The sequence below is a fragment of the Ochotona curzoniae genome, unplaced genomic scaffold (assembly GCF_017591425.1).
Source record: "Ochotona curzoniae isolate NIBS_2020 unplaced genomic scaffold, NIBS_Ocur_1.0 scaffold_2683, whole genome shotgun sequence".
Lineage (NCBI taxonomy): Eukaryota > Metazoa > Chordata > Mammalia > Lagomorpha > Ochotonidae > Ochotona > Ochotona curzoniae.
In genome coordinates, this window is record NW_024467100.1 from 6344306 (window position 1) to 6416394 (window position 72089).

Here is a 72089-nt window from a genome sequence, read left to right on the forward strand (position 1 = left end):
ATTCAGATTCCTTCTCCACATGGCTGTTGCGCAGGTGTCTGGCCTTTATAAAATGCATTCACAAGCTTCCTTTTCTTAGATTTTCAACTGCAGACAGCCAAATCAAAGCATTGGGAGTAGAAGGAGAATGAAGATTTTGGTCCCCCTTCTCTCTTCTTGCTAAATGGCTGTGAGTTGTCTATTTTTGTTTTTATTTCTTTTGCAAAATGTCTATTCATATTCTTTGTACATGTGTTAATCAAACTGTTTATCGTTTTGTTGCTGAGTTTCTTGCTTTCCTTATTTTTTCTGAAGCTAATACTTTGTCATGTGCATGGTATACATTTTCACTTAATTAATTATTATGTCATGTAGAATTTTTAGAGTTCTGTGTAACCACATTTGTCTTGCCTTGTTTTTGTTGCCTGTGCATTTATGGTCTTAGCTAGAAAATCATTGACCATGTCAGTGTCTTGAAGTGTTTCCCTTTTGATTTCTTCTGGGCTTATATTTGTCCATATAAATTTGTGTTTTGCAGAAGGTAAGAAGTGGAGGAAGTTTTAAGTCTTCTGCAAACAGATATCCAGTTTTCCCAGCACCATTTTCTAAATAGACTGTTCTTTCCCTGTACTCTCTGCATGGATTCATTTCTAAGGTCTCTGCTCTGTCCCATTGGTCTGTATGTCTGTTTCCATGCTAGTAGTGGGCCGTTTTGGTTCCAACAGCTCGGTGGAACATTTTGAAATACAGCGTTGTAGCAATTGTTAGCTCTTTTCTTTTGTTCAAACGTGCTTTGTGTATTTGACTCTTATGTATTTCCATATAAATTTTAGAATTATCTTATCTAGTTTTGCAGACTGTAATTGAGGAAGATTGCACTAAAATCTGTAATCTTTTTAGGTATTATGAACATTAGCAATATTAATTCTTTCCATCAATGAACAAGAGGAATTATCCACTTTCATATGTCATCAAGTCCTTTCAGCATCATTTAAAATTTTCATTTTAGAATATACCCTTGGTCAAATCTATTTCAAAGTAATTTTTGAGCAATTTTTGAGTTATTGTGAGCAATTTTGTGAGTTACTTTTGAGCAATTTTTGAGTTATTGTGAGCAAAATATTTCTTACCTTTTTAAAATAAAGATTCATTTATTTTTGAGAGGCAGATTTTACAGAGGGAGAGAGAGAGAGAGAGAGAGGAAGATCTTACATCTGCTGGTTCACTCCCTAGATGGCCATGATAGCCAGAGCTGGGCTGATCTGAAGCTGGGAGCCAGGAGCTTCTTCTGGGTCTCACATGCTGGTGCAGAAGTATAAGACGTTGGGACACCCATTTTCCAGCCATAATTAGAGAGCTGGATTGGAAGTGGAGCAGCTGGGGTATGAACTAGAGCCCATTTGGTAAACTGGAGCTGCAGGCAGAGATTTAGCCTGCATGCTACTGGGCCAGTCCCATTCTTATATTTTCTTTCTCTGTGAGTTCTTATCAGGTATATGAAAATGTTCTTGTTTTTTGAGGGCTGACTTTGTTTCTTGTGACTTTACTGAACTTGTCTATAACTTCTACATTCTCGTTGTGTCTTTAGGTTTCCTCTTCCTTGCATCTGTGAGATCAACTATCAAAACCTCCTCAGCAGAACCCTTGGAACATGCTCCACACCAGGGACCTTGGGATAACATGGAGTGGCTGTTCCCCATTCCTGGCTACTGAGGCAGTTGGAAGGCTGGCTATGGTTTCCCTCCTTATCTCTCCCCTTCCTCCAGATACAGGAGAAAAAAAAAGACATTTTGGAAACAATGTCTTACCCACTTTCCCCCCTAATCCTAGATCCTTCCATGCTAATCAATAATATAAACATCATCAAAAATAGAAATAAAGAGAAAAAAAATTTCATTCCCAAGCCTGTGAAGTAAATAAACAGTTAAATTGATAAATAAATTTAGAAAACCCCCCCATTAAGGAGAAATATATGCTTCATTCTAACTATTTCAGATAACCCCTTTCCAGAGTCCACTTGATGGTTTGGGTATTTGTAGCTTTCTCAGACCAGCAGTTCTCCAGCTTAAGTGATTATCAGAAAAACCTACAGGAGTCTTTAAAAGCAAATTTCTGGAACCCAGCTCCAGAGTTTCTGATTTAGGTAGAATTCAGCTTGATATTACTGCAACCATGTTGGAGATAACTGTCATCCTACCTTTAGGTCATCATGCGTCCTTCTGTGTTATCAAAGTCATTAAGGATAGAGGTCAGGGGTGTCTCTCTGGGATGGGCTTTGGAATGTCCTTTATGTAAGGTTCAAATGTTAATGTTTCTTGAGAATGTCCTGGTGCAACTAGATTGGCCACTGGCCACCTTTGTCTATACAACCCACTTTCTTTTGCCTTGTAGCATAGAGATCCATGCCTCACAACCACCTGACACTACATTTCAATCTTCAAATCATTCCAGTAAGTTATAGTGTGTATAATCCTGGATTTGTCCTCTTGTTTTGCCTTTGATGCTGATTCTTGCATATTTGTTTTTTGTTTTTAAACACAAGAATAGGGTGGAAATCATGAGTTTGCATTTTTAGCAAATTCCCAGGTCATGCTGCCGCTGCTGCTCTCAGAAACATATTTTTCAAAGCCCAGTCTTACAATCTCTAATTAATTTGCCAGGATTGTCATAACCAAACAGTACAAACTGGTGCCTAAACAACAGAAAAATATTTATTGTCAACCAGGTTGATCCCATTTGAGAACTGTGGTAAGAGAGTCTGTCCTGTTCCTCTCTTTTAGCTTCTTGTGGTTTGATAACAATTTTTCCTTTTCTATGGTTTCAAGAAAAGGAAGCATCATCCTTATTCATGTTTTCATATTCATGGGGCATACCTATTTCCGTGTCTAAATTTCCTCTTTTTCAACAACGTGAGTCATATTATGTTAGGATTCACCCAACGACACATCTTAGTCTAAGCAAACACCCAATTAATAAATAAGATCATATTCTGAGGTCCTGAGGCTAGGACTAGATTTATGGGGAATATGATTCACCACAAGTTCCTTATATATTTTGGTCTTCCATGAGGTTGGGAGCTCCCTGCAGATCAGAGATATCCATTGTGACCCAGGATAGGCCTTGCTTCTGGAATATCTTAGCACAGCCCTATTATCTCCACCCCACTGATCCACTAGCTCAGGGAATGACTGCTTTTAAGACAGTGGCCTCTGAGTACTTTCATGGTCATGAATAAAAACACAGAACACCAGAACCAGACCATGAAAGAAAGGCAGTCGAGGACAATCCAAAGACGGCTGGCTCCTGGCTTCAGGTTAGCTCAACTCCGGCCATTGTGGACAGTTGGGGAATGAATCAACGGATGGAAGATCTTCTCTGTCTCTCCTCCTCTCTGTATATCTGACTTTCCAATAAAAATAAATAAAATTTTTTTAAAAATGAAAATGTGTTTGTTGCAGGAAAACAATAGTCAGTTTTCAACTAGGGATAAAAAATAATCTGAGGGAGTAATTTTTGTTAACTTTGAAAAAATTCAATGCAGTGTCTACTTCTCTGGATGTATACTAAGACATACTGTCTCAAATTTTACATTTTTCAGAAACACTAAAATGTGCCAATTCCCCAAATCCTAGTATTTTGGAACCTGTAAACACAAGGCCACCCTGTAATATAGTAACAGTGCCTTCCTACACTGATCCTGAAAACACACATCCTTTCAGTAGAGATCACTAAATACACTCTATGGCCATGTGTCTTCAGGTGTCCAATGTTAGTATTGAGGAGAGGAGAAAGCTGTGTTTCATCCTTTAAGGAAGATGATCTGGATAGTATTAAATCTCAAATACAAATTCATAATTTATTGCTTTCTTTCCAAACAGTTTTGTAATCAGATTTTAGAAGTTTGATATAGAGTGTAAGCATAAAATAATATCTTTTGGCTTTCTCAACTGCTATCATTTGTGTTGCTATGTACTACATGGCACATTTGTTTTTTTTAATAACTTTCTTTTTAAAAATTTTTATTGTATTTTTGACAATCTTTACATAATTAGGGTAAAATGGTTTAGGGACATAGGAAAGTGGGCAAGACTATTATTTCCATATTGTTTCCTTCATGTTTAGAGGGTGGTATTAAGAGAAAAGGCCTATCCAATTTCCCACCCTCTCCAGGTCCTGGATGTAGGGTATGCTCCGAGGTTCTTGCTCAAGTGGTTTTGATAGTTCACCAGTTATGAATCACTGCCAATCTTGCCACTCCAAGCACTATGAGGTCTTTGAAGAATCCACTGATTGACATAGTCCGCCATAGAGTCTCTGTTTGCCCCGTATTTCACTGCCAACATATAGCTGAGATGGTTGATTGACTTTTTCTGTCTTCTGTCTTTTCTTGGTTAGGGTTCTGAGTCCAGCATTTTGGTTGGGGAGATCTCCAAAGAAACTTTGTCTGAGGTGTTCTCAGACCAGATTTTTGTATGTACTAGCAAGTACAGGGCCCGGCACAGTCCATCGCCCCAATCAGCTGGTGGTTGTGACTGCTGAGGTGGTTCTGTTTTCCACAGGGTTTGGCCCACACATCCCCCACAGAATCTACCCCTGGATATGTTCTCTCTTGTGCTACTTAGTGTCATGACCCTGCGTAATGTGACCCTTCTGCTGATCCATCATCATGTCAGGCAACAGGATATGATTCTGCTGGACAAGCTCTGAGCCTTAGCTTTAGCATGGACTGGTGTTTGGTGGTCAGCATTGTTCAGTGATTACAAGTTCTTCAAAGGAAGAGGTACTGTCATTGGGAATCTCTAGGATTGATTCACGTTCTAGAAGCACAGTTGGTTCAACCTGGAGCTACCTAAGCAGCGATTCACAGAACCAAAACCTCAGAGGTCCCGGCCCGGTGGCCAGCAGGTGGAGCCTGGCCCCAAATGGCGCATTGGCAGCCCGGGGACAGCTCACTACATGCATGTGGTGGCTAGCGTGCCCTGTCCTGAAACCCACCAGCAGCTGGGAGGCTGCTGGAAGTTTAAACTCCACATTTGTTTTAATTAATTAATTAATTATGATGTTTACATAGCGGAGAAGGTTGCATGCCCACGTGATTTAGGTCAGAAAGATTGAGGAAAAGGGTAAAGCGGATGAGACAATTGTCTGCAATAAAAAAAAAAATTGTTTCCTTCTTGTATCTAGGGGAAAGAGGTAGGTGTGGGAACCGGGTGCTCCCAGGGCTGTGTCCTTACTGAGAATCATGTATCTAGGAGAACTTTCCATATCTTTTACCTGCCAAAGGTATTTAGCCCCTTTGTTCTTATCTGCAAACAGATTTTCTTTCTGCCCTCTCGCTACCCCCTGAGGTAATTCCTTTTATAATATGAATCTCTCTACAGACAGTCCATACATTTTGTGGACACCCTGCTCCCCTGATGCTTTCTCTCAGATTCAGGGCTGCTAGGTATATACCTGATTGCAAGAGGGGTACCACAGGCAATGATTTGAATATGCTCAAATACTAGATAGCACTATCCTTTCAACCTTAAACGTTAGTTTCTTCGTCATCTATAAACCTACAGTCAAGTTAATACTTGCAGGTTTTAGGTGTTTACTGAAACTATGTATTACCTGGTGCCTTGCTTCTCTTGAGTATGAAGGGAGGGTATTGTTGAGCAGCAGCAGCTGTTTAGAATGCCAGCATCCCATATCAAAGGAGAAGTTTTAACCTTAGCTATTCTGCTTCTTGTCTAGCACCCTGCTGTTGTATCTAGGAAGCAGCAGATGATGCCTCAAATACTTTGGTCTGTGCCATTCACATGGGAGACGCAGATGGAGCTCCTGCTGTCTGGCTTGGCCCAGCCCCAGTTTTTGGAGTGAACCAGCAGATGGAAAATTCTCTCTCCTTTTTGATCTTGCTTTTTCTCAATGTCATTTTCCCTTTCAAATAAATAGTCTTTGAAGAAAGATTTCAGCCTGAAAGTGATATTTTCTGTCTCTTTTGGACAGAATAAGTCACATTTAACTGCAAAGAAAATTCTTCCTTGTATCCCTGGTCAGAAGAGGACAGTGAAATCACAGCAAACAACATTAATTACCTGGACGGCTTCATGACAAGGTGCTATGGATAGTGATTTCCTTATGATTATACGAAATGCAGAGATTCGTGGGAGCTAAATCAGTCCTCTCTCCCTTATTCCTCCTCTCCCTTGCTGGCCTCCCTCTGTCCTTCCTTCCGTCCTTTCTTTTGAAATGCAGTGGTCACTTACAATCTATGGCACAACATGTGAACTTGAATGCTATTAATAATCTTCACCCTACACTCAACTTGTGCTATTATGAAACGCTAGACTTCTGCTTTGGTTGTTGCTATTATCTCAATTTGTGCTTATCACTTCTGTTGTTTGAATTACTTTTAAACAACTAGACAGATATGAACATACTTTGAACATATTCATAGATGACATACTGCTTATGTTCATTTGTTGGTTCACTCCCGAAATGGCTACAACAGCTGGGGATGTGCTGGTCTGAATCCAGGAGCCAGGACTTTCTTCCAGTGCAGGGACCCTAGAACTTGGGTCATTACTGCTTTCACAGGTGCATCAACAAGGAAGCTGGCTCAGGATTGGAGCAGGCAGGAGTTAAATTGGTGTCCATGTGGGATGTCAGCAAAGGTTAAAGTTTTTCCAATTTTTCTTTTTAATGATTGGTATAGGGCTAGGAAATAGGGAAGATTCTATAGTCTGTAATAGCTGTTGATATTTTGTTTCAGAACCTTTTACTGGAAATAGCTGAACTTCACTGTGAAAGTTTTGGATTGTCATGCATTTTGATGATCTAGAGAAATGAAATAAAGTAAAGATGTTGGTAATGGACAAGCCAAACACATTTAAATGAAGCTTTAAATCTTCTTTAGATCATAGGGAAGTTCTTTCTTTCTTAGCTTATATTGAAATTTCAAGGAAGTGAATTACTTTAAAGTCCAATGGCAAATTCTCTAAATAAGAAAATGACTCCCAAAATCTCCTTTCCATGATTCACTACAGGATTTCTCTGTACAGAATCCCCAGGTCTTAATTCTTTATGAGGCAAATATACAATGAAATCTTGGGAAATCATTGATGGTTGAAACAATGACTACTTTCCATTAAGTATTCTATATTGATCATGTTACCAATAACCTTTGAATGTTCATGTTGGTGATCTTCTTGCAACTGCAGCAGAAGCTTTAAGGAATTAAAAGAAATGCTCAGAGTGCATTTCTTTGAAGTATCAATGATCATTGTGCCACCAAATATGTACAAATATGAGTGCAAGATACAAGGCAAGTGCTACTGTTCAAGAGAAACAGTGTGTATGCAGAATTAACAACCTGACTAGAGCCACAAAAAGGATCTGCTAAAACACACACACACACACACACACACACACACACACACACACACAAGAATCTGGCAGAAGGACACAACACTTTTAGAATATAAAAGAAAGTTAGATAGGAAAGACAGATACAGTGTTTTCAGACTTGGGGAAGAGAGTGAAGTATCTAGGATATTATATCTAAAAGCCAGCTTGTGATACAGACTAAGAAAGATTCCCAGAATCTTTTTGTTTAATTAAGTATTTATTTATTTTTTACTGAAAAGGCAAATTTACAGAGAGAAGGTGAGACAGAGAGAAAGATCTTCCATCTACTGGTTCACTCCCCAAATGGCCGCAAGGGCCAGAGCTGAACTGATCCGAAACCAGGAACCAAATGCTTCTCCTGGGTCTCCCACATGGGAGACCCACTTACAAACACTTACAAAAAGACCCAAACACTTACAAAAACCTCTACTGGTTTCCAAGGTCATAAGCAGGGAGCTGGATGTGAAGTATAGCGGTCAGGACATGAACTGATGACTATAAGGAGTCCCCAGGCTTGCAGGAAAAAGATTAGCTAACTGAACCAGGCCAAGAGTCCCAGATTTGAACGACAAGGTAGTACAAATCTTTTCTACAGATGATAAATCTGTCCAGTGCTTTAAGAGCATCAGTTGGCATGAAAATGGTATTCCTTTAGCTAGTCTCTCTAAAGTATATCCAGCTTTCCTCACAGTGCATCTCATTACCTGCACATGTCCTGAATTAGGATGGATTGGGAGGTGGAAGTCTAAGCCTGGAACAAGGGGAGATATAAACATTTGTTCTTAAGGGCTTGTTCCTCATCAGAAGAAAACACATAGATGTGTCAAAGGACATTAATTGGAAGTGAGTAGGAGAAGCTACACCAGAAAAAGAGAACTTTGCATGAATTCATGTAAAGAGGCGGGACGGGGCAGTGGAAGGGTAAAGAACGGGAACTATTAAAAGAACAGGAAGTCAGACATCAGCTCTCCATCTTTTGTGGTTTTTCTGGGGGCATGTAGAAATATGCAAACCCATATCATAGAGATTTTAAAATATTTACTTATTTAGAAAGAGACAGAAAATAGAGAAAGAGAGATCTCCCATATGCTAGCTCATTCTCCAGTTGCCCACAACACTTGGAACTGGGCTGGGCAAGGTCAAAGGCAGCGGTAAGGAATTCAATCTGGGTCTTGCACTGACACAGATCCAAGTACTTGGGGAACTTAGAAGCTATGTTTTCTTTTTAACTTTTGCAAAACATTAACATATTAGTAGGTCAGTGGTAAAAAAAAATTCTCAGAATGCAATTTGATATGAAGCCAAAGTCCAATATGCTGTAATAAAGCATACAAATATAAGAAATTAATTATTCAAATTATTTTAAAGTACTATAGGATAGTTCTTTGGTGTATTTTCAGAGCAATTTTTTTGAAGATTTATTTATTTCTATTACAAAGTCAGATATACAGAGAGGAGGAGAGACAGAGAGGAAGATCTTCCATCTGCTGATTCACTCCCCAAGTGAGCGCAACTGCCGGTACTGCACCAATCATAAGCCAGGAACCAGGAACCTCTTCTGGGTGTACCACACGGGTGCAGGGTCCCAAAGCTTTGGGCCATCCTCGACTGCTTTCCCAGGCCACAAGTAGGGAGCTGGATGGGAAGTGGAGCTGCTGGGATTAGAACTGGCACCCATATGGGATCCTGGCGCATTCAAGGTGAGGACTTTAGCTGCTAGGCCACGCCGCCGGGCCCTTCAGCGCATTTTTTTTGAAAATTCATTCTTTGTGTGTGTATGTAGAAATATCTATTACAACACAAGAAGGTGAAGATTGATTCTGTTTGCTGTACTATATTGTGACTATCAGGGAGATAGTCTCACCACTTTTGCATTGTCAGGACTTTTTCTCCACAATGCAACTGGAAACAGTTTCCCCACTATACGGAAAGTGTGAAGTAATCTATTTCATGCATTGCAGTCTTATGCCCTTGCTTCTGTGTCCTTGACTCCGATGCAGGTCCATCAGGTGTTCTGATGTTATGTGTTGTTTTAAGAGGCTCCATTTTCCCTCTTCCTTGTGGAAGTTTGTTATCTTTCACCTTACCTGGAAGTCATCACAGTGAATAAATAAACAATAATGGGATAATTCTCTTCTGCGGAGTGAAAGCTTAAGAAAGAATAATTTCCTAGCTTGGCTTAGAACAAGAGACAGAAAAAGAATGATTTTTCTCATTACAAGTAGGCTTTCATTTGAAGAAATACATGGATGATACTCAGATGGTTAGAAGGAAAGGCAATGATTTCTCACTCAGTGTCTAGTATAGAATTTTTGCATTCCAGAAGTCTTTTTTTTACATTTATTATATTTTATTCATAGAGACTTCTTAGTTCCCAGTAGCTCAGGCTCCTTCCCATTGGTTCTGACAAGTGTGTTACTCTAAGTTGAATGGGCTGATGCTTCAATTTAACCCAAGTATCTTTCTCTTTGTCTTCCTTCTTTTCTGGATTATTTCCCTCTACATATTTCAGGAGCTATCTCAGTATATATTTCAGGAGCTATCTTGGTTCTTAGAGTGCTTAATATGCTTCACACCCACATTAATTCTCTTGGCAAGAATTTTGCCCTTAACTTGTTCATTCACAACAGTGCCAACAAACATGCTGGGTAACATTGTAGATTCTTCCAGTTTTGCCATGTTAACAATTATGTTTGAACAAAATCTATTTCCTGGGTGTCTACAATGTCACTCTCTTTGTAAGTGTACATGTATGTGTCCGAAAGAATGACTCCACATTTCCTTAAAGTCCTGGGTGCCTCGCCTCTTTCTCTTTGTGTCTGTCACCTTGGTGAATTACTGGAAGGCGGCAGTTCAGGCCAAAAAAACACGGCACCAGGCTGTGGGAATCCCAAATGAAAGGGAGCACAAGTATTACGTATACACACGAGTGGTACACCCAGCTTAGGATTCTGAAGTATATTCCTAACGCAGGCTCTTCATTATTTCTGCTAACAGTTGGACTTTATTGCTCATTTGACTTACAAGGAAGTTCACTCCTTTTTTTTTTCTTTTTACATTATATCTTGAGCACAACCCTTCAAGATCCAGAGCTTTGTAAGAACAATTCTGAGAGTACTCTTTGAGGTGGAGGGCTTCCCTTTGAAAGGAGACAAAGGAGAAAAGAGATGACAGCTAGTAGACAAGCTTAGATGCCACCTACAAATCTATTTCCCACAGTTTTGGAGGCTGAAATTCATGGTCAAGGAGTCAGGGTGATTGATGTCCAGTGAGATTTCTTTACTGGATTGCAAAACGGTGTTATCTTACTGTGTCCTCACCCAGTGGAAGAGCTGAAATGAGGACATTCATTCAACCCACAAGGGTTCTGTTCTGGTGAACTAGCCACCTCCTAAAAGACCTCACATACTGATAGCATCACATTATGATTCAATGTTAGTATGAGTTTTGGGTACACAAACTCAGGGCCAAAGTTCTATATATATAGGCTCAGACTAACTGTACGCTTTATCCTGAAAACTACCTTATGAAGAAGGGAGGTCACTGCAGAACAGGAAGTGACTGGCCAGAAGTGTGCAGAACACAAGTTCTGAAGTGCCATTCAAGCCCGAGTCTTTGACTCCTAATCTGGAGCTCTGTCTGGATGTCCACCATCAAGGTCACACTGCCACTGCCCCACCTCTGTGCTGTTCCAGACAGGATAGCTTGAAATGAACAGAAGAATGGAAAAAGAGAAGAATGACAGATTTGAAAGGAATGAAAGTATTTGCTACTAAGGGGAAAGTGGAAGAAACAGGCATGAACCCTGGGTATGAAGGCAGAAACCCTATGCTTGAGGCAAAAGGAGTTGGGGTGTCACCAACTCTGCTCCTCTAGGGTGACCCAGGGAGCCCAGAGCTGCTGAACCTTTGAGGAGCGTGAACTTCAAGTGTGAAGAGGGAGGGCCGTACAAATGACAGCGCATGCTTTCTGGGAAGAGACTAGAGAGAGAAGAGAGAACTATTACCGGAAGGTAGAAAAATAGATAGCATAGGAGGGAATATGAGAACTCAAAAATGTGTGGGAAAAGATTCATCATGTTTGCTGCAAAAAAGTCTTGAAACTTATGAAGAATCCTTCCTACATTTTCCCACGAACTTGGTGATGACCACCTTATACAGATAGGAAGCTTAGAGCAAAAGCAAAATCTTACAAACCAAAATAAAACACAACACACGCACTTGAATGTGCTCAAACTTTGATATTTACCTGCATAGAACCTCAGGCCTCTTAAATTGTTTGAAACCCCTGCACCACCCTGTTCTTAGGTCTCTTCCTGTGTTCCACCCATGTTTCTGTTCCCTACCCTCTCTCCAGTATGGGGAAACGGCTGTCTGGTTCCCATGTAATCTCTCTGTATTGCTAGTAGGATGGAGAGAACTGGACAATGTCTCAGACACCCACCCTTTGAAGGAGACCGCCAGGCTCAGGCACAGAGAGGGATCAGATGTTGAAGCTGGGTTTGTGGGTCACGGGGAGCCCCAAGGACCCGCCCACTCACTGTGCGCTTCACAGCGTCAGTTTGTGGGAACTGTCAGACCAGGTCCAGTGACCGGGGATTTCTCAGAGGCCTTGTCAGTTCACGGCAGCTCTGCGCAGCATCGAACTGAGGAAATTGTGGCTGGACAGACGGCACCACAGCTCTGATACCACAGCCTCGCAGCTGCCCAGCAGCTGCTGAGCCCTTGCACACCAGACTATCTGGTGGGTGAAGGGGCTTCCTCTCTGTCTTTTGAGGATGCTGAGGCCACCTGACCTTTCTTTCCTCATCCACACACTCACCTTCCTTCTGCTTCTCAAGCAGCATCAGGGAGAAGGTAAGAATCCCGACCCGGTATGTGTGTTGAGGGTAAGGGGCTGGCATGGACCAGGCGTTCTACCCCTCAGTGAGATCACAGCCTAGAGCCCCCACTCAGGCCACCTACAGGATCACCTGGAGCTGGGGATCTATAGTTCCTGAGGGCTCTGACAGTGGGTCATGGGCATTTAAGCAGACCAGGCAGCATTGGATGAGGGGATCACTTTCCATGGTCTTTAATTTTACTTTCTAAGAATTGGGGAGAAGATCTCTGCCTAGCTGCTGTAAGGGGGAGGACAAAGAAGACCCCACCCTCTAACTGTGAGGCAAAAGAGGTGATTCTGGATCTCAGACACAGACAGGGGACGACCCCTAGGGCAGGCAAGCTGAGCAGGGGAAGGAGGGAGGTGCTTGGGGAGGAAGCCACTGGCTAGAACAGGGGCCTTTCCCCAATACCCAGTGCTGTAGCTTCTCAACTCTTCCCAGGCTTCTCAGGAACCTGGGAGATTATTAAGGGAAATGTTGGGTGGGAGGAGAACACAGTATTAGTAGGATGCACAGGAAACCTAAGGCTGTTTTGCACCACCTGGAACTTCCTAAGGCATCCCCAGGGGATCCAGCCCAAGGCAGTTCATCTCTTTCTCTAAAAGTTATTCTGAGTTATTCTGAACCTTTGATCTTGCAGTCTAAATGAATGACACTACAAGGGCAGGGGTGAGGTGGATACAAAGGGGGAAAGTGAGACACCAGAGGTGTTTGTCCAGGAGCTCAATAGAGATTCAGATACCAGCCCTGGCTTACCATTGTCTGGAGCCGCTGAGGACTGTAGCAATTTTCCGGGAAGACATGGTCCAACTCACATAGACTCAGGGTTTGTGGGGAAAACAGATAGTATTAGGCACGGCATAATACAGAAGGGAGCAGGGAGGGATGTTTGGAGTCCTGAGCTGCTATGGGTGGACAAGAGGGACCCAACAGCCCAGGATTTAGTGTGGATCACCTGGTTGGGATCTGGCCTAGGAAGTCTGGAAAGCCTTGAGACAAATGAGAGGACTCATGGGTTTGGGGGTCGAAGGATAAGCATGATAGCAGGGATAAGGCTGTGTGGGAGAAGCATGGCATTCTTTTATTTCTCATGCCCAGGTGTTCACCACCATCTGCTGCAGTGGTGGCAGATCTGTACCACAGCAAGATCAGCAAGAGATTCCTGGGTAGGGGACAGAATATGTGTCAACCTTCCTGTTTCTGTATACACCCTGTGTTGGTGGGGCTAGTTTAAGGAAACAGAAGTTGCTCTGCTTGCTTTGGCTGTAGACTTAGTAGTTTGAATTAATTGCAAAGTCCTTGAGATGCTGGAATAATAGAGCAAAGAATTCCTGTTTTCCCTTCCTTTAGATTCACTCCTAAGTTTTTTAATTCACTGTCCTGCCAATAAGTATCATCTACTTGAACTGAAACTAGTAAAAATTACCTCCAAAGACCCTGAGTTGATATCAGGTAGCCATCCTCCATCCCTGGGTAACTGCGGTGGCTGGGAGGCTGGGTGTGGCTTCTCTTATCTCTCCCTGGCAACCCAGAAACTGGAAGGAGAAATAGAAAATTTGGGGGGAAAAATAGCTGTTTTGTCGCAACATAATAGGACAAAACCAGAAGCAGGGGTAAGAGTTTAGGCTCAGTTTTAACAAAGACTGGTCACGTAGCTACACACAGGTGACTCATTAAAACCTGACCGCAGACAGGCCAGTGTTAGGCCTGCCTCGCCATTGGCCATGAAGGAATGATCAGTGTGTCGTCTTGAGAGGTGGTACCATTATTTTACTCTGGACTTTGATGAGAAGGAAGTGATAGCCAATGTCAGCTGTGTCCTGGAAGAGAGGAGGTGGCTGTTCCCTTAAGAACATCTTTGGGGCCTGGTGTGGTAGCCTAGCAGCTAAATTCCTCTCCTTGCTTGTGCCCAGATTCCATATGGGCACCGGTTCTAATCCCAGTGGCCCCACATCCCATCCAGCTCCCTGCTTGTAGCCTGGGAAAGCGATAGAGGATGTCCCAAAGCCTTGGAACTCTGTATCTGTGTGGGAGACCCAGAAGAGGCTCCAGGCTCCTGGCTTCAGATTGGCACAGCTCTGGCCATTGCAACTGCTTGGGGGAGGGGTGAATCATCAGATGGAAGATCTTCCTCTCTGTCTCTGCTCCTCTCTGTATATCTGACTTTCCAATAAAAATAAATGAAATATTAAAAAAAAAGACCCGAACATCTTTGTCAGGTAATCAGGCAGGGAACTTTTGGCTTTTCCTTTTTTTTAAAAAAAAAAAATTTATTTTTCATGATACAGTTCCTTAGACTTGGGGATTTTCCCTTCCACTCTCCCCCACTTCCCCCACCCCCCGCCGAACCCCTCAAGCCCCACTGTTACCCCCTACATTATAACAATAGCTTAGTCCCTAACAACATTCTTCCATTTAAGTGTATCCTGATATTGTAGGTTTAGATAATAGTATGAAGTCCAGTATTCTATTGTCAAAACATTTTTAACAGTTTCATTGGGAATTAATTTTTTATTCAGAAGTAGAGATGACTATTGCAATGTATCTCCACTTCATGCTGTTCTTGTCTCCATTTAACTGTCCCTCTAGATAAATACATGTTTACACATGCTTACCTATATGTTTATTGATCTTATATTTTGCATAAAGGTTGCCTTGTATCAGAGAGAACATATATTTGTCATTTTGGGATTAGCTTATTTCACTAAGCATAATGATCTTTAGTTGGGACCATTTTGTTGTAGATGGTTGAATTTCATTCTTTTTAATGGCTGAATAGTATTTCACAGAATAGATTATCCTGGGGTTGCTTTCACAAGCTTTTTGCAGCCAACAGGCTGAATGGGGAACCCAATGGAGCAAGGTTTGGTGGTGGTGGTGGGGGAGGGGCGTTCAGCTTCCACTTTTTGGAAAAGGAAGTGGCTTTCTCCCTAAGATCCAAGGGTAGAAATCTGCGTGGCCTGGTTCTATTCCGAGGCTCTTCTCCAGCTCACAGCGGAGGAAATTCTCACCAGGTTCCATCTAACTGCAGGTGCGAATTCAGAGAGGCAAGCCGGAAATCATCCTGCCTCTGAAAGGTTGTGTAGGAGGTGAAAAGCACTTAGGGTTAGGATTGAGAAGTGCTGCTGGCAGAGCTGCTTCTGGGTCTGCAGGTTGCCACCCAGGACCTTGGCCGGCCCAAGGTGCTCCCTGCAGCGCAGGCTGCTCAAGGCTCAAGGTCCCAACCCCTGCCCCAGCCCCAGGCCCTGCCCCTGCCCCAGCCCCAGCCCCTGCCACAGCCCCAGCCCAGCAGCAGCAGCAGCAGCAGCAGGGAGCGCCTCACCTTCCTGCCGCACCCAGCAGCCACACTTTCCTCAGCGGCTGCTCACATGCTCTTCCCCATGTTTTTGTTTTTTTTTTTTTTTTTTGACACTTGATCTTGGCCAAAAGGCTGAGAAGCGATTTTTAAAATTTTTAGTTCAATTTTATTTGAAAAGGATGGGTGATGGAAGAGAAAGATAATTAAAAGGAGGAGAGAAAGAGAGAGAGAACTAAAGAGAATGCTTCTGGTTCACTCCCCAAATGCCCACAGTGACAGTGCTATCCCAGGCGGAAGCCAGGAGCCTGAACTCACTCTAGGGTGGCAGGTCTCAAATACTCAGGTCTCCACCTGATGCCTCGCAGGAGGCACATTAGTAGGAGGCTGAATTGGGAAGCAGAGGGAAGATTCAAACCCACAGCCCCACCTGCAGAATGTGGGCATCCCTGGTGGCATTGGACTACTATGACAAATGCCTACCCCATCATTTGTTAACATTTCACGTTTGTTGTATTTCTTGTCCTTTCAAAAACATGTAAATGTAAACATACACATTTCTTTTTTTCTCTCTACATACATGCACACAAATGTATATTGACATGTTTTTTTGCACCATTTGAAAAGTTACCCGTTCTTAATGTCGTAGCCTGTATTATCCTGCAAGCCAGGTCTTTGTATTATAGCTGCAACACAATTGTAAAATTTAACATTGGGACCGCCAAACTTGCAGTCGCTGAGAACTGATTCTCCCAATAATGTGCATTTTGGTATCTTTTCCCTGTCCCAGGTTCTAGTCAGACTCATGGATGGCATTTGGTTGGTACTGCTCTTTCTTCTTTTTTAACCTGTGGCCAATCCTCTGCCTTCCTTTATCTCTTGTGAAATGGATGTTTTGGGAGAGTAGGAGGCTCCCTACTTGGGGTTTGTCCGAGGTTCCTTCCTTTCATTCAGCTTATCCTGTGCTTTGTGACCAGGAAGAACACAAAAGTGATACTGTATTTCATCAGAGGCATACGATGATTGAAATATATCTGTACACTTCACTTGCTGAAGAATTTAATACGCATTCTCTTTTATGTACATTTCAATCTTCAGTTTTGTGGAAACTACAAGGCTTCTCATTTCACAGAGGAAAAGCCACATATTGTATGATGGTCCGTGTAACCTGGCCTGCCTGACCACATCCTCTGTGCTTTTTCTCTTGCTCACAGATTGTGCAGTGCCAGCTAGTGGTCTCTGCACACACTCCATGTTGGGCATTCTGTACCTCGGATGCCACTCCTTCACTGTGTAGGCAGATCACCCCTTCACTTTCTTAGGGTTTTGCTCAAATACTTCCTATGATACCTTCTTCACTGAGCGTGACAGCCAACCACCCTGCCACCCCTCAACTCCATCTAATTTTTCACCTGCATATTCTCTTACATACAGTTCACTTTTTTCAAAAAAGATTTATTTATTCTTATTGGAAAGTCAGATATAGGCAGAGGGGGAGAGACAGAGAGGAAGATCTTCTGTCCGTTGATTTACTCCTCAAGCGGCTGAAATGGCTGGAGCTGTACTGAGCTGAAGCCAGGAGATGAGTCTCTTCGTGGGTGCAGAGTCCCAAGGCCTTGGGCTGTCCTCTACTGCTTTCCCAGGCCACAAGCAGGGAGCTGGATGGGAAGTGGTACCACCAGGATTAGAACCGGTGCCCATATGGGATCCTGGCACATGCAAGGTGCATTTCACTTCTTGTGTTCTGTTTCCTGGTGTGCTTTCAGTCACTGGAGTGTGTAACCTACAAGACCAGGGTTCACCTGGTTTGTTCACTGCTGCACCTTCAGCATCCAGAAGAGTCTATGGCACGGATATCCAACTGATGCTGTTTGCACAGTAACATTCCTTTCTCTGTCCCCACCCCTTCACCAAGCAACTCTACACCTGGCACTGGACCAGGCATTGAAGTTCAATAGTAAATATGTTCATGGTCTCTTTTGTTGTGTCACCTGAATCCATATGTAATTACAACCATGATCAGTGCACACCTGTTCCCAATACAGAGATACTCCAAGCAAATGGTTTGTGGTCGGCAGACTGAGGCTGACTGAGATGATTTTGGGATTGGATATATTGGGAGACAGAGACCAGAGAGTAGACCTTAAATTCAAGTTTCAATTGTTTATTCTGAGGAAACTCCAGAGAATATGATGGAGGCTTTCGTTCTCCAGGGGCCTTGGAGTCTGGGGTGAGTTTTTATGGGAAAAAAAATCTACCCTTGCCCTTACTCCTTTGTCTTTAAGTGTCTTCAAGTGTTCTCCAGGAAGAGTCTCCACTATAGGCTATACAAAGGCTTCAATCATTTTTACTCATCTCTTCCTCATTGAGCCTTCCCTTAATCCAATTGTGACAGGTGGAATAACTAGGCACAGGAGAAAGACTGGGATCCAGAACTCGCACATGCCACAGAGAATCCAAGTCTATGAAAATCTCTCAAGGGGAATCTAGGCCCTTGTCTTTCAAAGTGTGTCTTATCAACTGAAGTGTAGCGTATGTACAGAGAAGTGCACAAAAGTATAAACTTACATCTCAATGAGCAATAAGCAAGCCCGCCCTTTTATCTACCATACTTTCTCCCATTCATTACTCTTTTTTGCATCCAGCTGTGCAACCACTGCTTTGGATTCTGACATCATGGGCTAGCTTTTCTGTATGAAATCTCATGGCACACACTCCTGAGTCTGACTTCTTTTGTTCAACATCTTATGAAGTTTTTCTACATTATTACTTGTAAATCGATCATTTTCATAACTTTATTATGCGTTTATGTCATGGTTTATGAGTTCATTTATTCATGCTATTACAGGTGAACTTCTGGCTTGCTTTTTTTTCTTTCTTTCTGGCTTGCTTGCTTCCTTCCTTCCTTCCTTCCTTTCTGTTTTTCTTTCTTCTACCTACTGTAGTAATGCTGCTAAGATCCCTTTTGTCCATTCACGTCTATTGGATATATCTCTAACAGCAGAATCACAGGTTATGTGCATATGCCTCTGGCACATGTTGTCAAATTGTTTCCTCAAGTGACTGAATCAAGAAGTATGTGGTAGTTTTTCATTACTTCGGGGTCATTGACTTTTTGTTCTGAGGGCCTGCAGTTTTGGAGGTAAAATTGCCAGGGTGTGCAGCCTGCATTCTCTGGTATACTGAATAAAATGTCTATATTGGAGTCATTTGGGGGACTTAATTGAGATGCATTCCCATTTAATAATTAATAAACAAATTAATAAACAACTTCATTAAGCTATGTTCCAAGAACTATGCAAAGTTTTGTGGGGGGAAACAAAGGATGTAACAGATGTTAATTCTATCCTTAAATATGTTTCAGACAGAGGAAAGATGTCTGTATAAAAACATTGGAAGAGATGAAAAATTCGAAGTGTTATTGGCAAGCAATATACATTTAGAGTAAAAAGGGAGCTAAGGGGCAAGCATTTAGCCTACTGGTTAAGAAACCCACATCCTACATTAGAGTGCCTGGATTTGATATCTGACTCAGACCCCTGACTCTACCTTCTTGCCAATGTTGACCATAGGAGGGTTGGAACCTTGCCAACCATGTGAAAGATCTGGATTGAATTCCCAGATCCTGTTTGAATAGATCTTGGCCTATTCCTGGCCAATGTGGGAATCTGGGAAGAGAACCAAAGGCTGAGAACTTTCTGCTTGCTTGCTTCTCCAAAATAAAACAAAGAGGAAAGAGGAGAGAGAGAGAGAGACAGAGAGACAGAGAGACAGAGAGACAGAGAGAGAGAACATGCTGAAAAGATGGAGATTTCTTCTAGGAAGGTCAGTTTCTAGAAAACTGACCTTAAAGGATAAGGAAAAATTCAGGAAGTAAAGTAGAATGACAGCCCAAGCAGGGAAATGGTCTACATAAAAGCAGGGAAAACACAGGGCGCTAACGTGAAGCACGGAAATAAAACATACCTATCACCTTGGAGACTCTGTTGTAAATGAAAAGTTTTGCTTGACTGGTCGAAGGAGAGGGATATCAGGACAAAGGCAGATTTTGGTAGCAGTAAGGGGATGCATTGTCAAAAGGAAGGAATTAATGTGGCCAGAACAGAGGTAAGTTGAGAAGTGAAGTGAGCCTTGGCTCTGGAAGACATTGTATACTATACTATTTTTCCTTAACTAGCGTTGGTACTGCTCTGGCATACATGGGATCCTTTGGGTGGCAGGTGGATATCTTAGGGCAATCAGGACTTACATCTTATTCCCATCTGTAGATTCAGGCTGTAGATCACCCACTGTGTGATCTAAGGGTGGGTGGAATTCTCTGCTGGGTCAGATGGTCTCTCAGCTTCCACTGTGCTTGTTATACACTTCTGCCTGAGGCTACAGTGCAATGCATCTCCTGTCCCCTGTCCTTCCTCTGCACAATTATTTCACATTACCTCTTGTTAACCACCGGAAAAGGGGCCCCCAAGACTGCTGAGAAGTAGCACAGCAGTGGAAGGGGCCCTGAGGTCTGCACTGACCACTGAAATCTGCTGTGGTCTCACCACTCTGAGCTGTGACTCTCATTCTCCCAAGTAGACACATGTATCATTCTGGGACAGCAGCTGAGATCTTTTGGTATCAATGACAGTAACGAGTATAAGCTACTAGCTTTTCTCTGTATCTACCCTGCACTCTCACACATGCCCCAATTCCAGCCCAACTGTGGAAGCTCACTGCAACCCTCTCTCTCTTCTCGTACTGGACTGCTGAGGACCGCAGCAAACAGCTATAGCAATAAAGCTACCAATTCACATCCTCCAACCTCGACCAGGCCCATTAATTCTTAGTATCAATCAATCTCATTGACCTCTTTTAATGGTCACACCTGCCTGTGCTCAGGGCAAGAATGCTCTTCCAGTGCTGACTTTCTTTCCTTTGTTCATTCTCCTACCATTTGAAACACCAAACCAACAAACCCAAACACTTGATATTCTTCCAAGCTCCTTTTTATTTGTAGACAGCCCATCTTATCTGTGTAAATAAATACAACATTATATTGAAATAAGATATAGTGGTGTAGTTTGAAAAATAACCTGATGGTAGTACAACACTGGGACTGCAGATCAGAGAATTGATTCAAGTATATGATAGTCTAGTCAGCAAGTTGATCACTTTATGTACTTCTTCATCCAGCTCCCCGTCTGCTGGTGGTTGTGTGGAAGTTTATATTTACTCATTGTACTGTACGTTTATGTTTTTGACACTTGTTAGTTTCTACGCTCTCATGATCTGATAAAAGTTAAAAATAGAACCAGTTAATTGCACCTCAAATCATGCTCATATTCCAAACCCTACTTCACTGACAAACTTGATAGAGGTTTTACTACCGCCGAGACCAGACCTGTGGCCAGAGTGCAATTGTGTCCCTTTTGCTGTTGCTCCACTCTCTTCCCTAGCCCTTCTACCTTCTGCCAGGCTGACATTCACTCCTTCCTTAACTGCCCCCTCATCCGAGCAGCTACTCGTAATGCCCCATGCCTTCCTTGTGCATAGATGATGCTTGTGCTCATCCTAGTTGGATGTCATAGGCTTGTCTTCCTTTAGATTGTAAACAGTTCAAGGCAAGGGCTAAAACTTTCCCTTTGTCTTTTTTTTAAAAAAGATTTATTTATTTTATTTTTATTGGAAAGTCAGATATACAGAAAGGAAGAGAGACAGACAGAAAAATCTTCCATCCGTTGATTCACTCCCCAAGCAGTTGTAACGGCTGAAGCTGAGCCAATCTGAAGCCAGGAGCCCGGAGCCTCTTCTGGGTCTCCCATGCAGGTGCAGGGTGACAGGGTCATTCTTGACTGTTTTGACAGATTAGAACTGGCACCCATATGGGATCCTGTCATGTGCACAGCAAGGACTTAGCTGCCAGGCTACCATGCTGCGCTCTCCTTTATGTCTTGATCCAGTGCCCTTAATAACTACCTTCCTTCACATAGAAGTGATATTAAAAATATCTACCTACAATATTGGCATAAGCAGCAACCACTCATTTCAGATGCCAGCTCTGAGCAACACAGTCAGGCTGACTTGTTGTACCAGCTGAACTTCGGTGCTGTCTTTGAGTCAGTAAGATAAACCCATGCTTGAACCAATAGTGATAGCGGTTCACAACTCAGGTATTGTGTTTACTTGCTTCTTTTGTTGTAATTTTTGAAATCCTGCCTACCTGGCCCAGGAAGTTGGCTTTGTGGCTAATGCTTCTGGCTGCCATCCCACAGTTTTTACGCTTGGCTTGTCTGGCTGCTCTTGTACCTCTGGGGAAGTAATGAAGAGCCTGTTGTAATTCAGAACGCACAGTCTTCAACCTTTCAAGGAAAATGAATTCATTATGAAGCAGGACAGCAACTCTCTCATAGGATAGCGCACCAAGGAAGAAGGAAAACAGGGTTTTTATAGTTTAAGTGAATATGCAGAAATCATGCTATGTGCACAAAAGCAGGGCGGTCACTGGTAGCAATCTGATAATTAAAAAATCAATAACACCCCGGCAGACAAAACGAAAGTTACCAAGGTTCAGCATGCCCTAAAACAGACAATAACCTTCAACAGGCCAGAGGCTTTCAGCTTTCCAAGAGCCTCATCTGAACTGGTGCTTTTGCCGAGTTCGTGGTTGGCCCTGTCACCATCGTCTGTCTTCGCTGATCTATATCATTTCCCCCTTTTGTTTTCATGAGCTTGAAGCATAATATGTTAGACCACCTTGTGATGGTGTGCAGTTAGCTTGAAGGTTGAAAAAGTTTTCCGGACTACATTAAAGCAACAAAAACAAACAAGAATAAGTAGAAATGATAAAAATAATCCACTTCCCCGACAATCTTACTTAAGGTGTTAAAAGACACCCTTAGCTGTATCTTCTGATAACTGATAGTCATATATGATACTTAACTGCATTTGAAAAGTTGTCCCAAGAGCAGTTTGAAGCTCCCTCATCTCAGGTGACACATTACCATGATTAAATGACTTCTAACCCTCCCCTAGTCACAATTGTGCACTATTTCAAGGCGCAGGAGTCATATATAGAGTAGTATAATTTCAGTCACATTTTAGAGATAGTTGCATGTTAGTGGATTGTATTTGATCTCCCAGTATGATAACAGTTGTCCAAATTGGCTATCTCGTCATATAATTATCTATCAATTTGTCTCTGGGTAACCCATAAATGCTCTGAATCTCTTTGCCATTTTTGTACGAATGTACAGTGTACACTCCCTGATGCGAAGCCACTCCAGCTGCAGCTGCAGTGATAGCAATAATTCTCAGTATGACTGCAATTAACATTCCTATATACCGTGTGGCCTATGTTTTAAGCTCATAAATCAAGGTATGAAGAATGAATGTAGGGCTGACTCTTCCCATCCCTTTTCAGGTCTGACAGGTAGCCATAATCCCACACAAGCCCTGAGCAAGTATATAGATTCTTGGGAGAAATTTATAGTATTGTTTGCAGATGAATCTGTACAAAGAACAAGTCATGCGTGACAGAAAATTTGCTGAGTCATTCCGACGTACAGGCCCCACCAGTAACACAAAGGTAGTTTAACACAAGCTTGAGTATAAACAGTTGAAGTTTTTGTAAATGACACCAAGAGTTTCCCAGTCCAGTTGGAGACAGTTCCTATCCAAGTCTTCATAGATTCCACAGCACTGGCTAGCTTCCAAATGTGCCCTAATGGAAGCATCCAGGAATATAAGAAGGAGCAGCCATGTCACCTCCGTGCCAAATAATAGACTCAGATGAACTAACACGAGTCTCAATGGTTTTATTAGTCTGACTCCATCTTAATAAACTTCTATCATACTGGCTATGGGCAGAGCCCACAGAGCTATGATTTATGACATTTCTCTTTTTTTAAATTTCATTTTATGATAGTTTCATAGGCTCTGGGATTCCCCCAACCCCTTTAAAAGCCCTCCCCCCAAATTGAATTCCTTCATATTGTTGCAGTAGTACAGTTCAAATCCAGTCATGATTTCTTCATTGTAGGCATGGACCATACAGAGAGTCCAGCATCTTATTGTCCAGACAAATTCAACAGTTTCATTGGGAGACCATCCCTGGTCTGAAAGTAGAGCTGGCAGAATGTCATCCCCTCCAATGTAAAGCCACTACATAACATCAACAACAATTTACAACATCATGAAGTTAATTGACATGGTATTGAGTGACCAATATGTTAGAAAATGCAAGTTCTTAACTACATCCTGTGACTACTTCATTGACATTTCAATTTTAGTTTATACACAACTGGCTGCCGTACACCTTAAAATAGTCGTAGAGTACAATTCAGTTGTCTCATGTCTATTTTCATTTTTATATTTAGCAGTTTATACTATTGAAGTGTGATTTTTACTGAACTTGGGGAATTTTAGGATATTCCAAACTGGTATATAACTCAAACATACCATATGTTAGCAATTGAAGAGCAGAACAGTTTTAGGAGGAGTGTGCAGAGAAATCTTTAATACCTTAGTGAGGAATAACTGATCTCTGTGGCCTACCTAGTAAGGTATACTGGAGTCCAAGCTGACTGTTTCCTGTCTGTTCTAAGCTTTCCTTATCCTTGGTCTCTGTCTATCTGGTCTAACTTTTTGGGAAGGTTCCAAAGCGACCCTGATGGTCATTGCAAGAGGGGGCGGGGAGCCAAAGTTGGAACTAAGGACCAGAGAAATCTCCTCTTTCACATCCCCAAGGAAGTTTACTGTTCTGATTCTGAGGACCACTCAGGGTTCCTGGCTGTTGTTCCAATGACATTAGATCCTGTGAGGAAGGATCTGGGCTTCTTCCGTCAAGTGTGGGAGATCCAGCAAGCAATGGATGACCTCAGATTTCTCAGCCTATGAGGGCAGTCCAATTCCCCATGGTCTCCTTGAGAGGTGGCATATAGTCCTTGGTGCCCATACTGATAGTCCTTGTTGAGAATCTGGGAGTCTGCAGGGTTAGGAGACAGCCTCCTCCTGTCCTCCTGTTCCACTCAGGGGTCCCCCCCCTGCTCTGTGCCTATGACCTCCTGTTAAGAGGGTGTCAGGATCGCTCCTGGATCCCACTGTATGTCTTTATAATTTTTGCTAATGTCTAATGAAGATTTGAGTCTTCTGTCTGTAAGTTACCTATTACAATCTTGATAGGTCATACTTAACATCTTCCCGACACAATCTAAGAATGTGGAAGATTTCTTTGCTCTCCCGACCGATTAAGGAATAACATAGTGTATTAAAAGTATAGCAGGCTTTTCAATTCTTTGATGTAGATCATATGCAATCTGTCTCTTACAATATCTTTTTGCATGTGATACAGGCTGTTTGAGGTTGTAATAATACAAATTATAGGTACTATTTTGTTTGCCTTAATTTAAGATGAAATAATCTATGATGTTTCTATAGAAAATATTAATCATCTGCCTCATTACTGCTCCCACACAAGATGCCCAAAACAACCATGGAACAGAGGAATCCTGAATCGGACTGTGGCAATGCATGCCTGATACCCCTGTGGAGTTAACTATGGACCTTTTAAAAGCTACACCAGATAACAAAAATAATTGTTTCTCTTTGAACTTACAGATTTTATTTTTTGATACAGTAAGCCAAGCCCTGTGCTCTGGTTGCAAACAGTGAGAACATGGCCCTATGCAAAGGGGACTGCTTCTGAACATAACTCATATGTCATGTTTAACAGCATCCCTTCTTCCTAAGTTCCCTATCAGCAAAAGGCCCAGGAGGTCAAGTGGAGTCATTAACACATACTGGAACACTGAATCCCACCATGTGTCAGGGAGATTTAGTGGGGGATGAGGAATGTAAGCCCAGGAAGTGTGATTACTACCCCACACTTACTGGGGCAGCAGAGGACATAGTGGTGATGGCAATCATGGCTAGAAACAATGCCTCTGGAGACAGACCATTGTCCCTTTACCTTGCACCATGTTGGTAGTTTCATGAGAGAGGTTCTTAAGTTGACCCCCATGCCTGTGGTTTGGCAGCTGTCATTGTGGTGCGTGACGCCTTGACTGTCAGCTTCATCCTGTGAAATTCCTCTATTTTTGAGGAAGATCCATTTTCTTCAGGGACAGAGCTATTTTCCTGGGAACTGTTACACTTCTGAGGCCAGATGAGCAGTAGAGAAGCCTATAGTTTTTCAGAGGATCAATCAGAAAATTCTTTGGAGATAAGAGCATAACCTCTGTCAGTGGTTATTAGTGTTCCCGAATACCAATCATTTAGCTGTCTCATCAAGACAGTAATTTATAAGACCATATTAGAGAATATAGATATAGAAATCTTTGTTAGCAATATTAAAGTCTCCTTAAGACAAATTTTAAAAATCAAGTATTAAAAATTTTAGACATAGAGTGTATTCAGGGGATATTCCCTCTTTCGTTTTTTATAATTTTTTAACAATATTAGGGTGTAATGTGCACATTTAATAATAGCTTGTTTTTGAGGGTTATAGGGAATACCTGTAATGTGTAGGATGGACTACTCTAAATAGAGTGTTTTGAAATTTTTATTAGTATATGAAGATTTATTGTTTGTATTAATAGTAGAGAAAATTTTATGATAGAAAAAATAGATGAAAAAGAAAGATTTAATAGTTAAAGTATATTTAGAACTTACAGGTTGTGTCCAAAGGAATTTAGAAATGTTGTAGGATAATGTCCATGAGGAGATAATCAGGTTACCTGTTCTTTTCTATGTGTTTATGCATTATTACAGAAAGAAAGTAGTCATTATTTCTATAGGGTATGGAAATCCTGAGAGTTTTTTAGTTTTTGAGAGAGTAGAGGAGAAATGAAGAACCAAGTCTGAGTCACCAGGTTGTTTACTCTGAGGAACAATACTAAGTGAAAACTATTAAATAAAAATTTTAGAAAACATTTACCTGAAGTTTTGATGCTTGCTATAAATCTAAGAGTATAAGTTAGCAACTAAACTAAATTGTACATTATAGACAGTAATGAGAACATAATGCCTATAACTTATTTGATTGGCAAATTTGAATACAAATGCATTAATGACTTAAGATATGTTTTACAATTTATATTAAACATTTAAATTATATGAAACAGATATTTTGTGTTGACTTAGTGATCTTTATTTAGGACCAAATAATACATTAGTTTTAGGAAAACTTTAAGACCTTTAGATTTTTTAAATTATAGTCAATTGATTTAGAATTCCTTTTATTTTTAGTAACATGAGTTTGCCACAATTTTTAACATGGTTTACAAACATAGGTAGATTTAGATTTTAAATAGTTATGCCTGGAATTATAAAATTTATTAACTGACAAGAGGCACCTGTTAGTTTATATGGTATTGAAACAGACCCAAATAGTCTTTTATCTTTGTCCAATTTATACTTAATTGTGCCAAGATGACTTAGGGAACTTAGATTAGACAAGTACATCTGTCTTTTTAAATAATTTCTTTATTGTTACAGGAAAACTTTAAGAGTTCATTATAATAAGTAAAAGGTGTAGCATTTTTTGACCAGTAAATACAATGTTTACTGACAATTAATTTTTTTTTTTGCCTAAAATAACTCTAACTGGAAAAGAGTGGCATAAAACTAAGATTCATTATGTGACCATTTTTCGTTTAATCTTAAAGGAGTATTGAGGCCAACTAGTGTTATTGTAAAACAACATCTCTTTTTATTTTATAAAATGCATCCTGGGAGATTGTAAGAAGAAGTTTTGGTAACCAGTTATCTTGACACTGGACCTGTTAAACCAAATAGTTTTAACAAAAAGACATACATTAAGACAGACATAGGTTGCCACCACACACAATTTAGAAACGGAATGGGCCATAACGATGTCTCATATGGACCCTGACTCAAGAAGCTGTGCTGCATCCAGCCCTCTTGAGTCCCAGATGAGTACTCAAAACAAACATCAGATGGTGAGATATAAATGTCAGTGTAAATTTTGGGGCTGCATTAATCATCACGGTGGTTCCGCAGATTATCAAGATAAGTTCCAGAACACAGGACAGCCACTGCCTTCTGAATGAGGCCTCTAAGATGTTGCAGGGTGCAAGAGAGAGATGTCAGAAAAATTAGGATTTACTAAGGAGTTTTTATTAACCAAGCTTGGTAATAGCAGTGCCCACTAGAAATTAGCAAGTGAAAAGTCAGCCATGATAATCCAGTCTGAATTGAAACTCTCAGAGGGGAAAAAAAATGTCATTATTGTGGAATATATCCATTAAACTGAAAATCTATAATTTAGTTTTATTAGTAATATAAATTATCCTACAAGATATTCATTGAATAATCTGGATACATTTATAAAATTGTAAACATTCATCTTTTTCTGGCATTTTGACCTACATTTTACCAATATGCTTCACCTGTTAGGAAACTCTTGAAGGTACACAAAGTTGAATTAGACTTCTGTAAGTTTTTAGATATTTTTAAAAAATGAAAACTTAGAGAACACAAATATTATCATAGCATAAAAAGTTGTAGATAAGAATTAGCACATTGGTTTAGTTTAAACAAATGAGTCCTTAGGAAAAAGAGACATATGAGTAACATCCATTTGCCACAATTGATTAGAACTTTGTTCTTGAAGATTTCCACCTGTAGGGGTGAGGAGTACAGTGTGAAGAGACACAGGAGTGACAGTGAAATTTTGAGAGATATTAATGTCTACTTAGCACTTCCAGCAGCACCAGGTTTTAAGTTCGTTACTCTTGTATAGCCACAAGTTGAATAGGATATTGGTGTTTTACAAGCACCTCTGATTACTTGGGACCTGGAGCTGGTCCAGCCAGGAGTTTCCTGGTTATAGGCATTGGCCATCACAATCAGTTTTAGATACACATTCCTTTGTCAAGTGTAGGCCTCTGTGGCATTTTAGGGGGGTGATCCTTAGCAGTATTAGTGCCATATTTTTGAGTTAACAGCAGAGGTGCTCTGCATTGTTGTTGAAGGTGTCTGGGCTTGTCACAATTATAACATTTAAGTCAATTCTGCTTTAGCCTAATGCTTTAGGGTAGCAGACTATAAATTAGCCTTATAGGACTCTGACCAAATCCATACAGGTCCTTCCATAACCAGTCATAAAGCCCCTAGCAGCCTTAATTGGACATAAAGTATGTTGGCACTCAGAATCTGCATTTTCACAAACCAGGGTTTGTAAAAGCAAATCTCGAATGCTTGGTTGAGAGAATCCTTTTTATAGCACAGTTTTTTAGTCAAGCTAAGAAATCCACATCAGGTTCCTTATTTTCCTTATTTCATTTTTACAAATGAGAAGGGAGTTTGTCCAGCCTCTTCAACCTTAGCTCATACATGGTCACTGCTTTCTTAAATCCCTTAAAAACATTAGTGTTCATGTAGGGATATTTTAAAAGGTCAGCTCACTCTGGAAAGTCTGGACCAGCCTCTACATCATTCAACCACCTCACAGTTACAGGATAGGCAGAGAGAGGAGAAACCCGAGGCTAAGCTTCGGAAAGTGAAAGTGACGTCCTTGGTGAGGGCCAGGGAGCTGGAGGAGGGGACACGGCCACAGAATATTATGAGCAGCTGAAGCTGCAGCAAGCTTATGAGGTTTTGTTAGTTTCAAATGATCAGGCTCACTGGTTATTTTTAAAAGTTTCTGTAATAATACTTGATACTGAGATTTATTAGTTAGCACATATTTTGTCCCATATTTCATCGCTATTTTCTCACTGCTGCTCCTCAGTTGAGGAGGAGGCTAGCGATCCAGCATGAACCTCTGAGCTCTGCTTTTTGCTTTTTCTTTGTCCTGGAGGGGGCAAGGGCAGCAGGGACCATTTTTGAAACTTGTCGGTGGACTGACAACCTCTCAAGGCATGCTCTTTTGGAGAAGCTAGACGCTTCAGAATCTAGCTGTAGTGGCTTAAGGTTCATATTTTTAAAGCCCACAATACTTTCTGCACACCGTATAGCTTAACACATATTTGACAGTTGGTTGAAACAAGTGACAGTGCTTACTTAAAAGTGGAAAGAGATCCTCGCATGTACGTTGAGAGGTTTATAATCCTGAGCCCCTCTAAAGCCCCAGTAAAAGATCTATGTATTGTTCTCTGAATGACAATGAATTCCCGTGATTTGCCAAGAGTCACTTACCTTGAGCATTTCAGTTGGAGTTCTACTAGCCTTTTCATTTTTCTTCCAATAACCTTTTGGTTTTCCTCTGCCAGTTGAGCCCTGCGTCCAGGTGCCAGATGTTTTAAATAAGAACACAGAATCTTCAACCTTTCAAGAAAAATAAATTTGTTATAAAGCAGGGCAACAATTATCTCATAGGATAGTGCACCAAGGAGGAAAAAACAGGGTTTTTATAGTTAAAGTGAATATGCAGAAATCATTTTACATGCACAAGAGCAGGGTGAAAACCATGCTACGTGCACAAGAGCGAGGTGGTAACTGGTAACAATCTATTAGTTAAAAAAGCAATAACATCTCAGCAAACAAGGTGAAAGTTACTAAGGTCAGCATCCCTTAAAACAGACAATAACAGGCCTAGTGGCTAAAGTCCTCGCCTTGAACGCGCCAGGATCCCATATGGGTGCCAGTTCTAATCCCGGCAGCTCCACTTCCCATCCACCTCCCTGCTTGTGGCCTGGGAAAGCAGTTGAGGACAGCCCAAAGCCTTGGGACCCACCCTGCACCTGTGTGGGATACCCAGAAGTTCCTGGATCCTGGCTTCAGATCGGCACAGTACCGGCCATGTGGTCATTTGGGGAGTGAATCATCAGACGGAAGATCTTCCTCTCTGTCTCTCCTCCTCTCTGTATATCTGACTTTGCAATAAATAAATAAATCTTAAAAAACAAACAAACAGACAGACAAATAACATTCAACAGGCCAGAGGCTCTCAGCTTTCCAAGAGCCTCACCTGAATTGGTGCTTTTGCCAAGTTCGTGGTTGCTTCTGTTACCATTGTCTGTCTTAGCTGATCCATTTCAGATCCCCTGTATTCTCAGCCCATCAGTGACTTAGCTGGGGTGGAAGTTTACTAGCCTCATGCCTGGCTGATGAAATGCACATCTGTTGATGTGGCTTCCTCTCTGTGGGGCTTTGTCCTTGACCCTTTCAACCACTGACAATGTGACTGACAGTTTGTCTTGCATCTTCCAGCGTGTCTACTCTTCGCCACTTTTTTGTTGAATGTGACGGGCATATTTGTCACTCTGTGTATGACTCTATTAACAACTCTTCCATCCCACTGGCTTGGATTTGCCTCTTGAGTGTATTTTTCTTTTGCATAGCTTAAGAAGTTTGTTCTTCACGGTATGAATCTATTTCTTTGTAATGCTGCCAGTCACTAAGGGCAGCTGGTTTTCTACTTTCACTTAACTATTTGATCGCTAATATCCTGCACGAAGTGTTCACTTTCTGCCTTGTTCCCTGTCCTCAGAGAACCTTTGAAGCTACATTTCCACCTACTTTTCTTCCCCTGAGTGGATCCTTCTTTTCTACTTCAGACAACAGGCTGATGCTTTCGTTTTAACACACATTTCCTTGATGAATAAACACATTCAAGACACTTCCGTATAAATTATGGTTCATCAAAACAAAATAAATAAATTATGATTCATCTACTCTATGGAATACTATTCAGCTTCTTAAAAAAATGAAATAAATTTTTTGTGGCAAGTGGGCCCAACTTAGCATAATGGTTTTCAGTTGGGCCCACTTGTTATTATTTCTGTGCTGTTGGGAGACAGTCACATCAGACAGGAGGTTTATGATGCCATGGTTATGGATTTATCCTCAAATCACAAGTTGACAATTTCAAGCTCAGCATTCTTGTGGTGTAACTTGGGCCATTTACTTAACTTCTTTCGAACTCAATTTGCTCACCTATAAAAAGGAGGTTAGCAGTTCCTAGGATGATTGTAATGTTGAATACTTAAAACATTTAAAGTGTTTGAAAAATGTTCATTGCATAGTAATTACTTGAGAGATTTCAGCTTGTACTATTGATCTGCTGGTCCCTTCACATAAGAAGAACACAACATGGGAGAAAGGAGGCAGAGAAGCACACTGAAAGCTCTTTAAATTGTCCCCAGTCCTCTTCAGTCCTCTTGTCTTAAAGGAAGCCACACTCAACTGTCCACACTGTTCTTCCTGCCATCTTCACTTCAACTTGGGTTCTTTTCTATAGAACGCCCAGGTGATACTATCCAAAAGAATGGCGTCGTGGGAATGCCTCTCCAGTTACAGCCTCCAATCCTTCAAGACACAGACAGAATTGGATTCTTTAATGTGGAAGGTGAACCAATCCTTCTCTACTAAGACTCAGGCCATATGTAATTGGAAAAAAGAAAATAGTATGTTCGAAAAATTTTCTCCTCCTATTCATCTCACTGCTACATGTATAAAGGAAAATTGGACTCTTCACATTGAGGCAGCAAAGAAGCAGGACAGCGGTCACTACATACTGCAAATCACCTATACTAATGGCACTGTTTATACAGTCCAGTTCAATGTTTCCGTGTTTGGTGAGTCTCCAGGACTTGTCACTCTGCCCCTCTGATTCCTGTAGGTCTAGTCTATTCAGTCATTCAGAATCTTTCTGATTATCACCTCTGCTTCCAGATCGTGTCAAGAGGCCCGACATACAGGAGGACTGGAAGACCCTGGAGACAGGAACATGTCAACTGACTCTGTCCTGCCTGGTTTCTATGGATGGCAACGTGAACTACACTTGGTACAGAGATGGTGAACTGCTCCAAATGGAGAGCAACTTCACCTACGTGGAACTGTGGAGTGATGCTAATAGCAATAACACATATACCTGCAATGTCAGCAACCCTGCCAGCTGGGCAAATCACACCATCACCATTAACCAGGGCTGCCTGAGTGCCCACCAGGGTATGTGGAGTACTTCGGCCTGTAACAGGGACTGGAGGTGTTGGATTGCATAAGTAGGCTCTTGGGAAAGAAGTCCAGATGTGAGATCCTTTGGTTTTGTCTCCCAATGCCTTATAGCATTTCCCCAGGGGCCTTTCTGTCTGCAGAGCCAGACCTGCCCTTGTCAAGGATGAATCTAATCCCTGTCTCCTTCTGGAGGGGCAAGTTGATCTTTAATACAGGCATACACGGTAGTTTGGTGACTCATTCCTGCAATGGCTCTTGGACTCCAGAAGAATCCAGGGATATTTAGGAGAATTCTGGTTTATTGCATATGTTCATCTGGAGGGTTATCTGAATTAAATGTGCACCACTTTTTATCAGATAAACAAAGATTTAATGCCATCAACATTATAGGAACACGAATCCACATAGTTTTTGTCCTTAAGGAAGCTATAGCCATATTGGGGCCATATAAAACTAAGTACTAGTAAGCAAATATGAAGTCACTTAAGACAGTGACAAGGACACTGGCTTCTGGATCTTATCAGTCATGATTTCATCATCCACTAACTTGGTGAGGAGAGATACAAAGAGAGTTTTCCATCTGTTGGTTCACTCTCCAAATGACTACAACTGGAGCTGGACCCGTCCAAAACCAGGAGACAAGAGCTTTTGAACCATCCTTTTGTGCTTTCCTTGGCCACAACCAGGAAGCTGGATCAGAAATGGAGCATTCAGGGACACAAACCATTTCCCCATGGGATGCTGGCACTACAGATAGAAACTTAACCAACTATGCCATGGCATCAGGCCCCACTAAAAGCTAGTGAATGGATGGATGTCACATTTGCTGTGCCAGGTGCTTTGCATTTATATGGGTACCTTCAGAGATTCATAGAAGATGGGAATAAATTCTAGTTTACCTTTGGGGTAAAAATTTTGAAATCCATACATACAGAAGGTTTTCTAAAAGTTTATGAACAGTATTTATTATGGAAAAACAACATACAAATTTCAAAAACATTTTGCACAAAAAATCTTTGTCTTTTAATTCTATTTTCTGTGCACTTCCTGAAGCACCTTAATATTAGATCTTGTAATTAACCCACATAGGGAGACAAATCATCTTTTTTACAGGAAAGAAACTGTGGCTGAATGGCATTAAGCAAGTAGCACAGAGCTTACAAAGTTAGAATTTAAAACAGATCTGTCGGATAGAAATCCCCCCCCACCTTGGCATCCCTTAGGAGCTACTCAGCAAAGAGACGACCTCACTGTTGAATTCGTAAGGCATGAGGTCAACACCAAAGAGGGGAGTGGGATTTGAGATGGTCCCTGCAGCGGACAGGTGGGGGAGGGGAGGAAGAGGAAGTTCTGAGAGCACAGTCTTCTGTGTCTCCTAGGATCCAAATTTCTGCCCTTCTTGGTGGTCATCGTGATTCTGACCATGCTGTTTCTTGGCGCCGTCATCTGTTTCTGTGTGTGGAGGAGGAAGAGGAAGCAGTCGGGTAAGTGGAAGGTCATTGGGGTGCCATTGCCTGCAGCATTGGAACTCAGGATCTTGGTCCTGTGTCCTGGGAACACAGCGTGTCCTTTTCCTTGAGGAGGGTGTGTGTGCTTGGTTGGGGAGGACAGCCCCACTGCTGGGCCCTTTCTCCCAGTTTATGTCTTCAGTGGTGGCTGTTGTACATTTAGTCTAACCCCCAATGTCCAGCTTTACCAGTAGGTGGCTAGTGTGAGGGATGCCTGCCCAGCCTGATGGAAGAGGCATGTCAAGTTTGGTTGCTCCACTATGTCCTGGATACAGCATCAACCTGTCTCCTTTCTAGACTTAAAGTCTTGGCCAGTTGCCTTAGAGCAGGGACCTGGCAAAAGCAGAAGCATGGCCAGAAAGGCCTGTGGAAGTACCAACAACTGTGTTCTTTGCTTTTCTACTCTTGTAGAGACCAGCCCCACGGAATTTCTGACAGTTTATGAAGATATCAAGGACCTGAAAATGAGAAGTCAAGTATGGCATCGTAGGGGCTGGAGTCTTTCTCAATGGGTTTGGAAAAACGCTCTTTGTGGGATGGGCATTCAGACCAGGCACAGAGAGCTGCTCAGCTGTCCTCTGCAAGGGACCCTCAGCCGTCCCCAGCTGTCTTCTCTCTGCACAGCTTTCTGGCTCTGGTCATGAGGAGAAGCGGAAAACAGAAGTCTGAGTAAATAGAGTGGCAAGGGAGGGAGCATCTTGGTGCAGATGCGCTTGCCAAGAAGGGATGGAGCATGTCAGAAATCATTAACAGAGGGCAGCCCATTGCTGCTTCCTTCCCAGATTATGCCATGGCACCCTCATTTCTGCCCAGTGTCATCAACTGGGATGTAGTGCCAGGAGGAATGCTACTTTGAAAAAATTTTTTTGTGTCAGTCACAAACTCTCACCTTCCTAGGAAGCCTGGAGTTGCTTTCATGGTCTCTGACTTATTACGTAAGCTGGGGTGGCGTGACAGCCAAACCACAACAGTTCTGTAACTGGCTCAGTAATTTGCACTCATACCCTTTTGGAAGGAAGAGGTCTGAGGCTGGCTGAAGTGCTAGAAGGAATGACCAACCAAGCCCAAAGCAGAAGGCCTCTTACCAGCTCGCTGCAGGCAGCGGCCAACTCTGCCCACCATCCTTGGCTGCAGAAGAGGATACCTCCTCAGCAGATGTCTCCATCACTGTGCCCCTGAGCAAGTAAAGCTTCGTGGCAGAGGACAGTGGGCAGGCCTTGTCTCCTAGTGCCTCTAAACTGCTGTATGAAGGAACAGCAAGGATGGGGAGGAAGTGCCTTCCTGGCATCTGGCTGCAGGAGGTAGTCTTGCAGAGAAAGCACACGTGGCCAAACCCTTCTGTCCTAGTTATACTAAGTAACTCCCTTAGGTCTGAGCTTGATGAGAGGGAAGAAGGAAGAAGGAAACTCCTGCCTTGTGCCTTGGGTCCAAGCCTCCACACAGCCCTGTAGCTGCCCAGGGGAATGCTGACCATGAAGTCTGGAGCCAGGGAAGGGTTTACAGTGTTTAAATCTTGAATTTTGGTACCCTGAGACGAAGCTCAGGTAACAGCCCTTCTTGCAGCTCAGCTGGTTATTGATGGTTGTGTGGTCAATTTCATGGAGACATGAGTGAAATCAAGGAAGAGTTTCTACATCACCAGGCAAAGGCAGAGACAGGATCCCCTGGGTGGGGTCGTGTGAGGCCCTTCCAACCTGTTTTCTGCTCCTCTACAAATTGCTTTCCCCTGTCTCCCTCCCTGCTGCCAGCTCCCCACACCCAGCCTCTCAGGAGTTACTGCATCTCCTTTATGCTGTCTTTGCCTGCTCCCATCACTCCAGCGACCCTATCCCATGTCTGTGCAGGAGCTTCAGCAGCAGCAGCAGCAGCAGCAGCAGGAGCATCGGGTGCAAGAGGAGGAGCAGCAGAAACCCCCAGGAGGGAGCACCATCTACTCCATGATCCATGCTCAGGTACCACTCTGGTGATCCTAATCTGTCTGTACCCATTCCAAGGGCCCCCTAATGCACTCTTTAGATGTGCAGCTTTAAATGCAGGATGAGACCTCAGGGTTCTTGGAGTCCAGAAGTCAGCTTGGTTTAAATGGCCTTAAGAAATTATTTGAAAATTCCCATGTGGCGATGAACAGAGCTGGGAAGGCTGGGAAAAGGCATCTTTTCTTCATGCTTGATACAGTCTGGCCGAGTAAAGCCACAGGAGGAGAGTTAAACACCTGAGAGAACTGTCGCTGTTTTCCCTTCCTGCTGCTTCTGATACTTCAAACCCTTGTACGTCCTCTTCTTCTTTCTTAAATCTTCATTCTCGATTTCTCCAGTTTTCAGCAAAGAATAGAGCTGTCTTGGTCCCTTCTGCTTTATTGTATATTAAAGTAATACCCATTTTCTTAATAAACATCATGTATCCTGATGAATTGGTTCTAATACTTCACATGTGCTTTAAATCCCAAATCACAGATGAGGAAATTGAGATGCAGGTTAACTCAGTGTGCTTCAGGCCACATAGCTTGGTAGTGACAATGATAAGTCAGGTGATTCATGGGTCCCTATTCTCCATCCTCTTAGTTCGCGCCTAGCATTCTGGGATTACAGAAATTCTCTCATGAGCTGGAGAAGCCTCCTGTAATATTGGCAGTCTTGATAACCTAACGCTTTTGGTCAAAATACTGCCACCTTGTGGCAGTGATAAAAATATCTTAATAAAAATTAGAAAAATGTTAGGTAGTAACCGTGTCATGAAAAATTTATGAGGAAAGGGATCTGTAATCCTGTATTTACAGCAGCCCAATCTACAATAGCAAATGCAGATGTCCATCAAAAGAGGAGAGGATAAAGAGACTGTGGTGCATCTACTCCATGGAATACTACTCAGCCATTTAAAGGAATGGATTTTTTTTTTAACCTTAGGGGCAGGAATGGATGGAGGTGGTGGGAGATTGACAAGAAAGAGAGGGAAGAGCTAAAGGAATGGAATTTTACCATTTGCAACCAAGTGGTCCCAACTAAAGACCATTATGCACAACGAAATAAATCAATCTCAAAAGAACAAATAGCATATGTTCTTTCTGATATAAGGCAACCTTCATGCAAAACACAGGATCAATGGCCCTTTCAATGTTCTTGCTACATCTCATGGGTTTTGACATTTTTATTTTTATTTCTTCAAAAAAGTTTTTTTTTTCTTATTAGTTTCTTCACTGACTCATAGTTCATACAATAGTATCGTTTGCTTCAAGATTTTTTTTAATTTTCTTTTCCATTTCTTCAGAGACACATTAGTCATTCAGTAGCATGTTATTCAACTTCATGTTGTTGTAATTTTCTGTTTTTCTTCGTGTTGCTGCTTTTGTTTTATAGCTTTTCATTTAAGGGGGGGATATATAATAACTGTAATGGAGACTATCACATCAAGATGTGAAGATACAATGTAGTATGCATCTCGACTTCCAAATCAAAGATGGACTCCCAATGAAACTGTTAAATATATCTTGACAATAGGATGCTGGACTCTCTGCCATTGTCTGTACCTGCAACATCAGAATACACTTCAATGGCAGAATGATGGACTTAGGATTGCTTATGAAGGACTATACTATTGTAATAATATGAGGTCAATCAATGGGGGGAGCAGATTCAGGAAGGGGTAAGACATAGCCCAGAGACTATGGAACTGTATCATAAAATAATAAAAAATAATAAAATAATAAAATAATAAAAAATGCCGGGTAGCTGAAGCAGCAGCATCTTTTAAAAAACTTTCTCGCTAAGTTATAGAACCAAGAAAACCTGATTAGAATTGATAAGAATTAACCTGATAGGAATTGTCTGTGACTGCTAATTCTGCTTCTTCTATATGGAACTCCAATGAGAGAAAGTGCAGTTAATGAAAAGAAGAGCTCCTCTCAGGCGTGGGTGCTGAATTAGGGTGAGATCAGAGCATCTTAAAACGAGGGTGCACTTTTGTCTCAGAGACCACCTAGCCCAAATCCACATGGGCAAAGAGCAGCACTTGCATGTTTAGAAAATTGTTCATGAGAATGTTGGGTTTGAGTGCTGCTTCTGTGTGTGCAATGTCTCTATGGGCTACTTACACTTTGAGAGCTTCATCTGTGCTACAGGTAAGCTGTGGCCATCTCATCTTGTGGAATGGTCTCAAGGATAAAGCAAACATGTACATATGAAGTAACTGTCCTCAATGCAAGTGGGACCAGCTCTTAGGTTGTCTGACTACCCCATTAGTCCAGGTCCTTCTCAGTACTGGGTACATCTCCCATCCGGGCAAGGTATAGATGACCTTCTGAAGGTTGTGCTGGATCCATGATTCTGAAATGGCTTTCTTTCTCTTCTCATTAGGCACCTGCTTCTGTTCCACAAGATGCTTCGAATGCATCAAATACGCTGTATGCACTCGTACAGACCTCCCGGAAGGTGAGTCTCTCCCTCTTCCTCCCAGGTGCTGCTAAGGCAGCTGTGTGTTTGGCATGTGTGTGCAAGCATGTGTGTGTGTGTGCGCGCACACATGCAGGGATGAGTTTGCAGAAAATGTGTGTATATAGATTTGTTCTCCATTGTATGTATTTATGAAGAGCTTCTATTAACTGATTTTAGATGTTAAGAGGCTAACAAGAAATGCCTTCCTGATTCTATATACAGAAAAGAAATAATTCTGAAATTTAATGACTAGTGAATAATAGGATTTTCCACAAGTTTTTTTTTTCTTTGTGAGTAGAATGTGGGAGGAGGGGGTTGCTGGGGCAAAGGTTAGAAAGAAAGTGGTCTGTGCAGAGGAACCACAGGATTTTGCAAGAGCAGCTGGCCCTACGGCTGAGATAATGGAGAGGTTTCATAGGCAGAGCTTTACCTGGAGCTGGAGGTGGGGAGCAGACACGGAGCAACACACTGTTGATCCTCAGGGAACAGAGGTTCTGGCCAACTAGCTGCTAGTGGAGGCCTCCTGACAGAGGGGAGCCTGTACATCTACTGAGCTCCTTTTCTTCAGTGAGGTCATATGTGTACCTGGATCTGGGCTAGGTAATCCGGTGGCTGTGGCCATCCTTTCTACCTTGTGTGGGAAGGGATGGGAGGAGTGGTGTTCCCAAGGCTGGAGTCACAGCATAAAGCTGTGAACCTTGATGTGATGTGTGGGAAACTTGGAATTCGTGAAAGTCCATGCAACCATGCAAGTCATGGACTGTATGCTTGATGCAGTTTAGAACACATTTTTCAGGTTTTTAATCCATTGTCTTTCAATAAGTCCTTGAATCAATGTGCGCCTTCCATGAGAGTGTGAGTGGTGGATTAAGCACCACAGTACAAGTCTGTATAGATGTTGCTAGACACTGCACCAGGAACGTATATGTGTGTGTGGGGTGGGGCACGGTTGCTTTATGCATATATGGGTATGAGATGCTAAGCTCTGACTTTGGGACAGATGTATCTTCATATGCAACTATGCATTTTCCCTTTCTTGGAAACCATAAATATCAGTGTTTATTCCTGAGTGAGAGATTGTATTCACTGTCTGGCTGAGAACATCCCCGGGGGGTTCTGGGTCCCAAGTCTCCTTTAGAACCTCTCACATCACACTGGAATGTCATTAAACCTGAAATGAAGAATTCCTTACTCTGAATTTCTAGTCTGCATCCAAGGAGAAGACCCGCAGCTCTCCTGTCAGTTACTCCATCTACGATGAGGTAGGATTCTGGAACTTCTCTTAAGTGGGTTAGTTTCTGCAACAAAGCACTGATATCCAGTTCAGGGGTATTTAGGAAAAGGTTATCCACAAAGTTTTAGAGTTTCAGTCATTTGGGGAGAAGGAGGGTCTTCTAATCCAAATCTTCATTTTTTAATTCATGTATTTTATTTGAAATGTAAAGTGGCAGAAAAAGCCAGATAGAGAGAAATCCCATGTGCTGTTTGACCCCTTAAAGGCTCACATCATACAGAACTGAACCAGGTCAAAGCCAGGAGCAAAGATCCAGGCACTCAATCTAGGATGCTCACATAGGTGGCAGGGCCAAGTATTTGGGCTGTTATCTGCTGCTTCCTATAGCATGCGTTAACAGGAAGCTAGAATCAGAAGCAGAGCCGGGGACCGAATCCTGGCACCTGGATATGGAATGTGAGTACTCCGAGTTGCTTCTTAACCTCTGTGACAAAAGCCTGCACACCAACTATTCCTTTCAGAGATTAATATATGGAGACTCAAGGAGAGTCGGCGTGTACCACAAGGTCATATGAAGTTGGACTCTCACTGGACTCGGGTTGCACGTTATGGTTGTCCCTAAGCTAGTTCCCAGGTTGTGAGCCACAAGTTTTCCAAAGGTTTGAGTGTATGTTGTGGGAGGATCAGGGCAGGAGGAGGTCAGTGTGTGGATGATAAGTGATTCTAAATGAGTTCCCTGAAATCAGATTGGGGATTATTCAAGGACATGAGTGTTCTGAGGCTTCTGCTGGGGTAAATGATCTACAAGGGACCATGCCTGGTGGCTGAATTGGTTCCCCTCAGGTCATTTAGAGAATGAATGTGCATGTCGGAGTCGAGAGAAGACTCAAACTTTAAGGTCATGCTATATAAGGCAATCTGACAGTGTCTTCCATGAATTGCTTTATCTAATCTCCACATGTTGGTATATGACTGGTATAACTACACTTCTCACTTGCCTGGAGAAATGACTGTGTGCATATCACCCCCACTCATTAGCCTCATACCACACCCAACCTCCATCTGCAGTCCAGTAAAGATGTTGTAACAGGTCACAAGGGAGATGTTGAGTGGGTTGCTGCTGCAATCCCCGGCACTTCAGCTGAAGCCCAACATGAAAGCTGGCTGAACAGGATGGGTTTCTAGAGGAAATGGGTGGACTTCAGCAGCACTGGGGATCTGGACAAAGCATAGTGTGGTTAGGAAAAGCACCAGAATTGAAAGCAGTGGGACTGGACTTAAGACTAGTTGCCTGCTCTAAGGATTTTGTTCTACCACTCCAAACCTCATTTACTCAATATGTAAAATGGGGACACAGTTTCATATTCCACAGGAGCTCCTATCGAATAGGTCTGAAGTTTTTCCTTTTCTTCTACAGGTTGGAAGCAAAACACCTAAAGCACAGAACCCTGCTCGATTGAGTCGCAAAGAGCTGGAGCACTTTGATGTTTATCCCTAGGTGCTGGAGCCATTCTCACTTCTCCAACACATCAGCATCTGCTTCGGGAATTAGCACAGTGGATGATGCTACAGGAATCTCTACAGGAAAGTTCCTAGTCAGGAAGGGATGTGGAAATCTGTTGATGGCCTATGTTTTGTTTTGAAGATGATTTCTCACAATCATGATAAGCATAAATCTGTTAAGTTTTATCTCCAAACTAATAGCCAGGACATGAATGGATGGAAATGCTGGATCATTCCTAGAACACATCTCAGGTACTAGTAATCTGTCAAATGTTATGGAAATGCCCGTTGGTGCTGATGTTAGCATGGAGATTCCCTTTCTCAGGTTTCCTAATCTGTTCTGTGGCTCCCATTCTCCCAGATCTGGAATGACTGCATTCCTAGATCCTCTCCCTGCCTAGATTCATCTTCCAAAGCAAGAAGAGGAAATGATGGTGACTTCAGGGCAGAGTAAGATGTCCTCCTTTGTGAGGTACATTTTTTGGGATGTTGCTGGCATATTCTCTGAGATCAGAGGTTGGGCTTGACTCACATGAAGATGAACAACTTTCTGCCATATCTTACACCCTACTTCTGGCCAGCTGGTCACAAAAGGGCATGGGCAGACATGAGAGTTGATGGTGCAAAGCAACCCATCCCTGAAAAGAAAGCTCATCCAGGGGGCAGGTGTTTGGTGTAGCAGGAGTGAAGTCAGTGCTTTGGAAGTCTCCATTTCATAGCAGTGTGCCCGAAGTCAGTCCTGGCTTTCTATGCTCATCCAGCCCTCTACTAGTACATAACCTTTGAGGCAGTAGATGATGGCTCAAATGCTATGGTTTCTATCAACCACATGGGAGATTTGGATTAAGTTCCAGACTCCTTGCTCCGGCATGGTCCAGCCCTGACAGTTAAAAGTATTAATGGAAAAAAAAAACACAGTGAATGGAGGAATTTGTGTGTGTGTGTGTTTCCCTACCTTTTAAGGAAAATGAAAATAAGTAAATATTTTGAGAAGAGAGAAAACTCACTTAAAGGACATGCTTTATCATCAAGGCAAGACCAATTTTACCCTTAGTGTGTATACATTGTTTGACAAAGACACAGTATAAGAAAGGTACTGTGACTCCTTCCCAGAAGACGTAGTCTATTAGAAACCACATTCTAGTAAGATTTGGTGCTCTGATGATGCTCCCCATGGAATACACTGCAGGAGAGTTTAAGGCAGCTGAATGGTGACTACGAAACAAGAGGAGCCAGGCACTACACTGGTTGCCCAAGGCTTTAAGATAAACCTTTCAATAAGGTTGTGAGGTGTAAGACCAAGTCCAGGAAACACAAGAGGGTGAACTGGAAGAGGACTTACTCAGAGACCACAACAGGGGATAGTGCACAGAGCCCGTGTCTGAAGATGTAAATTTTATACAGACCTGTGTTGTTACATGGAAAGAACCTATATCCCTTGCCTGAATCAAACATATACATCTTTCATATGCTACATTCTTACTTTCTACAGCAGCCAAAGGGTGCTTGCAGGCCATTCATAAGAACTTGTCCATTTAAATACTGCTGGAGAAGGATATGGCTTCGTGGAAAGCTGCCAAGGTCCTTCTGCCTTGTTTTTATCTGGGAAACAGAAAACCAACAGCAGCAGCCATTTAGTCTCATGAAGGAGGGTTGATGTGTGCCCTGCCTGACTGTACCAGGCCAGGCTGACTTCCCCTGTGTGAGAAATGCAGACAGGCCACATATATTAAGGCCCATGCAGAAGCTGAAACCCAAGGAAATACAGGCCTGGGAGATCTGAGGCTGACATTAGGAGCTGAGCTGTAGAGTCAAGTAGCTCAGTGGGCAAAGACAGCAGGAAATGATGGTGGTCAGAACAGATCAGATAAACACCAAAGTCACTGGCCGTTGGCTGTTGCTGGCCTTTCACATGTCCCATGCAGATCTTGAACTAGCCAGATTTATATAATCAGCAGAAAAGACCCAAGGGCTCAGGGCTTTGCGAAATGGTCAATGGGAGGTACTACATACACAGCCCCATCATCTTGTGTGATTGGTTGTTGATGAAAACCCCCAAGGTAAGCCCCACCACTCTGTGTGAAGAAGTGCCTGAGCTCCTGAGAGACTGTGCAGAGACCACAAAGCCTCACTGCCGCCACCACCTGTGTAGGGGAAAGCAAAACTGCAGAACTCTGTGGCATCAAAGGCATGTAGGGGTGCAAGGTGCATGAAATACAAATGCACACTGGAGCACACGTTGTCTTGCAAAGGAGTCAGGCACGGCACTTCTTACGACAGAGATAAGATGGCAGCCACGGTTTAGGGGGAGAAGAGATTTTGTGGCTATTCTGCATCCAGACTGGACAACAAGGAGAGAAATTATTTTTCATAAATATGGGGAAAGTTTATATGAAAAAGATCTTTTGACCACTGAAAAAAATACAAAAAATGTATACATACAGCAGTAAAAATAAATGCAGCAAGTAATATATATCTTTCTCAGGATTATCAGTTCCTTCCTGGAGGCAGCTACTGGCAACTTTTTGTATTTCCTCCCTGTTTGCTGTCCTGCAGAGAGGGCTCTTAGTGCACAGAGTCGATAATCACACGCATGGACTACTGACTGATGGTCAATAGCCAAAGTATATCATGAGCAAATGAGTTTTAAAGATTGAGGGTCACATAGGCTAAGCGAGGAGGGTTTGCAACAGGATGTAACTTACATGTACACATGCAAAGGAGTCAATGAACAATGTGTTTTTTAAGTAGGCCACTAATAATTACACAGTGTGCACATGAAAGAAACCAAAAAAACCCACTTCTGTTTGATCCATTACCAAAGCTTGAGGATTAGGGAGCTTCTATGCCCATTTTTCCCCATCCCAGCTGCTTCAGGACCTTTGCCCTGAGTTCTTGGAGATTTCTCACAAGATTCCAGTTGCTTATGGCTATACATTGGAGAGGTTTCCTGGCATACAGACTCCTGTTTTCCTACACTTCCAGAACTCGTCTATGCCTTTAAAGTGTAGGTTTTTCTTATGTAACTGGTAGCGTACAATACTTGCTGTCCTGGATTTAGTTCCCAACAATGTATCTTGGAATTTGTTTCATGTCAGCATGTATATCCTTTATTTTCTTCAATAGTGGCATGGCTTGCAATTGCATGGACATATTACCTCATATCTACCTGCATTCTTGCTATGTGGACATTTAAATATTTCATATAATACTACAGTGAAAATCATTTTTACAAAAATCGTTGTGTCCATATGTGACATTTGCTTTACCATGTGTCTGAGGATGGCATGAGGGATAGTCAGTTAAATCCCTTTCAACAACATTTGGCCAGCATCTGAGTTGGGGCATCTGAGAGGTGGACACTATGTAAATGTGCAGGGGACAAATAGAACAGGCAAATCTGAAGCCCGTAGGTTCCAAAAGGAGACTTTGTCTGCACCACTGTTGGGTTTGGAAGGCCACAGAAGACTGAGGAGGACAGAGTCAGATCCAGGCATCTCAGAAAGGCAGACAGAAATTCTGATGTGCTTCTGCTCTTGAGAGCCCAGAGGTGTGATGAGGTCCAGTTGTCCTTCCATACGGAACACCCCCCAGGAAAGAGGGAGCAGCTGATTTTCCTTTCAGATGAAATTTTCAGAGGATGATTTTGGAAGGCTCAAACATCATCCTGCTACCTCCACTACCTGTGACTCAAAAAACACACAAGACTGTGACTATTAAAGCCTTGGAAGCCTCTGTTCCCCCATATCCCTGTTCTGTTGACAGAGAGGAAGGCTGGGCCAGGCCAGACTGTGACCTTCTATCCTGCAGAAGCGGTTATGTGGACTGGCTTAGGCCTTGAGCAATCAACCAAGCTGGTAACAAGCATTTGTGTAGAGTCTCCTGATGGTAAAAGCTAATCCCAGACTGTTCAGTGAGGCAAACCCAGGGGATTAAAAAGCAACAACATGCTTTGTTCTCAAGAAATTACTGCTGAATAATTTCAGTCTGTACTCTAGCTAGAGAAATAAGAAAGCATTTATATAATGATATTTTAAATGGTAGCGGTTAAGAGCCCAAAGAATTGTCCAGCCCGTTGGAGCTTCACTTTCCAAGGGTTCTGAGGTTGCTTTGTCAGAGATGAGCAGAGAAGACTCTGAAGAGCAGATAGAAACTGAGCTGATGCACAAGGAGGGGTGAGGGTTGGAGTGCTAGGCGGCAACATGAGCTGGGGAGTAGCATGAGCCCTTGATGAAGTATTGTGCAGTCATATCAGAAAAAGAGTGACTGAAATCCTTTTGGGAATTTCCTGATTGGGCGGAGGGAGGGGGGGCAATAAAGGTCCAAGAGATCCTAAACTAGAATTCCTGGTCCTGAAAATTCTGAAGATGAAGGATTAATGCAATGATTTGCATATACACTGTAGGTAGGATCTGCACTATGGTATCTCCACCTCATGCAAGACAGAGATCTTGAGGGGTGTCCTTTTTCCTCAAGTATCGAGGGTCACATTTGGGGGAGTTCTGATTGCATAGTTCAGGCTAATCTGATGTTGGTCTGTTGCTTGGAAAAACCTCATTTCCTCAGAAGAGAGTTCACTCACAGTTTGTGGCTCTACAGAGAAATCTCAAAGTGAGGCATTTGCATTTCACAATAATGCTAGGAAGTCCAATGATCTTGCTGTTTCTCAACACATAGATAAAGAAACTAAGACTCAGAAAGGATTAGGAACTTGGCCAAGCTCACAAAGGAGAAGCAGGATTAGAACCGTGAGCTCCAACCGCGGTTCTTCCTCAGAGGGAAAACACAATCTGATAGTGCTGAGTCAGGACAAAAGGGGGACAGAGGCAGAACCTGGCTCAGTAGGAGTTGGGGCTCTTTCTGTCTCAAGCCTGGACTACTTGGTACTTGGGCCATCTTTGCCACTTTTCCACATGCGTTAGTAGGGAGCCAGATTGGAAGTGGAGCTCTCAGGACATGAAACCTGCTTAATCCATTGCATAACAATGTAGGTCCCAGATAAAGTACTTACGATGAAAATTTGGCACCCAAATTGAGATGTCTTCTAAATGTAAAATGCATATTTGCTCTCAAAGACTTAATAAATAATTTTGAATGTTTTTGTCTGCATGTTGAATTTACGTGAAAATGAAATTTTGGATATATTATGCTGAATACAACATATTAAAATCATGTTGCTCTTTCTCCCTTTCCTGCTGCGATTAGGACATGGACATTACATTTCAGTTTAATCATGCTGTTCTCGAAGGCTTTTGGCCACTCTCATACAACGCTTTTGTCAAGATCTATTCAGATGCATGGCCTTGATGTTCAGTGTAAAATGAGGAAGGTAATATGAAATAAAGAAGAAAGAGACCACCTTATTTCACACAGAATGTACAGCTGTGAAAAACAAGCAAACCAACTAACATAAATAGACACAGTGTACGTCTCCTCCCCAAAAGCCTTCCTCCCCTCTAAGATGTTTACTTCCATGACAAAAGAAATGCAGAGAGGTGAACATGGCAGCTAGCATCAAGGATGTGCTCATTAAGTGTCAGAAATTTGCTTTACTTATTTGAAGGGAGACAGGCAAACACATACACATGAGCGCATGCGCAGATCACCTGTTCTCTGAATCATTTCCCAAATGTTCTCAAGAACCAGGGCTAGGACAAGCCAGCCAGGAGCTGGGAGTTCAGTCTGGGGTTCCCATGGAGAAGGCAGGGACACAACTATTGCTTCTGAGGAAGCTGGAACTGGAAGTGGAGCCAAGACTTAAACCACTCACTCTGATAGGGAAACTGATGTCCCAAGCAGAGTCTTCCTACTATACTATATACTTACCTGAGAAATGTCAGAAGGAACAAGAACTAACTCCATTAGTTTTCATGTTGCATTTTTAATTCTTTTTGTTGGCTCTTTCTGAGTCACCTGTATTCCGTGGATGTGGATTTGACTGATCTTGCTTATTTTAACTGGGATGTGGATAATAACATGTATCACCCAAGAAACAGATATGACTATCATTTCTGAATGTTGCAGTGAAGGAGCAGGTATGAAAACCATGGAAGTTATTAGCCAAAGTTCCTGTGAGATGCAGAGATGGGAAAAAGAATTACAAGTTCACGTTCTGGGACAAGTGGCCCAACCTCTGGAGCAACTCGGTGTTTGGGCACCAAAGACTTCTCAGTTTCCTCTGATTCTACCCAGCAGGCTAAATCCTTAATCAAAATTATAATAATCTATAAAAATAAAAGTTGCAGGGGCAGGCATGTAGCACAGTTGAACAACCTCTTGGGATGCCTCCATCCTATCGGAGTACCTATATTCAAGGCCCTGCCCCTCCTCCATTTCAGCTATTCTGCTAATATACATCCTGGGAGGTGATGGTGGTGGTTCAGGTCGTTGTATCTCTACCACTCACAGGGAGGGAAATCTGGACTGAGCTCCTCACTCCTGGGTTTGGCTTAGTCAAGCCCAGGTTGTTGCAGGCGTCTGAAGAGAGACTCATACAATGGAGATCTCTCATTGTCTCTCTTCCTCTCGCTCTTTGTGTTTCTGTCTCCCTCCCCCTGCTTTTCAAATAAATGAAATAAAAATGGATCCCTAACACTGTCTCTCCTATTTTCTCTCCTTAGAGACTCTTGGCTTTGTAGTCAGATGAGATACTGCACCTTCAGCCACTGAGCCCAATTCCAGGGCCATCACTTGTCCCCATCTCCTTTTTCCCCCATCTTCCTCCTCTGAGAAAGAGACTTTCTGTCTGCTTTACCAGGGCCATCTGCTTCTCCTTGGTTCTTCCTACAGCATATGTGGTCTCTGCTGCCCTCTCCACCATTCTGAGGAGACTCCAAAGGACGTCTCCACTCAAGTAACGATCAACCTGGACTCCCGCACTCACTTGGGAACCTTGAGTGTCCCCCAAGTCCGGCCAGGTCCTCTTGGGTCCCAAGAGGCACCTTGGGCAAAGGATATTCATGTCTGTCCTCCTGCTTCTCTACCCTATCTTTGTCCTACCAGAATTCTGGGTTTAGCTCTCACACCTGCCCAAGGATATTTTTGAATCTCTGGATGACCAATGTAGTCAGTTACAGGGACAGGGTGGGAGAGGCCCTGTGTCACTGGATCTTGGACTGAGTATGGCACATCAGGCTTCCAGGGAATTCAGGAGATGGAGAAAATAGATTGCACACAGGAATCAACATGAAATTTCCTTGGGATACAGCTATGTGGAATACCTTTCCCTGCCTCCTTCATGAAACGTGACAGGGACATTCTCCAACACGTTTATGGATGTCATGGTGACATGGAGCTTCAGTAGCTGGTCAGCAGGGATGATGGCATTGAGAAGACACTCAGATCTCTTCCCCAGGAGAAAAGGGCTAAGAGAAGATAGTGAGGATACAGCAGCTGGGGGCACCAAAAGATGGCCAGAACCACCTGTTTCTGGTGGTGTTCTTTGCAGGCTGAATGGAGCTGTGCCGAGCTCCCACAATGTCCCTGACAGGTGTCATCGCTGTGACTTAGCCAGACTAGTTGCCTGATCACTTCTCTCTCCTTAACTGGTATGTGGACTCACCGAGGATGAACAGATGCCTCCAACTGGTCATCCAACACCTGTTTTGGTCATGAAAACTACTCAAGAGTATTTGATAACCCAGATCCCCACTAAGAGTATAAATAACCCAGTTCCCAACACTGGAGAGTGGAGAGTTCCACTTTTAAAATTTGAATTGTTTGAATTTTTGACCTATTGTACTTGAAACCTTCTTACAGACTTTTTCATTCACTCCATTGCCTGTGTTTATTGTGTGCTTGTGTGAGTGAGTATGTGTGTGCATGTGTGTGTGTTTAAGTTCTGTATTTCTGCTTCATACACTGATAACACATACAAAAATGGAAATGGCACGTAATAAAGTATACATAATAAAAAAGTAAGAATTCTTGCTCTCAGCTACCTGTTTGCATTTCCCAAGGGTTACTGTTTCAGGAGGTGATTTCAATCACAGATTATTTATTGATCTTTTGAGAGCTATTCTAGGCTTAGACACGTGCATCACAGTGCATTGCACATACTGATTTGAATGTTTATAAAAAATAAAAAATAAGGGGTGTGCATTTGGTGGAGTTGTTTTAAGAAGCCATTCATGACTCCTGTACCTGATATGTGGTCCTGAGTTGAGTACTGGCTTTGCTTCTGATTGCATCTTTCTACTCATGAACACCCCGGGATGCAGCAAGCAGTGGGAGGCAAGCCCTGTGCGTGATATGTTTATATGACCTGGTCTAGTACCAACTTTTGCTGGTATTTTGGGAGAAGTGAACCGATGACTGGAAAAATCTCTCTCTCTCTCTCTCTTAAATTAATAAAAAGTAAAAAACTTAAACAATTGTATCCATATATCTTTAAATCATTGTGTCAATACAGATTGAGTTGATTCATTCTAATTCCATTAGCTGCAAATAATTTGGTTCCCTTAATATTTATATAGACAGATTATCCTACAAATCACTAAGAAGGGTTAAACGTTGAAATCCTGTTGAAGAAACAGTACTTTATTTTCCAGAACAGTAGCAGAACTCAGGTACCACCACCTTATTTTGCATTGCACCACTTAACAAATAATAAGAGGAGTTTAATAATTGCAATCACTAAATTTGATTGATCTAACCCTTAACGCTTTCCAAAGAATGCACATAACGTAAGTAATCAGCAATACTCATAATTTCCACCAATTATGTGCCAAGCACTTTCAATGCTATCATCTTCAAGCTGTGAGAGTTTTGCCTAATAAAACTTACTACCACATTTTACATTGAAGTAACAGAATTGCACAGCTAATAAATGATGGTGTAAGGATTTATCTTCATATATTCCTGATACTAAAACACGTGGGAGGAGGAAGAAGAAGGATTCCCTTTCTAGTCTACTGCTTCTAACTCCTTTGAGACACAGAATCATCATCTCTCGGACCATGAGAGTGAAGTTTGAGGTTACCCCACCTGGTGGAGCCACATTAAGGGAGATTTCTCTTTGCCTTAAACTGCTTGGCATTTCACGCATTAATCGTTTGAGATGTGGAGGACATTGGGCATAGATTATTTCTGGTTTGCACAGCACGATCAGCACCAGAGATTCTCTGAATACTAACAGTTCTGCTGCTTTCTGTTTTTTGTTTGTTTGTTTTCTGTGATGGAACAAGGAGGACATTCCAACTGCAGAGAGGCAGACTGGTCCTTGGTACTGGGGTCCCGGCTCCGCAGCCAAGAGTTTTCTAGCTCTCCCCTCACTTCTTTATCCCTACTGCTTTCAGATTTCCAGTGCTACATGCACCACCCTCCCTGAGGTCCTGGGGAAGAGGGAATTACAGGCCATGCTTGTTACAGCCCCAGGTGGCTGGAATCTTTGTTGGGATGCTGGGATAGTGCAAGTCTGGAACATACTGCTGAGACATGCTTTCCAAAAACCAGCAGGAGTTGGGCGTTTTTGTGGGGAGGTAGAATTTGGAGGAGAAAAGGATACACAGATGCAAGTCAACCTACCCACGGCTATTTGACCACCTCCAGTGTGCCAGGGATGCTCCAGTCATCCAGGGTAAGTGATATGAAGACAGTCCTCTTCCTCACCAGGGAAGTGTTGGGTAGTTACCATTGGGGAGATTTCTTTGGATCTGTCTGTGGTTTTATCCACATGCTACAAGAAGCTCATCAAGTGACATATCTTAGCAGGACAATATGAATGTGAAAGAACATAGAATGTGTCCAGGGCCCGGTGGCGTGGCCTAGCGGCTAAAGTCCTCGCCTTGAACTTGCTGAGATCCCATATGGGCACCGGTTCTAATCCCGGTAGCTCCACTTCCCATCTAGCTCCCTGCTTGTGGCCTGGGAAAGCAGTTGAGGACGGCCCAAAGCCTTGGGACCCTGTACCTGTGTGGGAGACCCAGAAGAAGTTCCTGGTTTTTGGCACAACATTGGCCGTTGCACTCACTTGGGGAGTGAATCATCGGAAGGAAGATGTTCCTCTCTGTCTCTCCTCTCTGTATATCTGACTTTGTAATAAAAATAAATAATTCTTTAAAAAAAAAAGAAAGAACATAGAATGTGTCCAGAGCGATTTTTGACAGGGCTGGAATATCTTCTCATGTGTGAATATGCACACCTCACACACGCTCAGCTCTCCGAGTCAGAGGGAACGTGGAGCACAATTCCTGCACAGACTGTTCTGATTTTAACAAGAAAGCCACCAGCTTCAGAGGACTAGCAGTTATGAGCAATGGACATAAGGATGTGATTTCATGGGCAGCAGGTGGAGAGCAGTCTTTAGAAGAGAGTGCAGCTGACTCTTCTGCGGTTTCTTGCAGAAAGGCCCACAGTGCAGCTGTTGGTGGGATTCTCTGTGCTCTCCATGACTCATTGCAGTCAGCCCTCACACTGCCAGAGAAAGTGCCCACCACAGTGAGTGTGTGTGTGCAAATGTGTGATTACATGCATCAGTGATGTTCATGGAGTAATTACTGTGATCGAGGCTTTATTTTTAGAGCTTTACATATTTTCTCTCTTAATCTTCAGATCAGCCGTGCTTTATTGTTCCCATTTTATAGATGAGGAAACTGAGGCTTAGCACATACATCTCACTGGAATAGTTTTCTTTGATGTTATAACTGTAGAGGACACAGCTTTGCATTAGACAGATTTAAGTATAGTGTTTTAAGTACAGTAAACTAAGAGAATGAGAACGTAGATTTAATACAGTTGGCAAGTGAGTCCTATACTTGCCCGGGTTCTGCTCCCAGAGGGTGGATAACACCCTCATCGAATGCAAGTGCAAAGACACAGATGTCGGGATTGCATCCAGTCACGCTGACCCTGGCATTTCCAGTGATTTTCTCTTCTCTGTGTTGCCTGGCCAGGCTGGGAAACGGGTGTGACTAACTGGAAATTTCAGAAATCCCTGCTACTCAGGCCGCAGAAACAGAACAGTAAACTTCCTTCGAGACTAGGGAGAGGAGCTTTTTCTAGTCCTTACTTAGTTCCAACTTTGGATCCCCACCCTCTCTTGCAATGACCATCAGGGTCGCTCCAGAGCCCCCCCCCCCCCCCACACACACACACACACACACACACACACACACACACACACACACACACACACACACACACACGAATAGATAGGCAGAGAACAACAAGGAAAGCTTAGAACCAGACAGGAAATGGTCAGCATGGACTCACACATACCTTACTAGATAGGACACAAAGATTAGTTACTCCTCACTTAGGTATTGAAGATTTCTCTGCACACCCTTCCTAAAACTGTTATGCACCTCATTTGTTGACATATGCCTTGTTAGAGTTATAACCCAGTTTAGTCTATCCTAAAAATCTGCCAAGTTCAGCAAAATTATGCTTCAACACTATAAACTGCTAAATACTAAAATGAAAATAGATATGAGAAAGCTGAATAGTACCCTATAACCATTTTAAGGTGTATAGTAGTAGGTTCTGTGTATAAACTCAAATTGAAATGTCAATGAAGTAGTCACAGGATGTGGTTAAGAACTTGCATTTTTTTCAACATATTAGTTACTCAATACCATGTAAATTAATTCCATAATGTTGTAAATTGTCGTTGATGTTATGTTGTGGCTTTATATTGGTCGGGATGATATTCTGCCAGCTCTGCCTTCAGACCAGAGATGGTCTCCCTAAGACACGGTTGAATTTACCTGGACAATAAGATGCTGGACTCTAAGCTTGGTATACTCTTTTTTTTAAGATTTATTTATTTTTATTACAAAGTCAGATATACAGAGAAGAGGAGAGACAGAGAGGAAGATCTTCCATCCGATGGTTCACTCCCCAAGTGAGTGCAATGGCCGGTGCTGTGCCGATCCAGAGCCAGGATCCAGGAACCTCTTCTGGGTCTCCCACTTGGGTGCAAGGTCCCAAAGCATTGGGCCATCCTTGACTGCTTTCCCAGGCCACAAGCAAGGAGCTAGATGGGAAGTGGAGCTGCCGAGATTAGAACTGGCACCCATATGGGATCCTGGCACGTTCAAGGTGAGGACTTTAGCCGTTAGGCCTTGCCGCCAGGCCCCAGGTATACTCTTGCAATGAAAGAATCTTGACTGAATTTGAAATGTAATACAGCAACAAGGTGGAGGAATCCACCATGGGGGGAGAGTTCGGTGAGGGGTGGGGGAATCCCAGAGCCTATGAAACTGTGTCACATAATGCAATGTAATTAATAAAACATATATATATTTCAAAAAAATTACAAGCAAAGTGTAAGGGTGGACATGGCATCTATCACTCTGAAAGCAGATATGAGACATATGTGAAAGGAATGGAACTGGTGCCTAGTCATGTGAGTCAGACGTAGCTTCTCCAAACACTATCGTTTGGCTGTTCCTCCTATTGAATCGTTATGTTGTTCCGTTATGTTTTTCCTCTTCACTGTTACTAACATTCTGCTTTATTTGTAGTGAAAATGTCAGTCATTGATTTTGGACACTGTTCTCAGGATGTGGCCTGAAAATGCAATATATATTTACTCAATGAATGAATACGTAAGTGAAAGATAGCTGTTTTCACATTTAAAAAGGAAAGGAAAGGAAAGGAAAGGAAAGGAAAGGAAAGGAAAGAAAAGAAAAGAAAAGAAAAGAAAAGAAAAGAAAAGAAAAGAAAAGAAAAGAAAAGAAAAGAAAAGAAAAGAAAAGAAAAGAAAAGAAACCCCTGCTACTGTGCTGGCAATCCAGCCAGTCACTGGCCCCAGCATCATCACTCCATCAATTGGGCATGGCCCAGCCTGGGCTGAGATTTGGATCCAATAGCACAGCACAACTTGATCTTAACTGTTGATTAACTGAACTTGAGATTAACTGTCAGGCCCCAACTCACTCATTAACATTGTAATTAAGACCATCCTGCATTTTTAAACTTAACTTTTAATACAGTATGGAGTTTCAATGTGTATAAGCTCCCACAGAATAGCAGGTCATGAAAAAATGTAAAATTTGGCTAAGTTCAAAGCTCTTCACATGTGTATGGAAAGATACTAAGATACCTCAAGAGCCAAAGAATTGTAACACCAAATGAAGAACTGCAGCAAGAATAGAGCATAGAACTAGTTACTGTCATAGTGTACAAATTGTATCTAGGCATGCAGACTTTGAGACTATCCTTTTAGCAGGCATCAGCAAACCAAGTAAAAAGGAGCATTGGTAGGTACCGTCAGTTAACACCTCTATGATACTTCTGGTCAGTAACTAACTTTACCTGGTTGATAGGGTGACCCAGGAAATGATTGTGATTACAATGTGATTAACATGGTATAATTGATTCCCTTGAAATCACGAATCTCAATACCTTGAGGATGAGAAATACAGAATAGATACCAACTCATTTTTGGAAAAAGAAGCTGGACATGGCCAATATTAATGAAGATTATGTTCACTCTTCTAATATTGAGTCTAGTTAGATCAATAATTGACCATATCTTACTATCACATAAGAATAGAATCTTGTGAAATCACATGAATTTTGGCCCCGCACAGTAGCACAATGGCTAAAATCCTCATCTTGCACACACCGGGATCACATATGGATGCTGGTTCGTGTCCTGGTTGCCCCATTTTCCATTAAGCTTCCTGCTTGTGGCCTAGGAAAGCAATCGGGGACGGCACAAAGCCTTGGGACTTTGCACCCGAGTGGAAAACCTGGAAGAAGCTTCTGGCTCCAGACTTTGGATTGGCACAGCTCTGGCCACTGCAGCCACTTGGGGAGCGGATCAACGGATAGAAGATCTTTCTCTCCATCTCTCCTCTTCTCTGTATATACGACTTTCATATAAAAATAAATAATTTTTTTTAAAGAAAAGAGATCACAAGAGTTCAAAACAGCTTGATCACTACATCCATGGAACTAACATACCAATTTGAAAGATAATCATTGGTTCTGCCCATTTGAATCTATCTAGCAAGACATATGAATTAGCAACAGCCATCTGTGATTTCAAGACCTTTTTGTGGTTTTAAAAGATCAGACAGTGTTATCACTTCAAAAAGTTATTGACAGAAAGCTGCCATTCAAAAACTTCAGTTCATATGGAAAAAAGAAACAAACACACTAAAAACTTTCTGAGACTGATTTGTTTCCCATCTGCTCTAATAACTGAATACATCTAAATTGCAGTACACTTGAAAACATATACAAAAATATATGTAAACATACATAGGACTATTAAGATTGGGGATCGAAGTCTGTACTCCTCTATTAGATCACAGCCAAAGTCAAGTCCTCGGATATTGCCTCAAATTGTTACCCAGTGACACTCCAATCATTCTTCAAAGTGTGCAAATCTTACTTACAGTGTAATCTTACAGAGCACCTGTTTCTTAATCATTGACAGCACTGCTTAAGACAAGGTTCCTAAGTATGAGATGCCAGAGATGCACTAAGACTTGCTACCCAGTAAAGTAATTTCTAAAGACACAAAGGGTAGAGTTTAGCAACAGCACATCCAAAATGCCAACTAAGGTCCCAGAGCCCATCTTTCATCCATTGGTCAGCAATATCATCATATTGCTAAGGAGTTTTTTTTTTTCCTGCTAGTTTTAAAGACTAGCTCTTCAATGGTCACTTGAGTAACTTGACCAAACTAGTGGAGTTTATTCTGAAAAAGTACTAGCTTAAGGTATGGATTTATAGACTGAACAATGAAAAGTCTTTCTTATGAATCCATGTATTTAACCTGATATCATACAACAAACATATTGATGATTTTCACAGGTTCTAACTGTGTAGTAGACAGCTGTAAGCCCTAGATTCTAGGCCTTATCCTGGGGGTTAAAAAAATCCAGTAGTCATTTTGAAGCTGATAGAAGAAGAAAAATTCTCCACATAAAACATATATCTTCTCTTTATACTCTACAGCACCGTGAAATTCCACTGTAACTGACATTGCACATATAGTTGTCCAACAATTCTCCCTGCAATAGTAGCACTTCAACATTTTAGCAAGTTTCTCCCACAGGCATTTGGACAACTTCTTCATGTAATTTCTGCCTTCTTAAGGCCTGCTTGGCTGGATAATGCACATAGGATCCACCTAATTATAGGATACTGCTGTGCATTCCTAACTTTGTACCTTGCTGGGTCAGGTGGCATCCAGGTCAAGATAGGTGACTCATTGTAGTCACTTGGTGACCCAATGGTCCTACTTAAACAGGTTCTAAACAGCATCCCTAACTGCCATCTCTATAAACATTGCATTTCTATTTATTGGGAACCTTCAACTTCTCCTGTAATTATTTTGAAATATATAAATAGTCATGATAGCTTTTGGTTGTTCTGTTGTACCATTAGAGCCTTAAAACTCCTCCTCCTTCTCACAAGTATGTTCTGATATTCATTATCTACCTGGTCACTATCTCTCTTCTTTTCCTGGTCTGAAGTTACCCCCTTTTAATTTTTTATGTATTCTCTTTTAAAAAGATGTATTTGTTGATTTGAAAGGGAGAGTTAGAGAGTGAGAAAGATTTTTCAACCTGCTGGATCATTCCTCAAATGGCTGCAATGGCTGGGGCCAGGTCAAAGCAGGAGCCTGGAACTTCATTAAGATCTTCCACATAGGTGCAGGGCCATCTTTAGCTGATTTCTCTGGCACATTAGCAAGGAGTTGAATCGGAAGTAAATAAATTAGGACTTGATGGCATGGGGGATGCTGACATTGCAGGCAGTGGCTTAACTCATTGCACTGTAATGACAGCCTCTTACATGGAACATAATACACCTCTTCATGAGTCATACTTTGTACTTCATCTTCAGAGGCTTGCTGGCACCTGAATCTGGTTATGGATCTAGAAGCCAAGAGAATTGGCAGAGAAGGGCTCTAAGGGGAATTGGCTCTGCCTCAATCTGCCATTACCTTGGGCGAGTTGTTACTGTTTTCTCGGGTAGTATGGGGTTAACCCGCCAGACAGAAGTAGAAAGGCTGAGATCACTGTACGTGGGCAGGCTTACACCGCTGTGGGTGGGAAAGCCAGTGCTATTTGAGTGTGGAAACTACTCCTTCTGTGGTCGGAAAGTCAGTTTTGCTGCGGATGGTGAGATTACTTTTACTGCAAGACAGACTTTAAGATCTCAACGTCCTTCTCTTCAACATATTCGTATACATTCCTATTCCAATATTCAGTATCCCTTTCACTCCTGATACGTGTGTTCTTTGTTAAACTAGAAACACCACATGGCTGGGAGTTCAATTTATACTTCAACCTGTTTCCGGATGAGATTCTGTGTTAGATTTTTAGTAATTTCATCCCCGTGACTACAGCAGACACAATACTCCTTTGTGGCACACTTAGAAGCTCTTTGGTCATCGATGTGACACTTGCACTGGGGAATGTTTTTTTCCCACAATACAGTTTTATTTTGATGATGTTTACATAGTTGATCATAGTGGGAAGGATCTAGGGTTAGGGGAGAGTGGGTGAGACCACTATTTCCAAATTTTCACTTCCTTCTCTATCTGTGGGAAGAGAGGAGACAAGGGGAGAAGCCGAACCCAGTCTCTCAACAGCCCCAATACCCGCGGATGGGGAATGGCCACTCAGTGTCAACTTAGGGTCTCTGACATGGAACATGCTCTGAGGGTTCTGCTTAAGTGGTTTCAATGGATCCAAAATGCTGTTGATATCACCAATCCAATGATGAGGAAATCCTTTCCAGGTCCATTGACTGACGTAGTCCACCTTAGAGCCTCCATTCAACCAGATATTGCTTCAATGCTTGGCTGGGGTAGTTGTCCAATTTGTTCTGCCCTCCTTCCTGTGCTATGGCACTAGATGTCATCTGCAGACCCCAATGGGCTGCCAAATCCTCCATGTGCATCTGGGTATGCTGTCTACTGCTTCACCTTAGCCACTGAGGATGCCCAGTTCTGACATGTGCACTCAAGGGTCAGAATTACAGATCCTGCAATTCTTCCCATGGTTGGAGTTCTGAGTCCTGTAGCTCATTTTTTTTTTTTTTTGGAGTAGGGAGATCCCCAAAGAGATCTTGCCTTGGGTGATCCAAGATCTGAGTCTTGTATATGTGTTTGTCACTAGGGGGTCTGGCTCAGTTTGTCACCCACATCAGACTACACATACCTGGTAATTGCAATTGCTGGGTCAGTACTATCTCCAGCCCCATTTCTTAAGCAAACCAATGGATGCTGCAGTTCAGACCCACCCAACCCACTATGCATTCGGCCCTCATGTACACGAGTGGGAACTACAGCCTAGTCACAGCGACTCCCAATAATGCCCAACAGGCCCACCCCCAGCCCTGGTTCCTGTGCTGGCCAATATGTACAGCATTTTTGTCCAGTCTCTCACACATTCCATTAAGCTCTCAGTGCACATCAATGGGTGTTGGAGCCAGTTCATCTCAACTGATCCCATTATCCAGCTCATACGCTTGTTGATATGTGTCCTCCCCCGGCCCTGGTTCTCATGCTCCCCAGTGGGAGTTATAGCCCATTAGAGAGGTGCCCACAGTTAGAGAGGTGCCCGCAGTTTCCCTACTGGGACACTCCCAGTTTTGCACCTTGCACTTTCCAGGTGGTTTATAGTCTAGCTTGACACGATTTGTCCCAAAGCTGAGCGCTTGCCAGCCAATGTTATGGCAAACTCCAACCAGCCTGCACTTACTCTGGTTCATACATGCACCAGTGGATACAGTCGGTTAGCCCAACCTGGCTATACCCATAATCCAGTTCACATGCAGGCCAACAGGTGTTGTAGCCTAGCCAGGCCTGATCTGTTCCTGGTCCCAGTTCTCACACTGGTCAGTGTGAGCAGTGGGAACTAGGGAATTCCTGAGCTTATCCTTTTACTACATGTCCATCAACATTGATTTCAACTAACCAACATCATTTAATTCCTTGGATGTCCAAAAATATCCAAAAGTATCATGTTTAGAAACCACTTAACTCCTGTTCCACTTAAGTGGTTGTGCATCTGTATAAACAGTTCACAGCAAGGTTTATCATTGCTCTTCTTACTACTGCAAGTAAAATATCAGCATTCTTAAATCTGGCCTAATCAGAAAACCAATTACAGAAACCTCAGAACCAAGGCAGGAAACTCATCCTTGGGGCAAGAGCTACAGTGCATAAGGTTCAGGCACCACTTGGGGTGCCCACATCCCATATCAGACCACTGTTTCAAGTCCTGTCCGCTCATTTCCAATTCAGTTCTCTTCTGGTGTGCCAGTGAGGTGGTAGATGATGATTCAAGAACTTGAGTCCCTGACACTCATGCGTGATATCTAAAAGGAGTTCTTGGCTTCTGGCTTGGGCTGGCCCAACCTTAGCTGTTGTGACCACATAGAGGAGTGAAATAGTGGATAGGCATTCTCTATCTCTTCCTCTCCATCTATTTCCTTTTTCTATGCCTTTCAAATAAATAATATTAAAAGCCAGAAAACTCATCCTGGAGATTCTGTCCTTTGTGAAATCACTCTCAGTATTAAAATCTATATTAATACAGGCTCACCATAGAGAAGGAATTAATGATAATATGTATTTGCACACAGATATATATCCTCCACATATATGTATAGAATGGTGAAGGTCTACTGCAGAAACTAGCTCACATAATTATCGAGGCAGTGAAGTCCCACAAACCAATTTTTGCAAACTGGAGGACTAGAATAACACCAGTGGTGTAATCCAGTCCAAGACTGAAGGCCAGATACACCAGGACATTGATACTGTGAGTCTTAGCCCAAGTCCAAAGTCCAAAGATTTGGGGGGAGGAATTTGTTCTAGAAAATCTGTGATCCACAACTGAAGATCTGAGCAACAGGATCCCTGAGGTCCAAGGACAGCACCGCCCTGAGCTGTGGCTTCAGGGCAGGCTTTCCCAAGCTGGTGATGACTTGAAACAAGCAATGGAGGATATTAGAATGAAGGCAGGTGAGGCAGGGGGATCCAGGAAGTAAAATTTCATGATACATGCAACCGCATCAGCGGTGAGAACTCCTGGTAGGACTGCTTTAGGAGTCACCTGCCACCTCACTGGCACTGATAAGATTGCTTTAGGTTTGGAAACCAAACCTGAGGCCAGGTGGTTGGCAAAATGCAAGCTGGAACTTCAATTTTTCTCATGGATGGTAGGTCTGTGAAAGGTTTAAAACAAGAATATGACATCATTGGCTTTGTTTTTATAAATGGCTCACTCTGCTTCTCTTTTGTCTTTCCTTTATGTCCCCTTGTCTTCATATCCTGTGGCTCAAAAACTACATATGATTAGGGCGGTGACACTAAAAACAGGAAATGTCTGTGGGCTAACGTTTACACACACACATAGTCTAATACCATCCATGAAGTAGGTCCGTCTGCTGGGGAACATTATGGACCATTTCCTACCACATTCCTTACTCATCTTTGGTCTTCTCATGGCTGAGTTTATCACTTCCAAAACCTCCAAGACCCTTCAAACTGCACTGCACATTGTTTCATTACAGAAGTGGTCAATTTTCTCTGAAGGTGCTGCCTCGAAGGGACCCACAGTGTTTACATGTGTGTGTGCATGTGCTATGATGCTATAATGCCAGTTTATGCAGCTCCAGTCTATGTCTTCATCTCCTTCACACTTCTGTTACTAAATCACCAGAAGTCTGGATATTTGCCAAGAAGCTGTAATGGGTGTGCACGCAACAGAGAATCAGGCTCAGGCCAGCTCAGAGCTATTTCCTGAAGCATTCAGGTCTTTAAGGAGCTGTAGTACCTTGACATTTGTGCTCTACACACAATCCTCTTGAATCTTTCTCTACTTCCTCCACCCTCCAGCCAATGAGAATCACCCTTACTCTTAATTTGGATCTTCTGTGTCCCCCCAAATGACTTAATAGGGATGTCAAGCCATGTGATACGTAATTGGCAGATCCTGTCTCTTTCAATTCTTAACCACTCCCATCCTAAGATCTGAGAGACAGCAGGACATGGGTTTGGGAATTGGAGGTTAGGGAAACATAATTCTTAAGAAACAAGGAGGACCCAGACTCTGTTGCTAGGCTTCTTCTCCTTCAGGAAAACATCAGCTTGAGCTGGGTGGTGGAGTCATCCACTGCCATGCTTATCACCATCCCAGCAGTCAGGTGTCCATAAGGACTGATGAAGTCCTTGGGTGTTGGAGGCTTATAAAGAGCATTCACTTAGATTTTAAAAGTCCCATCACTGCAACAATCCTGTAGCTGAGTTAAGCATTGCACTCACTTAAACAGATGATAAAATCAGAGTTTGTGACATCTCTGACATATGGCTGGTGATCCAAAAAATTGAAGATAGACACAGCTCAGCTGTGAGAGCACAGCCAAAAGGAAAGCGGCAGAGAACCACTGTGTCCTGACCAAAGACAGGGAACTGAAACCAAGCCACTGGATTCCGGGAACATTGCTTCCACCCTCACCTTCCTCTCTCTCAGAAGAGCATGCTCATCTAGGAACCCCTCTGCTATGGCTTCTAAGCCAGGACCCTGGTGGTCATTGTCCAAAGGGACATCTTCTGGGCCTAGGGTAAGGCTGATGTTGCTTTAAAATAAAATAGGACATTTGATGAAACAACTAAAACACTACTTAGGGTACAGGCTCTGCTCCCAGTTCCAATTTCCTGCAAATGGACACGTTAGGAGGCAGGAGGTGACGGCTCAAGATTTTACGTCCCTGTTGCCTACTTGGAAGACATGGATTGGGTTCCAGGCACCTAGCTTTAATCTGGCTCAGCCCTGGCTGTTGTGGCATTTGGATGAGTGGATTAACAGGAAATATTTGTCTATTTTCTTTTCTAAATAAATACATAAATAATTAAATAGGTTTACCATCTTTCAGTTCAATCTTGAGGTTCCTGGATTGGAAAGGATAGTGTCCAGTGACACAGGAAGTGCTGAGTGTGTGGAAATCCTGCTACTGGTGGTGCAGTGTAGCAAACACAGCATCAACTTTGGGCTCAGGCTCTGCTGAGTTTTCATCTGGACATGGCTGCTTCCAAACTGAAGATGACAAGGAAGTTTCTTAAGTTCTTGGAGGTATATCATCTTTAACTGTTCAGTGGAGTTAAGAACACTAAAATGGTACAAGGCTTGACCAGTGGTCTGATTCTGATTCTATATCTTATTTCTTAGTGTTTTTTCTCTTTACTTGTTTCCAGAAAAGGGATTGGCTCCAGGCAGTTTGATAGGCACTCCATTATAACTAACTGTGAGACTACTGCCCAGCCTTACTTTACTGCTCAGATATTAATTCTCTTCCACCTTTTCACCTGGTGGAGATTGTGAACTCCAGAGCAAGATGCAAATCTCCACTGTTTGTGTGATGCACAATAAATATGCACTTCAACCAACCAAAGCACAGACTGAAGGAAACCAGGGGGAATGAAGGGTTCTACTAGGAGAGCTGCAGCAAGGGAGCAGAACTTTAACTGCGCCTGGCAAGCTACTGCACTAGAAGGTCAAGGACAAGCAAAGCTTCTGTTGAAGGTGGAGTTTCTCAAGGTTAGATTTCAGGCCAGGGGCTTAAGTTAGGGAGAGAAAGTTCTGTTTGGTGTCAAGCATCACTGTCCTGTGGGAGGCTTCCTACTGACAGACTTTGAACATCAGATCCGATATCCTTCCAGTGGGCTGTATGGTGACAGGATACTGCATGCCCCTGGCTTGACATGAGCACTCCAGATGGCTACCACCTCCTGTTCCTCATGACCACAGCTGTCATCAGGGGGTGTCTCTATCCAACTTTTGGCAAACAGCTCTACCACCTGGCCTTGGAAGTGGTGAGGGAGCCAATCTTCCTGGAGCCCACATTCTTACCAGGGTGCAGATCCCTCCAGAAGGCTCACTGAGCCTTGCTGCCTTTTGTATCTAAGCAACTGAGGAGCAATCTTAGGTCAGCTTCAAATTTTCTGCCTCCTGACACCACACATCTGCACTGTAAAAATAACCTTACAGTGAAGGGTCATGCTGCTATGCAGTGGCTCTTAAAATTTATCTACAAGGCTGCTGGCTAGCTTTGGTGGGGGTGCAAACAAGGTGCATCCACTCATTTATTCCAGTGATGTTAAGTATCTGTAACAAACTTTGGCAAAGTCTGGTGAATTATAATAATCCTGGTGGGTATTGACTGCAAATAACACTTCTTTGCATATCTCACAAAATCTTAGATAATGACACTCCCCTTTTCACAGATGAGAAACCAGAGAGCTTAAATAACCTGTTGGAGATGACACAACTGGTTCCAGGTAGGACAGAGTTTAGACCCAGTAAGTCTGCCTGGTATCCTGGTCCTTATACTCTCCTTTCAAGAGCATGATGGGCTGGGATCCCACTACCTGCCTCCACTGAGCACCGTTAAACTGGTGTGGCCAGCATGAGGCTGGTCCTCTCACTGAGGAAAGGGGCATCCCCAGGAGTTCCTGGCCAGGCCTCAGAAGAGCTTGCTTCCATTTCAGAATGGAGCAGCACTTCCAGGGATGCCGCAAGACAGCTGCTGCCATGTTTGGGACTGGACTAGGTGAGTTCTGGACCTATTTCCCTGACAACAAAGGTGGGAGTCATCAGGAGTCTCCCAACAACTCCTCAGCTCACTGTTCCTTTGAGTACCTGCAGCTCCTGGGATAGCATCCACATAATTATTGCATTATATGGTCACTAGTTTATGCAGATGCCACTGGTGCTTACTCTGGTATGAGGAAAGGGCACTGACTCTGGCTTTGGTTCTATCACTCAGGAGCTAAGGAGCTTGAGCAAGTCACCTAAGCTCACTGGGTGTGTTTTTTCTCATGTGTAAAATGGTGAAAATGACCTCTTCCCTAACTGTGTCTTTCAGGTCTATTACGATCCTCTTAGGGTGCCCCTAAATCTTCCATTCTGTGTCCACAGGGCCAGCAGCTTCCAGATAGGACCCAGCACCCCCAGCAGTAACTGGGACTCTAGGGGGATCTGTCCTGTTCCTGCAGCTGCCACCAGGACAGCAATGGAGAGCATCTCCTGGACCTCCCATTCTGTGGCGATTGTCTAGATCACCACCATAGAAGCTGGAGGCCCATGCACCTTGTCTCAGGTGGAAACCCAGTGCCAGGGTTGTGTGAATGTTGTAGGTCCAGGATACTGCCTGCAGGTCAGCAACTTGAGCTGGGAGGATGCAGAGCACTACCCACACAAACCTGGGGCATCCCCATGTCACTCATACCCAGTAATACCATCTGCAGGTCTATGATGGGTCCTGGGGCAGGCTGCTGGGGGTGTTGTCCATCCCTCAGTCATCTTCACTGTCATTTACCAGTTCCTTTCTGGTTTCATGATTAACACATGCTCAAAGCACAAACAAAAAAGCATCACTGAAAGAAGTTCCTGAAAATGTGCATAACTTGGACCCACCCTGGAGTTCCTGGCGAGGAGTGGGAGGAGACTAGCATTTAGACCCTGAGAGTTGAGTTGTGGCCTTGAGCCTCCTCATTGCTAAGAGGAGCACAGCTTTCCGATGAGAACCAGAGGCTAGTGAAAGAGTTCAGGAAACTTCTACACTGATGAGGGATGGAGAATGGTTATCACATTTTTAAAAAGCAGAATAGAACGTTTGGGCAGGGACCGATATAAAGGAAATAGTAAGCATCCACATCACCAAGAGAGGCTAGCACCTGTCTAATTTAGCAAGTAATGATACCACAAACTTCTTTTAGATTCAGAGAGGGTGACAGGAAGAGTAACCAAAGACCCTAAGACTCTGCGTGCCTGAACCACACATGGGGCTAGATGATATTGAAACCCAGGAACCAAGTGACTGTGAAGTGCGCTGCACAACCCACACAGAGGCTTCTGGTCTGCAGGTGACAGGTAGAGGGCAACCAATGGGCCCACACTTCATCAGAGCTTTGAGCCTGTGAGGAATGACCCCTAGCTGCCTCTCCCTGGAGTGAGAGGGGCAAGCAGGAGAGGGCTGTGAGCCTGTGCCCCAGGGGCCATTACCCTCAAATGTTCTGGAAGCACACAGAGGTGTTTTGTGGGGACCCAGCTAAGCTTTGGCTGCAGCCTTTGCCTGGGGAAAGAAATAATAGGGTCCCAGCATGAGAGGCAGAGCCATTCTCCTATAGCAGGCAAGTAGCAAGAGGGCAGAGTAGCTGGACACGGAACATTTGATGAAGGGGAGGCCAAGAACATTGCAAGATGGGAAATGTCCCTGTGACATGAACCATTTTCCAAGTGGGGATGATGACCTGCTCTTTTTTCAGGTTCACATATGTGGGAGAAAAAACATTTTTGGCACGAATCAGGCCTGGACTGGTTATGGTTGCTCCTCACAACAGAATGAGGGCACACTGGAGCTGGAGCTGCTGTATCAGGGCAGACCCAAGGCTGGTGGGAGAAGGCCTCTGTCTGTGCAGGGTGGGCTCATGCCAAGAGGCAAGGCAGTGCTGATTCCCCAGGGTGGGGAAAGGCATGTCTTCCTCAGAGCTTTTCTCTCCCTGACTCTCCAGCAACAATAACATTGACCTTTCCAGGCTGAATCTACATTCCTCTGAGCCTCCAGAGAACTCTACCAGCAGGCAAAACTGCAAGGTTCTTTCTTTCCTTCTTTTCTTCTTTCTTTCTTTCTTTCTTTCTTTCTTTCTTTCTTTCTTTCTTTCTTTCTTTCTTTCTTTCTTTCTTTCTTCCTTCCTTCCTTCCTTCCTTCCTTCCTTCCTTCCTTCCTTTCTTCCTTTCTCTCTCTCTTTCCTTCTCTCTCTCTTTCTTTCCATAGGCTAAGGTGACTGACTCTCAGAGGAGATGCATACCAGAAAGGACAGACTGGGAACTACAGCATATACCTTGTGCAGCAGCTCTGCAGTAGATAAAGAGGGTGAGGGAAGGAGCCCTGGTCCCCTCCAGGCCCTGAGGACAGAGTTAACACCCTGGAAAAGCAGGTGGGTTTGCACAGGGTTGCAACCCTGTGGTCCTGAGAATGGGAGATGAAGGCCCCATGGAGCAGATGGGATGGCTGAAGGGGCCCCCTCCTGGCAGAAGGGGCTTGGAGGAGCCTGAGGCTGCCCCCAGTAGGAAGGAAGACAATAACGGCTCAGGTTTTCACTTCCCTTCCTTGACCACTGGGTCAGAAGGCTTGGGAGAGAACACAGTGGGAGTGTTGGTGATCAATACCCTTGGGGACTCAGTCACTCTGTCCCTGGAGTCCTAGCGAAGCAGGAGGTAGAGAATGTTACCTTGAGTGCTCCAGGATTTGTTGCTGTTTTGGTACCAGGAACAGCAGGTGCAGCAGTCTTGATGGAAGAGACTCAAGCGCTACAGCGGCAGACCGAGTGTCCCCTGTCACGGCTACTCTGTTCATATCAGCCTCCTGAGGCTGCAAGACTCAAACCTCTCTAAAGCCCATGGAATTCTGTCTACACCCCAAGCAACATCACCAGGGATTTCACCCTGCATGTGTACAATGAGGAAGGGAGGAGGACATCACCTCTGAGCTTTGATCTTTGCTGATGGCCAATTCAAAGCCTTCTCGTCATGTGAGTGGCAACATTTTGGTACAGAGAGGCTGCAAGAGGCCCATATGTCAGTCAACTCCGGATCACAAGTTATGGGACTTGTTTGCTCACCCTGACCTGCTCCCTGGAACAGGGAGAAGACATGAATGCAACTGGGACATCGACAGCCAGGGGGCAGATGTGTGCTGCAGAGAAATCACTCTCAAGCTCTCTTGAAGATCTGGTGATGGTGACAGTTATCTGCTATACTGCCAGGAACCCCGTGAGCTCCCTCCTCCCCAGACCCCTCTGCTCAGGTAACCACTTCCTCCATAAACCTCTTCCACCTGGGGAGCCTGAAACCCTGTTCTCAGCACTCTGACTTCCTCTTGGGGCCGCTGAAGAAAGAGAGGGGAAGACACGCACAGGTGGAGTCTGCAGGAGGGAGTATCTCTCAGGTGGAAGAAGGTGGGGGCTCCAGCACTACTGCCCAGAGCCTCACTCTGTCCACCTGCTCTCTGCTAGCCTGGAGACTCAGAGGAGCTTTGGTTTGTTCTTGGAACTCAGGGGTGCGGGTGGGGGGTGCTTCCCTCAGATTCTCTCAAGCCTGAAAATCCCACTAAGAAGAGATCCCAGGCCTCCAAACCCTGTCCCCACCCCATGCCCGCCACGCCCTGGCTGTGTCCCCAGAGAATCCTCAGCATCTCCACCTGCCTAGTGCTGCACTTAAGGGGACGTGAAGCCATGCTCTTCCGGTGTGGAGGGACGGCTGCCCCCACGTCCCCCACTTCTGCTTCCTCTTTCATTTCAGACACACCCCCAACAGGAAGCCCTCTTGGCCTGGACACGCCCTGTTTCTTTCCTCAGATATCTTCTGAAACAGTGGTCTCCTGCTCCTTCCGTTTTTCAACCCAAGCTCTGCTGATCTGTCCCCAGGACATGTAGATGGTCACATTCAGTGACTGCACCTGAATTCTGGATCCTGCCGATGCTGACACACTGACCTGCTCTCGGCTTGTGTGGGCAGCTCTCTCCTGGGACCGCGGCCCCATCGCAGTCCTTCGTAGTATGGGTGCTGCTCCATGCCGGCACTTTCTCTCACTTCCCTTTTCCCTTTTTAGTCACCAAGGCTGCATTCCGTGTTCAATCAGAGCCCCCACCCCCACCCCCCAGCCTGCCGAGGCTCACACTTCTCCTTTATTCCTTGCTTGGACCTGTCATTGACTCTAATTACTCTCTCATTACTTTTTTCCAGTTCAGTCATTTTCTCAATTATTCTGATAGAGGATTAATTCTAAAATAAGAAATAGTTCTGTTACTTTACTGCTTAAAACTGTGATGTTGGTGGATCAGTTTGTAGTTCAGCAAATTAGGGCTCCATTTTCATGTATTGAAATGCCAGCATCAAGTCCTGACTAGTCTGCTTTTGATCCAAAAAGGCAATAGATGATGGCTCAAGTACTCAGGCCCCTTCCAGCCATATTAAAGAGCTTCAAGGCTCTTGACCTCAACCTGAGCCAGTCACAGCCATTGTGGCTGTTCATCAAGTTAGCCACATGGAAGACTCTCTCTCTTTGCAATCTTACCTCCCTCTCTGTTATTCTTCCATTCAAAGAAATAATATTTTAAAATATGATGTCAGAGGGGATGAGGAGATGTTGATCAGAGGGACGAAGTTCTGGGTAGAGAGGAGGCTAGATCCTGAGATATGTTGCTGGACTTAATAGTGCTTTATAGTTTAAAAATACCCAACAGAATAGATATTGAGTGTCTCATCATAAAACAGGATAAGTATGTGAGGCGATGGCTTCTATGAATTGCATGGATTTAATAATACCCCTTGTATGCATGTGTGCGTATGTGTGCCAAAACATTACAGTGGGAGTTGGTATTTGGTGTAGTGGTTGGGATGTTGTTGCTTGGGATACTCACATTATGTATCAGAGTTCCTGGGTTTGAGTCTCAGCTTCACTTTCAATCTAGGTTCCTGCTAGTGCAACCCTAGGAAGCAGTGTGTGATGGCTCCAGTATCTGGGTTGCTGCCTAGCCAAGGTCTGCGTTGAATTCCAGGCTGCTGGCTGTGATCTGGCTTAGCCCAAACTGTCACAGGTATTTGGGGAATAAAAAAGCAGATAGGAGATGGCCTATCCTATGAATGTTATCATTTGTTAGTTAAAAATAATATCAATAATAAATCTGTAAAAGTTAAGAATTCTCACCCACTTTCTAGGATATTATAAAAGCCATAGTGTTCATTCATTTATTAAACCACATGTATCTAGTGAGCCTCTTATTTGTACCTTCTCTGTTCCATCCATTGGAGTCACAGTGAATAGGTCCAAATAAATCCTCACCAATCAGGGAACTCATAGTTCATTTTTTTAAAAAGATGTATTTATTTATTTATTTATTTATTTATTTATTTATTTGGGGGAAGGCATATTTACAAGGAAATGCGCACAGAAAGATCTTCCATCCACTGGTTTACTCCCCAAGGTAACCATAATGATGGAAGCTGAGCTGATCTGGAGCCAGGAGCTTCTTCTGGGTGTTCCACGTGGGTGCAAGGTCTCAAGTTTTTGGGCCATCCTCTATTGCTTTCCCAGCAGGCTACTGGATGGGAAGTGGAGCAGTCAGGACATGAACCATTTCCCATATGGGATCCTGACAGATGCAAGGCACGGATTTAGCCACTGGGCCATTGCACCAGTCCTGGGAACTCACAGTGCGAATCATCATAGCTGCACCTAACCAGCTTTTTGACCACTTGTCTTCCAGAAAGCCCTAGTAAATACTTTAGGAGAGTCACAGGATTCAAAGATACATCACTGAATGTAATGCCGTGTGGCTTTCTCTGTCTGTTACCTCCACTAAACAGCAACAAAGACCGTTCCTAGCACTTTCAGCCTATGATAGATGCTTAAAACGTGTGAGGTCAACAGAATGTGTTTGAGGAGCAAGCGTGTTGGATGTTGTAAGACACAAGGAGCCGAGATAGTTGCTTAGATATTTCCTTTCTCCCTTTGGGATCTGGACAGTATTTCCGCTCCATCCCTAAGTACAGCTTCCTAAAGTAGCTCTAGCTCCCATCCAAATCCTTGGCTTTCCTGTCATTGGGAATTGTTTCCCTTGTTTGCATGTCTTCCCATTTGTTCTCTTCCTTTTTCTGCAGTTCTTCACCTGTGTTCATTGTTCATCCAACCTCCTTCTTACCCTAAGAAAATAATTTCTTCTCCTTTTGATCCTGGGAGTTTGGGAATTAACTAGCACCTTGGAGAAATAAAGACAAAGACATGTGGGAGGAAACACCCACACAAGGAGCTGTTGATGTCGGCCTATCCTGTGGCGAGTGAACGAGAGACACTGATACTGATATAGACATTACGCCTACTTCATTCACAAACTGAGTTCAACATTCCTGGGAAACTGTCATGAGTCTCCTGGTGAAAAGAATATGTTTGCGTTTTGTTTGAGTGTGTTTTCAAGTGTTCAGAGGGAAAGGGAGCATATTCATTTAAAAAACATTAAAGAGTTGGAAATGTGAAAATTTTTACAAAGTTATAAAATGTTGTAATTTGTTGTGTTTATCACTTTTGTGTTAATGTGTAAGTGAATGGCTTAGAGGACCCAGTGGCAGCTTAAATGTCATCTCCTGGGAGCAGCTTTGGCCATCACCATTAAGTAGTTCTTACCCTCTTGTTTATGATCACTGCATTGTTACAGAAGAATTAATTGGAAGCCCAAGGGGTTTCTGGTACTCTGGTAAATAAACAGCAACCCAACTCAGAGTCATTTAACCAGCCAGAATTCACCAGCTAACCTCACCGGGGACTTTCCATTTTGACCAATCAGATATTTTCTCTGCTTCACTTCTGTACACACTTAATCAAATTTTTCCCTGTCATCCTCTGAATGGCACTCTGAACCACTTGTGGTCTGGTGCTGTCCAATTCATGAATCATTGTTGACTCAACCAAACTTTAAAAATTTAACATGCCTAAATTTATCTTTTCAAAGTTCCCAGTTCAGTCTTGTCAAAGCATTTAACACAATTCCCAGTTATACACTTATCTGTTGGCCTGTCTGCTCCCTGTGTGTCTCCTCCAGAAGCTCATCAGTTCTGGAGGGACAAGAACTCTATTGTTTCCTTTGCACCTGCGGCCTCAGAGCATGTGCAATGATGGCTCCTGGCAGGGATTTCAGTGTTTACTGAATGAGTGAGTGGATGAATGAATGGATGGATAAAGGTTAAAAACATTATTTTTCTTGGGCCCGGCACGGTGGCACAAGTGGTTAAAGGTCCTCGCCTTGCACGCCTGGGATCCCATATGGGCGCCAGTTCTAATCCCGGCAGCCCCGCTTCCCTTCCAGCTCCCTGCCTGTGGCCCAGGAAAGCAGTCGAGGACGGCCCAAGGCTTTGGGACCCTGCACCCGCGTGGGAGACCCAGAAGAGGCTCCTGGCTTCGGATCGGCATAGCATCGGCCGTTGCGCTCACTTGGGGAGTGAATCATCGGACGGAAGATCTTCCTCTCTGTCTCTCCTCTCTGTATATCTGCCTTTCCGATAAAAAATAATAAAAATAAATCTTTAAAAAAAAACAACATTATTTTTCTTAAGGTTTTACCAGAAGGCTACATAAAGATCCAATATCTACACCACTGGCTGTAAGGTTTCCTGTTTCCCAGTGGAAGGAAGAAGCAAATGGAATCTTTATCTAAAAAGCTCCCCCTGGATGTTCAACAGAAGGCAAAGGAGAAGAGTTAAAATAAAGACAGTTATTGGAGTTAGGTTTTGATAACATGTTACTTGGAGTGCTGGGTAGGTTGATCTAGAACTTAAACCATGTACAGGCAACTGAAGCAAAGCAAAATTTAAATAAACAAGGTTTTTCCTCCCCCTTTCTCACTCTCACTCTCAGTTGATTTTGTTGTTTTCTATTTCACTGAAATGATCCACAAACTCTACCATGACACACAAAGTTTCCAGTCAAGTGACAAGGGCAACCAGAATCACATGATATTTGTGGAAATCGTCTAACAAGAAAAACAATTTTCCAACCAACTGAATGAGGTGAAGATGGGAGATAGGAATTTATAAGAAAAGAGGGAAAACAAGAAGCATGGAAAAGTTAAACAAAATCACCAGTATCTACCCTTGATATTCTTAGACATCTGAGGTGATATTTCATTCAAACATAGGAGCAAAATTACAGAATAAGAACTGTGAAATCAGAGAATGAGAGCTCTAGAAAACGAAGGAAATAGGATACGAAAAAAATATATTGGGCCTGGTAGCATGGTCTAGCGGCTAAAGTCCTTGTCTTGAACACGCCAGGATCCCATATGGGCACCAGTTCTAATCCCAGCAGCTCCACTTCCCATCCAGCTCCCTGCTTGTGGCCTGGGAAAGCAGTCAAGGACAGCCCAGAGCCTTGGGACTCTGAATCCATGTGGGAGACCCGGAAAAAGTTCCTGAATCCTAGCTTCAGATCGGCATAGCAC

The 72089-nt window shown here is 43.1% G+C and overlaps 1 protein-coding gene across 1 annotated transcript; it reads left to right on the forward strand.

The window, feature by feature from the left end:
• The first annotated feature begins 11779 nt into the window (after positions 1-11779).
• Positions 11780-41768, forward strand: CD244 (CD244 molecule). Its single transcript, XM_041003273.1, has 9 exons — positions 11780-12227; positions 31732-32068; positions 32166-32441; positions 33827-33931; positions 34367-34578; positions 35776-35907; positions 38305-38379; positions 39588-39644; positions 41034-41768. The coding sequence occupies exons 2-9, from the start codon at positions 31759-31761 to the stop codon at positions 41112-41114; spliced, it is 1248 nt and encodes a 415-aa protein (XP_040859207.1). The 5' UTR covers positions 11780-12227; positions 31732-31758; the 3' UTR covers positions 41115-41768.
• The last annotated feature ends 30321 nt before the right edge of the window (positions 41769-72089 follow it).

Coding starts and splice junctions, on each gene's coding strand:
- CD244 (XM_041003273.1), top strand. CDS start 31,759: ATGGCGTCGTGGGAATGCCTCTCCAGTTACAGCCTCCAATCCTTCAAG. Junction 32,069..32,165: donor GTTCAATGTTTCCGTGTTTG/GTGAGTCTCCAG, acceptor CTCTGCTTCCAG/ATCGTGTCAAGAGGCCCGAC. Junction 35,908..38,304: donor ACTCCATGATCCATGCTCAG/GTACCACTCTGG, acceptor TCTTCTCATTAG/GCACCTGCTTCTGTTCCACA.